Source organism: Bubalus bubalis, chromosome 2 (assembly GCF_019923935.1).
Source record: "Bubalus bubalis isolate 160015118507 breed Murrah chromosome 2, NDDB_SH_1, whole genome shotgun sequence".
NCBI classification, from domain to species: Eukaryota; Metazoa; Chordata; class Mammalia; order Artiodactyla; family Bovidae; genus Bubalus; species Bubalus bubalis.
The window spans coordinates 62,248,174-62,320,262 of record NC_059158.1 but is presented as its reverse complement, the minus strand read 5'-3'; positions in this window follow the sequence as shown (position 1 = coordinate 62,320,262).

Sequence of the window (72,089 nt, the reverse complement as noted above, 5' to 3'; positions counted from 1 at the left end):
TTTGCTCTTTTATAATAATACTTCAAAAGATCCATTAAATAGGATACAAACTGCTTTTTTTAAGTTGCTTTTATTCCTCATTGATTGGTTCCCAGCATGAACAAGGGCTTCACTCCAGAAACTTCTATCTAAATATTTTAGATATAATCACAAATTGAAGAACTGTTCTACAGGCCTAATGTGTTTAGGGTGTGTATTATAGGCACAGTATATCTATCTCATTTACATATTTTCCCAATTTTTTAGTTAAACATACATTTTCACAGTAAAGTTAATAATCATTTAATTTCTCTACTCTTCAGGAATCACTATCAATGTCCAAAAGAAGCCCAATACATTACAAATACTAAAAAATGTTGAGATGAATACAGATCACAAAATTACAAGTAAAGATAGCTTTATTTCCCCCAGTTGCATTATATTAACTGAAACCTATCCATTCTGGCACAAAGATTTATTTGAACACATATTCTTCATAGGACTAAACTGGCTTAATCCATTCAACACCTCATTATATTATACCACTTCCTTCACAGTGCCAGAAGTTGTAAGCAATATAACTAAACTAATATACAGAAGCAATAACTTTTTTATTACAAGTATTTGCATACATTTCCTTTTATAAATGTTCAGTTCGGTCGCTCAGTCATGTCCAACTCTTTGCGACCCCGTGAACTGCAGCATGCCAGGCCTTGCTGTCCATCACCAACTCCCAGTGTTTACTCAAACTCATGACCATTGAGTCGGTGATGCCATCCAACCATCTCATCCCCTGTTGTCCCCTTCTCTTCCTGCCCTCAACCTTTCCCAGCATCAGGGTCTTTTCAAATAAGTCAGCTTTTCGCATCAGGTGGCCAAAGTATTGGAGTTTCAGCTTCAACATCAGTCCTTCCAATGAACATTCAGGATTGATTACCTTTAGGATACACTGGTTGGATCTCCTTGCAGTCCAAGGGGCTCTCAAGAGCCTTCTCCAACACCACAGTTCAAAAGCATCATTCATTGGTGCTCAGCTTTCTTTATAGTCCAACTCTCACATCCATACATGACTACTGGAAAAACCATAGCCTTGACTAGACAGACCTTTGTTGACAAAGTAATGTCTCTGCTTTTTAATATGGTGTCTGGGTTGACCATAACTTTTCTTCCAAGCAGTAAGCATCATTTAATTTCATGGCTGCAGTCAACATCTACAGTGACTTTGGAGCCCAAGAAAATAAAGTATGTCATTGTTTCCATTGTTTCCCCATCTATATGCCATGAAGTGATGGGACTGGATGCCATGATCTTAGCTTTCTGAATGTTGAGTGTTAAGCCAACTTTTTCACTTTCATCACCAGGCTCTTTAGTTCTTCTTCACTTTCTGCCATAAGGGTGATGTCATCTGCATATCTGAGGTTATTGATATTTCTCCCAGCAATCTTGATTCCAGCTTGTGCTTCATCCAGCCCAGCATTTCTCATACGTACTCTGCATATAAATTAAATAAGCAGGGTGGCAATATACAGCCTTGACATACTCCTTTTCCTATTTGGAACCAGTCTGTTGTTCCATGTCCAGTTCTAACTGTTGCTTCCTGATCTGCATACAGGTTTCTCAAGAGGCAGGTCAGGTGGTCTGGTATTCCCATCTCTTTCAGAATTTTCCACAGTTTATATTGATCCACACGGTCAAAGGCTTTGGCATAGTCAATAAAGCAGAAATAGATGTTTTTCTGGAACTCTCTTGCTTTTTCGATGATCTAGCAGGTGTTGACAATTTGATCTCTGGTTCCTCTGCCTTTTCTAAAACCAGATTGAACATCTGGAAGTTCACGGTTCACGTATTGCTGAAGCCTGGCTTGGAGAATTTTGAGCATTACTTTACTAGCATGTGAGATGAGTGCAATTGTGTGGTAGTTTGAGCATTCTTTGGCATTGCCTTTCTTTGGGATTGGAATGAAAACTGACCTTTTCCAGTCCTGTGGCCACTGCTGAGTTTTCCAAATTTGCCGGCATATTGAGTGCTGCACTTTCACAGCATCATCTTTCAGGATTTGAAATAGCTCAATTGGAATTCCATCACCTCCACTAGCTTTGTTCGTAGTGATGCTTCCTAAGGCCTACTTGACTTCACATTCCAGGATGTCTGACCCTAGGTGAGTGATCACTCCATCGTGATTAACTGGGTCATGAAGATCTTTTTTGTACAGTTTTTCTGTGTATTCTTGTCACTTCTTCTTAATATCTTCTGCTTCAGGTAGGTCCATACCATTTCTGTCCTTTATCGAGCCTACCTTTGCATGAAACGTTCCCTTGGTATCTCTAATTTTCTTGAAGAGATCTCTAGTCTTTCCCATTCTATTGTTCTCCTCTATTTCTTTCACTGATCACTGAGGAAATCTTTCTTATCTCTCCTTGCTATTCTTTGGAACTCTGCATTCTAATGGGTATATCTCTCCTTTTCTCCTTTGCTTTTGGCTTCTCTTCTTTTCACAGCTCTTTGTAAGGCCTCCTAAGACAGCCATTTTGCTTTTTTGCATTTATTTTTCTTGCATTTGTTAAGCCAAATTCAGACTTAAATTGAAGAAAGTAAGGAAAACAACTGGACCATTCAGATATGACCTAAATCAAATCCCTAACAATTATACAGTGTATAAATGTTCAGTTCTCATAAAAAATGCAAAAATAATTTTCTTATCTTTTTCATTGTTCCAGTCATGTGATGTCAATCATTAACCTGTCATAAAGTTGCACAATGGCAATATCTTAGAGATGAAGTTACCAGTACTGGCAGGAATGTGGAAAACAGACTGTAACCCATTCAACTTTCTCTATCACCTCTGCCAGGGAGAAGTACCTACATGAAAAACAGAAATGAATCTCAATTTTGCCTTCTCTCTCGCTCTCTCCCCACAATCAGTCCTCAGATTCTCCTTTCTGCATTGGTCTAAATATGTCCCTTCTTTAATAGGCACACTGCCATGGCTCTAATCCAGATTTACAAGGCTTTTATCCAGAGTTATAAGTCTTTTCATTTGGATTATTATGTCTCTTAACTGATCTCACTCCCTGCTTCCTCTGCCCCTCTTCTCTGTTCTCCATTTGCTTGCAGACTAGCCTTCCTGAAACTCAAAAATATTCAGTTAGTCCCCTTATAAAACCTCCCAAAGGTTCTCATTTGCTTTACAGGATTAAAATCTAAACTTTTCAGCAATCCTTCATGGCTTTGGTCCTTGCCTGTCAATCAGCCTCATCTCCTATCATCTCATAAATCCTCATAATATAGAACCACTTGAAACTTCGCAGGAGCAACGTTCTCTGATGGAAGACAGTTGCAACTCACAGACCTTCCCATCTTCCTTCCCTTCCAGGCTTAGTGAGTTATGTCTCCTATGTGCCTACCATATTTGTACAGCATCACACTGCGTGTATGCTTATCTTCTCCTCCAGACCCTGCCTTCTGACCGTGAGCTCCCAAAGGGTGAAATGATTTTTAACTTCAACATATAGCCATATGGACACTTTGTCTATACAACCTGAATTTCTGAGGTCAGTCCTGACTTTATCATGTAGTTTATCTCATTGCTGCCACAAGTACAGAATAATATTAAGGGACGTGCTGTGCTGTGCTCAGTCACGTCCAGCTCTTTGAGACCCCGTGGACTGTATAGCCTGCCAGGATCCTCCATCCATGGGGATTCTCCAGGCAGGACTACTGGAGTGGGTTGTCACGCCCACCTCCAGGATCTTCTTCTCCCGCATTGCAGGCATATTCTTCACTATCAGAGCCACTAGGAAAGCCCAAGAATACTGGAGCGGGTAGCCTATCCCTTCTCCAGGGGATCTTCCTGACCCTGGAAAAGAACAAGCATCTCCCAGATTGCAGGTGGATTCTTTCCCAGCTGAGCTACCTGCTGCTGCTGCTGCTAAGTCACTTCAATCGTGTCCAACTCTGTGTGACCCCATAGATGGCAGCCCACCAGGCTCCCCCGTCCCTGGGATTCTCCAGGCAAGAACATTGGAGTGGGTTGCCATTTCCTTCTCCAGTGCATGAAAGTGAATAGTGAAAGTGAAGTCGCTCAGTCATGTCCAACTCTTAGCGACCCCATGGATTGCAGCCCACCAGGGTCCTCCGTCCATGGGATTTTCCAGGCAAGAGTTCTGGAGTGGGGTGTCATTGCCTTCTCCACTGAGCTACCAGGGAAGCCCCATTTAAGAGATACTACTCCTTTAAATGTTATTCCCTTAAATATTATTATTCCTTAAACATTATTCTCCTCACTTTCAGTAAAAATATGGTGATAAACATAGATTTATTGAGAGTTGGGTCTGAGAAAGAAAATTAAATCATATGCTGTGGTACTTTACATAAATAAATATAACTTTCTCAGACCTTAAAAAGTAATGGAAATTTGGGTATTTCTTACTGTTAGAAGTATTCTGACAATAGGCCAGAACTCGTGGAGTCTTCTGTCTCAATTTATACTAAAAATATTCTATATTCTTTTTACTATAATTGCCAATTAGGATTATCGGGGGGAAAGACATTAGCTTGTTTCTTTTGCACTCCCAATTAGCCTGAAGGAGCTCAATTCTCAATTGCACAGTTTCCTACCTCTTTTCAGTGATAACAGAGAAACACTAGAACACAGTAGTGATAGCACAGCCCTCAGTCAGTAACTTCAATTTCCCCAATTTCGAAAGAAATTCCTACGCTCTTAATTAGTAGGTATCTCACTTTCAGCTCTCTCATGTTCCAATAAGTCACATCAGTATTAAATGTGCTACTTAACTGAGCTCTGTGGGCACTTTCCAACATGCCTTGCATTATGTAGTCTATAATATATATGTATACTTATCCCCTCCCCTCTTCCCTAACCTTTCTTATGAATTTAGAGATAGAAGAAATATAGATAGTGAATATAATATGAAAGTTTCCCAAATGGCATGCCTCCAACAGGTTACTTGTGGTTCACAATACAGTATTCTGTATCTCAATGACTTGCATCATCACACAGTCATTCAGGTTAGAAATATTAATTATATATGACCTGACCCTCTCTCTCATTGCCATCCTAATCACTGTCAAGTTTAACTTCTAGATATTTCTCCAGTTAGTCTGCTCTCCTCCATCTGCATTTTTACTCTCATAGCCCAACTCATCACCATCTGTCATATGGAATATGGCCTCCTAAACAGTCACCTGGCTTTCAGTTTTGTCAACTTCAACATTATCCTCCATGGAGCCACCCTTCCAAAATTAAATCTGACCATAGTGCTCCTTGATGAAACTGCCACAGTGGTTTCCCAACATCACTAGAATCAAGCCCATGCTTCTCAAAACTGGGCCAAAAAGAACTCCATGATACAGCCAATAATGTATTTCTTTGGTCTCATATTTAGTGACTTCCAGCTTAAGATCCAAAAGTATCACACTTCTTGCATTCCACTATGTACAACCAAACTCTTTTTCATCCTTAAGCAGTGATGTGGTAAAACTGGCTTGGGGCTGGCAGGAAACCCTTAACATTGGCCAATTTCTATGGTGGAAACACACCCACCACATCCAATTTCCAACTACTAACATGCTAATACTGAACATGGAATTCGGAAGAGAGACACAGTAGTATATAATTACACAGCACTTCTACCACCTAGATAAAATAGACATAAATAACCTTGGCATATATATAATAAAATGAAGTGAAATAATTAGGAAGTGATGTTTTCCATGTTTATTATTTTTGCTTTTAATATAGCTTACTTAATTGCAAGTTCATATAATTTAATTTAATAATGACTGTGTTTAACAAGCAGCTCACAAAATTTCTGAAAATTCAACAACCAACTTTTGCAAGCCAAAATGAATTGGCTCCAGCACACCCACGGCCTTTACATCATTGCTCAAGGTGTTCTTATGCCATATCTTATTCAGTTCTCCAGCCTAGCCTCCTTTCTGCCTAGCTGAGGGCTACCCATCCTTAAAAAGCAGGGTTTCAAAAATGTGTTAATGTGAACCACCTGCTTGAAAACCCCTGGAATGTTTGTTAAAATTCAGGTTCCTGGGATTCACCTCCCATACTTGCTGAATCTGAAATCCCCTAGAGGCCTAGGAATGTGTAGTTAAGCAAGCTAGCTTTTTGGGAGAGTCTGAAACACACTAAAGTTTGAGAACCATTCATTTCAACTACTTTTCTGCTAAGGTCTTCTAACACTTGGGAAACCTTTCCTGACTCACTTCCAGGAGGGCTGGCTGTGGAACGAACAAGCAAAGTCATAGGAGCCTGAAACAGTGTGACCCAGAGAACTGCAGGATGTTAGGCAAGGCTTTAGGATGAAGGATGGGAAGCTTAAATTGGGACACAGAGCTGTATAGACATACCTTAGGGTTATAACACAGAAGGCCTTTTTTAAACACTGGGGACTTTGGACTTTATTGTAAAGGCACTGAAAAATAACTGAAGTGTCTGAAGCTAAAGGGTAATGAGCAATATTTTAATGAGACAACTCAACCTTCTTCGTACAAACTTTAAAACTCATTGAACAAAATAAAACCATTTTAAATTAAAGTATATAGCTTTTTTCTCAGAATGATTAAGATTCTGTATATTTTATCCATATGATAAATGATTGCCTACACTTAAAAAAAAAAGAAACAAGAAGAAAAAAACAGAAGTTCTGATTATTTTATTTCTAGGTGAATCATCTCTCCCTGAACAAGAGATTTCTGTTTCTTCCATTGGACCTTCTCCTTTGGATTCCTTCGTCCTAATTTGAACCACTAATGCTATTTACTCCCCACTCTGCTCACTCTTACACCTTTTACAGCTTTGACCCATCAGTAGCCTCAGAAATACTCTTCAGTGGGCATTCTGCACTGCCAGCATTTAAATTTTCAAAGATTTAACAAAAATGCTAAGTAAAAACGAACGGGAAGCAGTGAATCATAGAAAGCATTAGAAAACCTCAGCTTATAAAAATGATACATCATAAAACTCTCTTAAACATGTAAACTATGGATATAAATGTATACCAAAATTCAGAACAGAAATTACCTCATAAGAAATATTACATACATACTTAATAAGTAGAGAATCACAGAGTCAAATTGTGATGTGCTTCGTGGTAGCAGCTAACTTCACTTACCAGATAATTTACTTGTTCCAGCTCTCCTAACACAGCACCTTAAATTCAAATCTATGCCTCAGCAACACTGCAAATGATCACCTCAGGGGGATATATGTGAAAAAGTTGCAAACAGAAGTACTTTAAAATATGGAAATGCAGAACATTCATTAACATTTTTTTAAAGAACACATACTTCTTTCCAGTACATTATATAAATGCAAGTATTATTTTCTTCTTGACTCCTTGAACATTTTAAGATCATGATAAACATTAGTACTGATTTTCTGTCTATAAGATCTGTTCATTAGTGTGAGTGGGGTGTTAAAGTCTCCTATTATTGTACTGCGATCAATTTCTCCCTTTATGTTTGGAAGTATTTGTTTCATGTATTTAGGTCCTCCTATATTGTGTGCATATATGTTAATGGGTCTCTTATACTCTCCTTGCATTGATCCCTTTATCTATATATAATGCCTTCTTCATCTTTCTTTATGGCCTTTGTTTTACAGTGTATTTTGTCTGATATAAGTATTGCTATCCCCACTTTCTTGTCATTTCTGTTTACATGAAATATCTTTTACCATACCCTCGTTTTCAATCTATGTGTGTCCTTTGCCCTAAAATCGGTCTCTTGTAGGCAAGCATATTATAGACTCCTGTTTTTTTATCCACCTGCCACTCAAATGTCTATTGAATGGAACGGTCAGTCCATGGACATTTAAGGTAATTTGATACTGATGTATATATTGCCATTTTAAACCTTGTTTTCCAGGTATTCTAAGTTTTTCTTCATTCCTTTCTTTTCCTTTATGTTTCACTTTTTGTGATATGATGGTTTTCTTTTGTATTATGCTTGTATTTTCTTTTGGTTTTTTGGAATTTACTGTATATTTTTGATTTGTAATTATCCTGGGTTGTTTTGTTTTGTTTTGTTTTAAGTATGTTAACCCATTTCTTAGGGCTTCCCTGATAGCTCACTTGGTAAAGAATTCACCTACAATGCAGGAGACCCCAGTTCGACTCCTGGGTCAGGAAGATACACTGGAAAAGGGATAATCTACCCATTCCAGTATTGTTGAGCTTCTCTTGTGGCTCAGTTGGTAAAGAATCTGCGTGCAATGAGGGAGATCTGGGTTCAATCCCTGGGTTGGGAAGATCCTCTGGAGAAGGGAAAGGCTACCCACTCCAGTATTCTGGACAGTATAGTCCATGGGGTCACCAAGAGTCAGACACGACTGAGTGACTTTCAACCCACTACTATATCTACTTGCTTTAGACTGGTAGTCATATAGACTCAAACACATTCTAAACAAATCTACATTTCCTAATCTTCTTTCCCATATTTTGATTTTTTATGTTTTCTTCTACATTTTCATAGTTTTCCTTTGGTTCATTATAGCTGTCATTGCTTTCACAATTTTTTTTTCTATTTTTTTGGGGGGGGGTTTATTTTTTTTTTAATTTTATTTTATTTTTAAACCTGAAACACTGTATTAGTTTTGCCAAACATCAAAACGAATCCGCCACAGGTATACATACGCTCCCCATCCTGAACCCCCCTCCCTCCTCCCTCCCCACACCATCCCTCTGAGTCGTCCCAGTGCACCAGCCCCAAGCATCCAGTATCGTGCATCGAACCTGGACTGGCAACTCGTTTCATACATGATATTACAGATGTTTCAATGCCATTCTCCCAAATCTTCCCACCCTCTCCCTCTCCCACAGAGTCCATAAGACTGTTCTATACATCAGTGTCTCTTTTGCTGTCTCGTACACAGGGTTATTGTTACCATCTTTCTAAATTCCATATATATGCGTTAGTATGCTGTATTGGTGTTTTTCTTTCTGGCTTACTTCACTCTGTATAATAGGCTCCAGTTTCATCCACCTCATTAGAACTGATTCACATGTGTTCTTTTTAATGGCTGAGTAGTACTCCATTGTGTATATGTACCACTGCTTTCTTATCCATTCATCTGCTGATGGACATCTAGGTTGCTTCCATGTCCTGGCTATTATAAACAGTGCTGCAATGAACATTGGGGTACACGTGTCTCTTTCCCTTCTGGTTTCCTCAGTGTGTATGCCCAGCAGTGGGATTGCTGGATCATAAGGCAGTTCTTTTTCCAGTTTTTTAAGGAATCTCCACACTGTTCTCCATAGTGGCTGTACTAGTTTGCATTCCCACCAACAGTGTAAGAGGGTTCCCTTTTCTCCACACCCTCTCCAGCATTTATTACTTGTAGACTTTTGGATTGCAGCCATTCTGACTGGTGTGAAATGGTACCTCATAGTGGTTTTGATTTGCATTTCTCTGATAATGAGTGATGTTGAGCATCTTTCATGTGTTTGTTAGCCATCTGTATGTCTTCTTTGGAGAAATGTCTATTTAGTTCTTTGGCCCATTTTTTGATTGGGTCATTCATTTTTCTGGAGTTGAGCTGTAGGAGTTGCTTGTATATTTTTGAGATTAGTTGTTTGTCAGTTGCTTCATTTGCTATTATTTTCTCCCGTTCTGAAGGCTGCCTTTTCACCTTGCTAATAGTTTCCTTTGATGTGCAGAAGCTTTTAAGTTTAATTAGGTCCCATTTGCTTATTTTTGCTTTTATTTCCAATATTCCGGGAGGTGGGTTATAGAGGATCCTGCTGTGATGTATGTCGGAGAGTGTTTTGCCAATGTTCTCCTCTAGGAGTTTTATAGTTTCTGGTCTTACATTGGGATCTTTAATCCATTTTGAGTTTATTTTTGTGTATGGTGTTAGAAAGTGTTCTAGTTTCATTCTTTTACAAGTGGTTGACCAGATTTCCCAGCACCACTTGTTAAAGAGATTGTCTTTAATCCATTGTATATTCTTGCCTCCTTTATCAAAGATAAGGTGTCCATATGTGCGTGGATTTATCTCTGGGCTTTCTATTTTGTTCCATGGATCTATATTTCTGTCTTTGTGCCAGTACCATACTGTCTTGATAACTGTGGCTTTGTAGTAGAGCCTGAAGTGAGGTAGGTTGATTCCTCCAGTTCCATTCTTCTTTCTCAAGATTGCTTTGGCTATTCGAGGTTTTTTGTATTTCCATACAAATTGTGAAATTATTTGTTCTAGCTCTGTGAAGAATACCGTTGGTAGCTTGATAGGGATTGCATTGAATCTATAAATTGCTTTGGGTAGTATACTCATTTTCACTATATTGATTCTTCCAATCCATGAACATGGTATATTTCTCCATCTATTAGTGTCCTCTTTGATTTCTTTCACCAGTGTTTTATAGTTTTCTATATATAGGTCTTTAGTTTCTTTAGGTAGATATATTCCTAAGTATTTTATTCTTTCCGTTGCAATGGTGAATGGAATTGTTTCCTTCATTTCTCTTTCTGTTTTCTCATTATTAGTGTATAGGAATGCAAGGGATTTCTGTGTGTTGATTTTATATCCTGCAACTTTACTGTAATCATTGATTAGTTCTAGTAATTTTCTGGTGGAATCTTTAGGGTTTTCTATGTAGAGGATCATGTCATCTGCAAATAGTGAGAGTTTCACTTCTTCTTTTCCAATTTGGATTCCTTTTATTTCTTTTTCTGCTCTGATTGCTGTGGCCAAAACTTCCAAAACTATGTTGAATAGTAATGGTGAAAGTGGGCACCCTTGTCTTGTTCCTGACTTTAGAGGAAATGCTTTCAATTTTTCACCATTGAGGATAATGTTTGCTGTGGGTTTGTCATATATAGCTTTTATTATGTTGAGGTATGTTCCTTCTATTCCTGCTTCCTAGAGAGTTTTGATCATAAATGGATGTTGAATTTTGTCAAAGGCTTTCTCTGCATCTGTGAAAATGGAGAGATCACAACAGACAACACAGAAATACAAAGGATCATAAGAGACTACTATCAACAATTATATGCCAATAAGATGGACAATGTGGAAGAAATTGACAAATTCCTAGAAAAGTACAACTTTCCAAAACTCGACCAGGAAGAAATAGAAAATCTTAACAGACCCATCACAAGCACAGAAATTGAAACTGTAATCAAAAATCTTCCAGCAAACAAAAGCCCAGGTCCAGACAGCTTCTCAGCTGAATTCTACCAAAAATTTAGAGAGGAGCTAACACCTATCCTGCTCAAACTCTTCCAGAAGATTGCAGAGGAAGGTAAACTTCCAAACTCATTCTATGAGGCCACCATCACCCTAATACCAAAACCTGACAAAGATCCCACAAAAAAAGAAAACTACAGGCCAATATCACTGATGAACATAGATGCAAAAATCCTTAACAAAATTCTAGCAATCAGTATCCAACAACACATTAAAAAGATCATACACCATGACCAAGTGGGCTTTATCCCAGGGATGCAAGGATTCTTCAATATCCGCAAATCAATCAATGTAATACACCACATTAACAAATTGAAAAATAAAAGCCATATGATTATCTCAATAGATGCAGAGAAAGCCTTTGACAAAATTCACAATTTTTTTTCTTTAATTTGTATACTGGCTTAAATGATTTGCTTTCCAACTGTGATTTTTCTCTTTTCCTATAGATTCTTTTCTATTTAGAGACTTTTCAATGTTTCTTTTACAATAGACATAGTATTGCTGTATTTTTTTAGTTTTGGTTGTCTGAAAAATTCTTTATTGCTTCTTCTATTCTAAATTATAATCTTGTAGAGTAGAGTATCTTAGGTTTCAGGATTTCTCCTTTCAGGATTTTGAGAATATCTTACCATTCCTGTCTGGCCTGCAACATTTCTGTAGAGAAATCAGCTGATATCCTTATAGGGGTTCCCTTGTAATTAACTGTTTGTTTTTCTCTTGCTGACTTTAGAATCCTCTCTTTAACTTTTACCATTTTAATTAGACTATGTCTTGGCATAAGTCTATTTGGGTTCATCTTGTTTGAGGTCCTGTATGCTTCCTGTACATGGATATCTGTTTTCTTCTTTAAGTTTGGGAATTTTCAGCTATAATTTCTTTAAATGCATTTTGGATCCTTTTTTTCCTTTCTTCTCCTTCTGGGACCCCTATTATGGGAAGATTGGCATGAATAACATTATCCCACAGGTTTCATATACTGCTTTCACATACTGCTTTCACTTTTTTTGTCTTTCTGACTGCTTTTCTGATGGGGTGATTTTCAGTATTCTGTCTTCCAGCTTACTATTTATTGCCTTTAGTTCAGATTTTGTCTGGGTAAATGAGTCTTCCAATTTTACCTGGCTTCTCTTTATAATTTCTAGTTCCTTTTTATAGTAATCTACATTTCTATTAATGGCCTTTCTTCAATCCTTCATTATTTTTATTACCTCCATTTTGAACTCAGTGTGTTACACTGGAGAGATGTTTCACTATTTGTTCTTTCAGGGGAATTCTCTTGATCTTTTAACTGGGAATGGTTCCTCTACTTCTTCATTTTACTTATATTTCTCTAAGAGTTTAAGAGAAACAATTACCTACTGTGGTCTTGAAGGGCTATCTTTATATGGGAGCATCCCTGTGTAGGCTGTGTGACTCTAATATTTTTTGGTGCAAGGCTGTCTTTAGTATAGATGCCTACCATGTCTTTCCTCAGTGTGTGCTGCTTCTGAGGAGGTGTGACTGGAGCCTGCACTGGAGGCTGAGCAGAGCCTCCTCTTTGCTCTGTGCTTGTCATAGCCCTGTTGGGGGCAGGGTCTGTTCCCCAAATGTTGGTGCAAAAGCCCACAGATCTGTTTCTGAACCCTGGTGTGAAGTGGGCAGTACAGGAACACTCCTGCTGGGAGATGAGTCACTGAGTATTCCTCCGCAGGTGGTATCCACAGAGAAGTGCACCGTATGGTGTCATCCGCCACTCACTGTGCAGGTTCACAAAGAATACTATTGTTCGTAGTGCCCTCAGCCCCGCCTCAGCCATGGGAATGCAAACCCTCAGGCATTGTGTTTACAAAGCCACCAGGGCAGATCTGTAGACAAAGACCCACTGAAGTCGGGTACCAGAATGCATTAGTCACACACCCAACGTGGGAACAACGGAAACAGCCGAGAGCCTGGCCGTGATTCAGTGTGAGCACCCATACCCACAAAGCGCACAGCTGCTAATGCCAGACCTGCCCCAGCCACAGGAGCGTCAATATTCTGCTGGGAAGCCCCAGCAAGTGCTGAGTTTACAAAGCCTGTGGTGGTGTAAATCTGGGGATTGCAAAGCCCTTGGGGATCAGATCAAATTTCAGCACCCCCTTCATATATGGAGAACCCCCTAGTGCTTATGAGCTCCCAGAACTGCTAGAAGTAGAGGTGCTCCCTCCGTGAGCTTGTAAGAATGTGGCTATTATGTTGGGTCCCACCCTGCCTTCAAGCACAGAGGTTAACAATAGAGCTTTAATGGTGGACCTGGGTTCCTTCTTCACTCTCTCCTGGTTGCAGCCCAGAGCACTCAGCTGTCTGCATGCAGCCAAGCCACTCCTCTCCTGAGGTCTGTCCTCTGAAGCCTGAACTTCAGTACACAGCCCCTGCCCATACCAGCAGGTGAGCGTTTCAAGCTGAGGGGTGCAGGGAGGTGGCCAGGATCTTTGTACCTCTCTATTCTACCTGTCACAAGACACCTGCTGCACTCTTCTCTGAGCCTCTGAAGCTGCCTTCCTGTCTTGGTTGAACTCCCCAAAAGTGAATGGAGTTCCTGGGGTAAGGGAACCTTTCCTCTTTCAGAGCTCTCTCCCAGAGTGCCAGGTGCCATCTGGTTCCTTTTTTCTCTTTTTGTTTTTGATCCCACCCAGTTACATGATGATCTTTCTTGCAATTTTGGTTTTGATTTTATGAGATTTTCTGCCAGCATTCAACGAATATTTTGCGAGTATTTTTCCACATGGAGATGTATTTTCGATGCATCTGTAGGAGGAGATGAGCTCCATGTCCTTCTATTCCTTCATCTTGATCTAGCTTTATGCTGTTTTAAAGAAACAGACTGTGGCTCAGATAATGGACTGCTTATTGGCAAATTCAGACTTAAATTGAAGAAAGTGGGGAAAACCACTAAACCATTCAGGTATGACCTAAATCAAATCCCTTATTATTCAGTGGAAGTGAGAAATAGATTTAAGGGACTAGATCTGGTAGACAGAGTGCCTGATGAATTATAGACAAGGGTTCATGACAATGTACAGGAGACAGGGATCAAGACCATCCCCAAGAAAAAGAAATGCAAAAAAGCAAAATGGCTGTCTGAGGAGGCCTTACAAATAGCTGTAAAAAGAAGGGAAGTCAAAAGCAAAGGAGAAAAGGAGAGATATACCCATTTGAATGCAGAGTTACAAAGAATAGCAAGGAGAGATAAGAAAGCCTTCCTCAGTGATCAATGCAAACAAATAGAGGAAAACAATAAAATGGGAAAGACTAGAAATCTCTTCAGTAAAATTAGAGATACCAAGGGAACATTTCATGCAAAGATGGGCTCAATAAAGGAAAGAAATAGACAGACGCAGAAAATATTAAGAGATGGAAAGAATACACAGAAGAACTGTACAAAAAAGATCTTCACGACCCAGTTAATCACAATGGTGTGATCACTCACCTACAGCCAGACATCCTAGAATGTGAAGTCAAGTGGGCCTTAGAAAGCATCACTACAAACAAAGCTAGGGGAGGTGATGGAATTCCAGTTGAGCTATTTCAAATCCTAAAAGATGATGCTGAGAAAGTACTGTACTCAATATGCCAGCAAATTTGGAAGACATAGCAGTGGCCACAGGACTGGAAAAGGTCAGTTTTCATTCAATCTCTAAGAAAGGCAATGCCAAAGAATGTTCAAACTACCGCACAATTGCACTAATCTCACACGCGAATAAAGTAATGCTCAAAATTCTCCAAGCCACGCTTGAGCAATACGTGAACCATGAACTTCCAGATTTTCATGCTCGTTTTAGAAAAGGCAGAGGAACCAGAGATCAAATTGCCAACATCTGCCGGATCATTGAAAAAGCAAGAGAGTTCCAGAAAAAAACATCTATTTCTGCTTTATTGACTATGCCAAAGCCTTTGACTGTGTGGATCACTATGAACTGTGGAAAATTCTGAAAGAGATGGGAATACTATACCACATGACCTGCCTCCTGAGAAATCTGTATGCAGGTCAGGAAGCAACAGTTAGAACTGGACATGGAACAACAGACTGGTTCCAAATAGGAAAAGGAGTACATCAAGGCTGTATTGTCACCCTCCTTATTTAACTTATATGCAGAGTACATCATGAGAAATGCTGGGCTGGAAGAAGCACAAGCTGGAATCAAGATTGCTGGAAGAAATATCAATAACCTCAGATATGCAGATGACACCACCCTTATGGAATAAAGTGAAAAGGAACTGAAGAACCTCTTGATGAAAGTGAAAGAGGAGAGTGAAAAAGTTGGCTTAAAGCTCAACATTCAGAAAACTAAGATCTGGCATCCGGTCCCATCACTTCATGGCAAATAGATGGGGAAACAGTCAAAAACAAGTGGCTGACTTTATTTTTTTTGGACTGCAAAATCACTGCAGATGGTGACTGCAGCTATGAAATAAAAAGATGCTTACTCCTTGGAAGAAAAGTTATGACCAAACAAGACAGCATATTGAAAAGCAGAGACATTACTTTGCCAACAAAGGTCCATCTAGTCAAGGCTATGGTTTTTCCAGTGGTCATGTATGGATGGGAGAGTTGGACTGTGAAGAAGGCTGAGCACTGAAGAATTGATGCTTTTGAACTGTGGTGTTGGAGAAGACTCTTGAGAGTCCCTTGGACTGCAAAAAGATCCAACCAGTCCATCCTAAAGGAGATCAGTCCTAGGTGTTCATTGGAAGGACTGATGTTGATGCTGAAACTCCAATACCTTGGTCACCTGATGCAAAGAGCTGACTCATTTGAAAATACCCTGATGCTGGGAAAGATTGAGGGCAGGAGGAGAAGAGGAGGACAGAGGATGAGATGGTTGGATGGCATCACTGACCCAATGAACGTGAGTTTGGGTGGGCTCCAGGAGCTGGTGATGGACAGGGAAGCTTGGCCTGCTGTGGTTCATGGGGTCACAAAGAGTCAGACACGACTGGGCAACTGAACTGAACTGAACTGAAAGAAACAGATTTTTGTGAGGTTTTAATATAATTTCTTGTGAAATGTAAAAATGTTATCACTAATTCACATTGACTGAAGATGCTTTTAGTCAATGAAGCTGTTTGGGAGTGAGGGGAGAAAGCATATTCATGCACACTCAGTCATGTCTGACTCTTTGCAACCCCACGGACTGTAGTCCACGAGGCTCCTCTGTTCATGGGATCTTCCTGGCAAGAATACTGGAGTGGGTTGCCCCTTCCTCCATCAAGGGACCTTTCCAACCCAGGGATCGAACTCACACCTCCTGTGTCTCCTGCATTGGCAGGAGCATTCTTTATCACTGAGCAACCAGGAAATCTCCAAAGGGGAAATATGTGACCCCAAAAAGTGTCATTTTGACACATGGAAAATTTTGAGCTGAAGGCAATCAAGACCTGGCTGACTCAAGAAAAGTTTTTCTTTCTTTTAACTACCTAAAAGAATTTATACAGGAGGCCTATCAGAAAGAAAGCTATTATCCGAGTTAATTTTTTACCTGAAAGACCTATCTGTATGGCAAGGGAAGCATTTAATTACCAAACATCTACTCTTCTTATTGTCATGGAAATAATTCTTCTCCCCTTGGAAGTCCCAAGCCCCTCTCTGATTCCATAACTCAGGTTTGCACATCAGCCTCAAATGCCCAGCTTGCCCTTGGGTCTCATAACTTTGGGGTTCCCAGACACGTAAAATTAAATCTCTTTCTTCTATTAATATGTCTTATCTAAATTTAGTAATTAGAACAGTGAAAGAACCTAGAAGGATAAAACTGTTCTTCCCCAATAGGAGTTAAAAAAAAAAAAGAAGAAGGAGAACATTGCATGGATTGTAAGGATGAACACACACCTAAGAAATTTAAATTTAAAATTTTCCATAGTGAAACAGCAAATAAAATTTCCTCACCCTTTTCTTACTTTTCCTTCAGAACATCTGAAATCATAAAGGTTTTCTCTATCTCTTCGAGATGTATGTGAATCCTTTTAAAAGCTTAATGAGCCTCTTGCCAGTTGTACATCCCCAGGAAGGTCTTTCTTGGGGACCTGAAAGCCATTCTTTTGATATGTGAACATTGGGGAAGATGATGCTCTGCTGCCCTGTATCCGTGGGAATTTAGCTGAGGTGCCAGGCTCAAAGTTGTAACTTCCTGCTTGTCAATAAGATAAACGAATTTTTCTTCTTCCTTGGAAAAAGACAGTTCAGTTCAGTTCAGTCGCTCAGTCGTGTCCGACTCTTTGCGACCCCATGAATTGCAGCACACCAGGCCTCCCTGTCCATCACCAACTCCCGGAGTTCACCCAAACTCACGTCCATCGAGTGATGCCATTCAGCCATCTCATCTTCTGTCGTCCCCTTCTCCTGCCCCCAATCCCTCCCAGCATCAGAGTCTTTTCCAGTGAGTCAACTCTTCGCATCAGGTGGCCGAAGTATTGGAGTTTCAGCTTTAGCATTATTCCTTCCAAAGAACACCCAGGACTGATCTTCTTTAGAATGGACTGGTTGGATCTCCTTGCAGTTAACATATATGTAATGGATTATGTCTGTCTGACTACATTAAAAGAGTATGATTTCTGTCTTCTTAATTTCTTTAGCATATTACCTATAATGCACATCACAGTCTGATTTAATGGTTTTGCAATTAAAAAAAAAAAACTGTCTCATTCTTTTTACATTTAATGGAGAGGATTCACTGGGTTGGCAGGAGATTTTATTTTTACTTATATTTCCTCAGAATCAGATACACCCATTTTTAAAAATAGTTTTTGTTATAAACATAGAGTGGAGGAGAAAGACTGCTGCTGCTAAGTTGCTTCAGTCGTGTCCAACTCTGTATGACCCCATAGATGACAGTGCACCAGGCTCCCCTGTCCCTGGGATTCTCCAGGCAAGAACACTGGAGTGGGTTGCCATTTCCTTCTCCAATGGAGGAAAGTGAAAAGTGAAAGGGAAGTCACTCAGTTGTGTCCAACTCTTAACGACCCCATGGACTGCAGCCTACCAGGCTCCTCTGTCCATGGGATTTTCCAGGCAAGATTACTGGAGTGGGTTGCCATTGCCTTCTCTGGAGAAAGACTAAGCTGTGTTAAAACAAGAAGACTGAATAAAATAAAACAACCAGACTAAGTCACCAAACATGTTCTATGTCTATTAAAATGACATGCATTTGTACTGGGGCAAGGACAAAGTCTATACAACCAATATGCTATAAACTGGATGTTGGGAAGCAGAGCTTGAAAAGCTCAGAAAATTCAGAGCTTTTGGTTTTAGCTCAATCCACCTCTGTAGGCTAATAAAAGGAAACCTCAATAGTTTCCACATCTAAGCAATCTATTTATTTCACTGACAACTAAAAAGGAATTAAACTACATGCTAATAAAAATATTTAATTGATGAAGATTGGGGGGGGATATTCTCAAAAACTTAAAAGGCAAAGGAAATACCCACATCAATTAATACATCAAAACATCATTATAGGAATATTCTAAAAAAAAAAAAAACTCATTCCAAAAAAGCTCATCTAAAGTGATCCTCTATTATCTGTATTATCAGTAATTATCACTTGATTACATTTTTACATCATCTAGTCTAGCACAAGAATAAAACTTATTGAAGATCAAAACAATATTCATATGCTTCTTCAATATCAAAAAAACTGTCTGTATAATTAGAAACTTTGGGTTTATAAGCAAAGAGCTCTAATTAAACAACTAACCAAGAGAGCCTTAACTCACACTGGTTAAATTTAAGACAGGTTTCTTCCTGACTCTGGGCCCTGGCCTCTCATAAAGTATTTCCTTTAGAAAAATTGTAAGTTCTTCCTTTTCCCCTCTGCAATATAGATTTTTTTTAAGGCCTCTTCAGTTCAGTTCAGTCACTCAGTCATGTCTGAATCTTTGCAACCCCATAAACCACAGCACTCAAGGCCTCCCTGTCCATCACCAACTCCCGGAGTTTACCCAGGACTGATCTCCTTTAGGATGGACTGGTTGGATCTCCTTGCAGTCCAAGGGACTCTCAAGAGCCTTCTCCAACACCACAGTTCAAAAGCATCAATTCTTCAGCACTCAGCTTTCTTTATAGTCCAACTCTCACATCCATACATGACTACTGGAAAAACCATAGCCTTGACTAGATGGACCTTTGTTGACAAAGTAATGTCTCTGCTTTTTAATATGGTATCTAGGTTGGTCATAACTTTCCTTCCAAGGAGTAAGTGTCTTTTAATTTCATGGCTGCAGTCACCATCTGTAGTGATTTTGGAGCCCCCCAAAAATAAAGTCTGTCACTGTTTCCATTGTTTCCCCATCTATTTGCCATGAAGTAATGGGACCGGATGCCATGATCTTCGTTTTCTGAATGTTGAGTTTTAAGCCAACTTTTTCACTCTCCTCTTTCACTTTCATCAAGAGGCTCTTTAGTTCTTCTTCACTTTCTTCCATAAGGGTGGTGTCATATGCATATCTGAGGTTATTGATATTTCTCCCGGCAATCTTTATTCCAGCTTGTGCTTCTTCCAGCCCAGCGTTTCTCATGATGTACTCTGCATATAAGTAAATAATCAGGGTGATAATATACAGCCTTGACATATTCCTTTTCCTATTTGGAACCAATCTGTCGTCCCATGTCCAGTTCTAACTGTTGCCTCCTGACCTGCATATAGGTTTCTCAAGAGGCAGGTCAGGTGGTCTAGTATTCCTATCTCTTTAAGAATTTTCCAGCTTATTGTAACCCACACAGTCAAAGCTGCTTTATAACCCAGGAACACCTCTTTCAAGGACCTCAAAATGTAATCAGCAAGGAAGACAGCACCCGCATCTCCCAGTCTCTAAGAAGGTAGAAGCCTAACTTCATCAATAGATGCCAATTAAAAAACACAGATAGAGGGGCAGTCCTAAGATGATGGAGGAATAGGATGGGGAGACCACACCCTCACCCACAAAATCATTGAAAGAACATTTGAACACTGAGAAAATTCACAAAAAAAAACCCTTCTGAACGCTGGCAGAGGACACCAGGCACCCAGAAAGGCAGTCCATTATCTTCAAAAGGAGGTATGACAAAATATAAATGATAAAAAGAGAGACAAAAGAGTTAGGAATGGAGACCCCATCCCAGGAGGGAGTCGTAAAAGAAAAGTTTCCAAACACCAGGAAACCCTTTCACTGGCCGGTCTATGGGGAGTTTTGGAATCTCAGAAGGCAACAGAATAACAGAAAGAAAAATAAATAAATAAATAAAACCCACAGATTACATGCCTAATGGCAACTCCCAGCAGAGAAGTAGCCCAGACGCTCACGTCCGCCACCAGCAAGCAGGGGCTGAACAGGGAGGCTCAGGCTGCACTGCATAGGGTAAGAACCGAGCCTGAATGTCCTGAGGGCAATCAGAGGGAGCTAACGTGAGATAGCAACCCAAACTGTGAGATAGCCAGAGACAGAGAGAGAGAAAAAGAGAAAGAGAGAGAGAGAGAGAGAGAGAGAAATTTCCCATGAAAAGCCCTAACCTAAGGCATTGCTGGGGCACTCACAGAACAAACGACTGAGCAAATACCAGAGGAGAGCTAGCCAGCAACAGACCGAACCATCTCTTGCCAGAGGCAGGGATGAAGGTGGGCAACAGCCAGAGCTGGAAAGGGGCAATCTCAGCCCCAGAAATGGCATCCTCTACCAAACTGCGAGCAGGCTCCCAGTTGCTAATCAAGTCTCCCTGGGATCCTGGATTGTTGACATCCACCGGGAAGGTCGCAGCCAGAGATCAAATCCCAGAAGAGACACACAGCACCCCTGAGATGGCACTCCCACTGCGCATCCAGGAAACCAAGCGGCTGGGTCAGGGGAGGTGATAAGACGCACCACACCTGGGAAGTGTGCACTAGCCAAGCACCTGGTCACCTGAGCTCCTCGGACATGGGAAGGGCACAAAACGCAGGCCCAACCGAGTCTGCCCCTCTGTGGAGTACCCAAGAACCTGAACCTGAGTGGCTTAGACCTGAGAATGCATGAAACCCAGGGCCCGCTTTAGACAGTGCCCCTGCAGAGCAACCTGGAGCCTAAGCAGTGTTCACTGGGAGAGCACACACATCGTGAGTGGGGGCAAACCTAGTGTGGCCAAGACACTGTGAACACTCCCCACACACACCAGTGATATTTGTTTGCAGTGTTCCACCCTCCCCACAGCATGACTGAACAAGTGAGCCTAAATAAATGACCACTACCGCCTTCTGCTGTCAGGGTGGAAATTAGACACTGAAGAGACCAGCAAACAGAAGAAGTCAAAATAAACAGGGAACCACCTTGGAAGTGACCAGTGCAACAGATTAAAACCCTGTAGGTAGCACCAACTACATTGGAAGGGGCCTATAGCTCTTGAGAAGTATACGCTGGAACAAGGAATTATCTCAAACTGAATCGACCCCATCCTGCCCTCAACAGCTCCAAAGAAATTCCTAGATATATTTTTACTATTATCATTTTTTTAATTAAAAAAAAATTTATTTTTAAATGCTCTATTTCTCCCTTAATTTTCACTTTTATAACCTACTATTACCTTGCAAAAAAAAAAAAAACACCTATTTTTAAAGCAAACTTCATATATATTTTTTATATTTTTGTGATTTTATTTTTTTTTAACATTGTATTTTTGAGAATCTAACCTCTGCTCTAGATTTCTAATCTTTGCTTTTTGGTATTTGTTATCAATATTGTACCTTTAAGAATACAATCTTCAGTACCCAATTTACTTAGGAGTGTGATTACTGGCTTGACTGCTGTCTACCCCTTTTGCCTCTCCTTTTTCTCCCTAGGTAACATCTATCTCATCCCTCCCCCTTCTCTTCTCTACCCAACTTGGTGAATCTCTTTGGGTATTCCAGGCTGAGAACACTTAGGGAACTGATTACTGGTTAGATCTGTTTCTCTCCTTTTGACCCCTCCTCTTCTCCTCCCGGTCACTTCTATCTCCTTCCTCCCTCTTTGCTTCTCTATGTAACTCCATGAACCTCTCTAGGTGTTCCAGGCTGTGGAGAGAACATAGAGATTTGATTACTGGCTAGATTTCTCTCTCCCCTTTTGATTCACCTCTTCTCCTGATCACCTCTGTCTCCCTCCTCCCTCTTCTCTTCTCCATGTAACCCAGCGAATCTTTCTGGGTGTTCCTCATTGTGGAGAATGTTTCCTCCATTAACCTAGATGTTTTATCATCAGTGCTGTGTGGATGGAGAAGTCTTGATGCTACCGTAAGAATAAGACTAAAAACCAGAGGCAGGAGGCTTAAGTCCAAAACCTGAGAACACCAGAGAACTCCTGACTCCTGGGAACATTAATCGATAAGAGCTCATCCAAAAGTCTCCATACCTACACTGAAACCAAGCGCCATCCAAGAGCCAACAAGTTCCAGAGCATCATACCAAAAATGCAGGAACATAGCCCTGAACTTTAATACACAGGCTGCCCAAGGTCACATCAAACCCACAGACATCTCAAAACTCACTACTGGACACTTCATTGAACTCCAGAGAGAAGAAATCCAGCTCCACCCACCAGAACACTGACGCAAGCTTCCCTAACCAGGAAACCTTGACAACCCACTGGTCCAACCCCACCCACAGGAAGGAACCTCCACAATAAAGAAGAACCACAAACTGCCAGAATACGGAAAGCCCACCCCAAACACAGTAATCTAAACAAGATAAAAAGGCAGAGAAATACTCAGCAGGTAAAGGAACATGATAAATGCCCATGAAACCAAACAAAAGAGGAGGCAATAGGTAGTCTATCTGAAAAAGAATTCAGGATAATGATAGTAAAAATGAGCCAAAATCTTGAAAACAAAATGGAGTTACAGATAAATAGCCTGGAGACAAGGATTGAGAAGATGCAAGAAATGTTTAATAAGGTCCCAGGAGAAATAAAAAAAGAGTCAATCAATAATTAATAATGCAATAAATAGGATCAAAAACACTCTGGAGGGAACCAACAGTAGAATAATGGAGGCAGAAGATAGGATAAGTGAGGTAGAAAATAGAATGGTGGAAATAAATGAAACAGAGAGGGAAAAAGAATCAAAAGAAATGAGCACAACCTCCGAGACCTCTGGAATAATGTCAAACATCCCAACATTCAAATCATAGGAGCCCCAGAAGAAGAAGACAAAAAAAAGGCCATGAGAAAATACTTGATAAAATAATGGTTGAAAACTTTCCTAAAATGGGGAAGGAAATAATTACCCAAGTCCAAGAAACCCAGAGAGTCCCCTAACAGGATAAACCCAAGGCAAAACATCCCAAGACACATATTAATCAAATGAACAAAGATCAAACACAAAGAACAAATATTAAAATCAGCAAGGGACAAACAACAAATAACACACAACAGGATCCCCATAATGATAACAGCTTATCTTTCAATAGAAACTCTTCAGGCCAGAAGGGAATGGCAGGACATACTTAAAGTGATGAAAGAGAAAAACATACAACCCAGATTACTGTACCCAGCAAGGCTCTGATTCAAATATGAAGAAGAAATCAAAAGCTTTACAGACAAGCAAAAGCTGAAATAATTTAACACCACCAAACCAGCCCTTCAACAAATGCTGAAGGATCTTCTCTAGATGAGAAACACAGAAAAGGTGTATAAACTCGAACCCAAAACAACAAAGTAAATGGCAATGGATCATACTTATCAATAATTACCTTAAATGTAAATGGCTTGAACGCCCCAACCAAAAGACAAAGACTGGCTGAATGTATTAAAAAACAAGACCCCTATATATGCTGTCTACAGGAAACCCACCTCAAAACAAGGGACACATACAGACTGAAAGTGAAGGGCTGGAGGAAGATATTTCATGCAAATGGAGACCAAAAGAAAGCAGGAATAGCTTCACTCATATCAGATAAAATAGACTTTGAAATAAAGGCTGTGAAAAGAGACAAAGATGACACTACATAATGATCAAAGGATCAATCCAAAAGCAAGATATAACGATTATAAATATATATGCACCCAACATAGGAGCACTAAAATATGTAAGGCAAATGCTAACAAGGATGAAAGGGGAAATTAACAATATCACAATAAGAGTGGGAGACTTTAACACCCCACTCACACCTATGGATAGACCAACTAAACAAAAAATTAGCAAGGAAACACAAACCTTAAATGATACAATGGATCAGTGAGACCTAATTGATATCTCTGGGACATTTCACCCCAAAACAATGAATTTCACCTTTTTCTCAAGTGCACAAGGAACCTTCTCCAAGATACATTACATCCTGGGCCATAAATCTAGCCCTAGTAAATTCAAAAAAAAAAATGAAATCATTCTGAGCATCTTTTCTGATCACAATAGAGTAATATTAGATGTCAACTACAGGAAAAAAAAAAAAAAAAAAACATTAAAAATTCCAACATATGGAGGCTAAGCTAAACGCTTCTGAATAACCAACAAATCACAGAAGAAATCAAAAAAGAAATCAAAATATGCATAGAAATGAATGAAAATGAAAACACAACAACCCAAAACCTATGGGACACCATAAAAGCAGTGCTAAGGGGAAGGTTCGTAGCAATACAGGCTTACCTCAAGAAACAAGAAAAAAGTTAAATAAGTAACCAAACTCTACACCTAAAGCAACTAGAAAAGGAAGAAATGAAGAACCCCAGGGTTAGTAGAAGGAAAGAAACCATAAAAATTAGGGCAGAAATAAATGTAAAAAAAAAAAAAAAAAAAAAAACACCATAGCAAAAATCAACAAAGCCAAAAGCTGGTTATTTGAAAGGATAAATAAAATTGACAAACCATTAGCCAGACTCATCAAGAAACAAAGGGAGAAAAATCAAATCAATAAAATTAGAAATGAAAATGGAGATCACAACAGACAACACAAAAATACAAAAGATCATAAGAGACTACTATCAGCAAGTATATGCCAGTACAATGGACAACGTGGAAGAAATGAACAAATTCTTAGAAAAGTGCAACTTTCCAAAACTGAACTAGGAAGAAATAGAAAATCTTAACAGACACATCATAAGTATGGAAATTGAAATTGTAATCAGAAATCTTCCAGCAAACAAAAGCCCAGGTCCAGACGGCTTCACAGCTGAATTCTACCAAAAATTTAGAGAAGAGCTAACACCTATCCTACTCAAACTCTTCCAGAAAATTGCAGAGGAAAGTAATTTTCCAAACTCATTTTATGAGGCCACCATCACCCTAATACCAAAACCTGACAAAGATGTCACAGAAAAAGATCAATATCACTGGTGAACATAGGCCAATATCACTGATGAACATAGATGCAAAAATCCTTAACAAAATCCTAGCCAACAGAATCCAACAACACATTAAAAAGATCATACATCATGACCAAGTGGGCTTTATCACAGGGATGCAAGGATCCTTCAATATCTGCAAATCAATCAATGTAATACACCACATTAGCAAATTGAAAGATAAAAACCATATGACTACCTCAATAGATGCAGAGAAAGCCTTTGACAAAATTCAACATCCATTTATGATAAAAACCCTCCAGAAAGCAGGAATAAAAGGAACATACCTCAACATAATAAAGCTATATATGACAAACCCACAGCAAACATGATCCTCAATGGTGAAAAAGCATTGAAAGCATTTCCCCTAAAGTCAGGAACAAGACAAGGATGCCCACTCTCGCCACTACTATTCAACATGGTTTTGGAAGTTTTAGCCACAGCAAAAGAGAAGAAAAGGAAATAAAAGGAATCCATATTGGAAAAGAAGAAGTAAAATTCTCACTGTTTACAGATGACATGATCCTCTACATAGAAAACTCTAAAGATGCCTCCAGAAAATTACTAGAGCTAATCAATGAATATAGTAAATTTGCAGGATATAAAATTAACACACAGAAATGCCTTGCATTCCTATACACTAACAATGAGAAAACTGAAAGAGATATTAAGGAAACAATTCCATTCACTATTGCAACAAAAAGAATAAAATATTTAAGAATAAATCTAAAGAAACAAAAGACCTATATATAGAAAACTACAAAGTGAAAGTGAAGTCGCTTAGTCGTGTCTGACTCTGCGACCACATGGACAATAGCCTGCACCAGGTTCCTCCATCCATGGGATTTTCTAGGCAAGAGTACTGGAGTGGGTTGCCATTTCCTTCTCCAGAGAATCTTCCCGACCCAGGGATCGAACTCCGGTCTCCCACATTGTAGACAGACGCTTTACCGTCTGAGCCACCAGGGAAGTCCAGAAAACTATAAAACACTGATTAAAGAAATCAAAGATGACACAAATAGATGGAGAAACATACCATGTTCATGGATCAGAAGAGTCAATATAGTGAAAATGAGTATACTACCCAAAGCAATCTATAGATTCAATGCAATCCCTATCAAGCTACCAACAGTGTTTTTCACAGAACTAGAACAAATAATTTCACAATTAGTATGGAAATACAAAAAAACCTCGAATAGCCAAAGCAATCTTGAGAGAGAAGAATGGAACTGGAGGAATCAACCTGCCTGACTTCAGGCTCTACTACAAAGCTACAGTCATCGAGACAGTATGATACTGGCACAAAGACAGAAATATAGATCAATGGAACAAAATAGAAAGCCCAGAGATAAATCCACGCACCTATGGACACCTTATCTTTGACAAAGGAGGCAAGAATATACAATGGAGAAAAGACAATCTCTTTAACAAGTGGTGCTGGGAACTCTGGTCAACCACTTGTAAAAGAATGAAACTAGAACACTTTCTAACACCATACACAAAAATAAACTCAAAATGGATCAAAGATCTAAACGTAAGACCAGAAACTTTAAAACTCCTAGAGGAAAACGTAGGCAAAACACTCGACATCAATCACAGCAGGCTCCTCTATGACCCACCTCCAAGAGTAATGGAAATAAAAGCTAAAATAAACAAATGAGACCTAATTAAATTCAAAAGCTTTTTCACAAAGAAGGAAACTATAAGCAAGGTGAAAACACAGCCTTCAGAATGGGAGAAAATAATAGCAAATGAAGCAATTGACATGTTGTCCATCAGCAGACAAACGGATATGAAAGCTGTGGTACATATACACAATGGAGTATTACTCAGCCATTAAAAACAATACATTTGAATCAATTCTAATAAGGTGGATGAAACTGGAGCCTATTATACAGAGTGAAGTAAGCCAGAAGGAAAAACACCAATAGAGTATACTAACGCATATATATGGAATTTAGAAAGATGGTAATGATGACCCTATATGCGAGACAACAAGAGACACAGATGAATACAACAGTCTTTTCGACTCTGTGGGAGAAGATGAGGGTGGGATGATATGAAAGAATAGCATTGAAACATGTGTATTATCATATGTGAAACAGATCGCCAGTCCAGGTTCGATGCATAAGACAGGGTGCTCAGGGCTGGTGCACTGGGATGACCCTGAGGGATGGAATGGGGAGGGAGTTGGGAGGGGGTTCAGAATGGAGAACACATGTACACCCATGGCTGATTCATGTCAATGTATGGCAAAAACCACCACAATATTGTAAAGTAATTAGCCTCCAATTAAAATAAATAAAATTTAAAAAATAAAATAAAACACAAGACCATTTTAAAAATAAATAAATAAAAGTTCTTTATACATTGAAAAAAAATAAATGGGGCTGAATTTTGTCAAAGGCTTTTTCTATACCTATTGAGATTATCATATGGTTTTTATCTTTCAAATTGTTAATATGGTGTATCACCATGATTGATTTGCATATATTGAAGAATCCTTGCATCTCAGGAATAAACCCAACTTGATCATGGCGTATGAGCTTTTTGATGTGTTGCTGAATTCTGTTTGCTAAAATTTTGTTGAGGATTTTTGCGTCTATGTTCTTCAGTGATATTGGCCTGGTGTTTTTTTTGTGTGTGCTGTCTTTGTCTGGTTTTGGTATCCAGGTGATGATGGCCTTGTAGAATGAGTTTGGAAGTGTTCCTTTATCTGCAATTTTCTGAAAGAATTTTAGGATAGGCATTAACCCTTCTCTAAATGTTTGATAGAATTCTCCTGTGAAGCTATCTGGTCCTGGGCTTTTGTTTTTAGGGAGGAAAGGCAGAGGAACCAGAGATCAAATTGCCAACATGCGCTGGATCATGGAAAAAGCAAGAGAGTTCCAGAAAAACATCTATTTCTGCTTTATTAACTATGCCAAAGCCTTTGACTGTGTGGATCACAATATACTGTGGAAAATTCTGAAAGAGATGGGAATACCAGACCACCTGATCTGCCTCTTGAGAAATTTGTATGCAGGTCAGGAAGCAACAGTTAGAACTGGACATGGAACAACAGACTGGTTCCAAATAGGAAAAGGAGTTCGTCAAGGCTGTATATTGTCACCCTGTTTATTTAACTTATATGCAGAGTACATCATGAGAAACGCTGGACTGGAAGAAACACAAGCTGGAATCAAGATTGCCGGGAGAAATATCAATAACCTCAGATATGCAGATGACACCACCCTTATGGCAGACAATGAAGTGGAACTCAAAAGCCTCTTGATGAAAGTGAAAGTAGAGAGTGAAAAAGTTGGCTTAAAGCTCAACATTCAGAAAACGAAGATCATGGCATCCGGTCCCATTACTTTACGGGAAATAGATGGGGAAACAGTGGAAACAGTGTCAGACTTTATTTTTCTGGGCTCCAAAATCACTACAGATGGTGACTGCAGCCATGAAATTAACAGACGCTTACTCCTTGGAAGGAAAGTTATGACCAACCTAGATAGCATACTCAAAAGCAGAGACATTACTTTGCCAACAAAGGTCCGTCTAGTCAAGGCTATAGTTTTTCCTGTGGTCATGTATGGATGTGAGAGTTGGACTGTGAAGAAGGCTGAGCGCCGAAGAATTGATGCTTTTGAACTGTGGTGTTGGAGAAGACTCTTGAGAGTCCCTTGGACTGCAAGGAGATCCAACCAGTCCATTCTGAAGGAGATCAGCCCTGGGATTTCTTTGGAAGGAATGATGCTAAAGCTGAAACTCCAGTACTTTGGCCACCTCATACGAAGAGTTGACTCATTGGAAAGACTCTGATGCTGGGAGGGATTGGGGGCAGGAGAAGAAGGGGACGACAGAGGATGAGATGGCTGGATGGCATCACTGACTCGATGGACGTGAGTCTGAGTGAACTCCGGGAGTTGGTAATGGACAGGGAGGCCTGGCATGCTGTGATTCATAGGGTCGCAAAGAGTCGGACACGACTGAGCAACTAATCTGATCTTATCTGATCTTGATCACAGCTTCAATTTCAGTGCTTGTAATTGGGTTGTTCATAATTTCTATTTCTTCCTGGCTCAGTCTTGGAAGATTAAACTTTTCTAAGAATCTGTCCATTTCTTCCAGATTATCTTATAATCCTTTGTATTTCTGCATTGCCTGTAACCTCTTCTTTTTCATTTCTAATTTTGTTGATTTGATTCTTCTCTCTTTTTTTCTTGATAAGTCTGCCTAAAGGCTTGTCAGTTTCGTTTATCTTCTCAAAGAACCAGCTTTTAGCTTTATTAATCTTTACTATTGTTTCTTTTTTTCTTTTTCATTTATTTCTGCTTGGATCTTTATGATTTATTTCCTTCTACTAATTTTGGGGGGTTTTGGTTCTTTTTTTTTTTTTTCCAGTTGTTTTAGGTATGAAGTTAGTCTATTCAATGTTTTTCTTATTTCTTGAGGTAGGATTGTATTGCTATAATTTTCCCTCTTAGAACTGTTTTTGCTGCATCTTAAGGGTTTTGAGTTGTTGTGTTTCCATTGTCACTTGTTTCTAGAAATTTGATTTCCCTTTTGATTTCTTCAGTAACCTGTTGGTTATTTAGAAACATGTTGTTTAATCTCCATGTGTTTGTGTTTCTTATAGTTTTTTTTTTCTTGTAATTGATATCTAGTCTCATAGATTTGTGGTTGGAGAAGACACTTGATATGATTTTAATTTTCTTAAATTTACTGAGGTTTGATTTGTGACCCAAGATTTGGTCTATCCTGAAGAATGTTCCATGTGCACTTGAGAAGGTGTATTCTTCTGCATTTGGATGGAATGTCCTGAAGATATCAATGAGATCCATATCATCTAATGTATCATTTAAGACTTGTGTTTCCTTAATAATTTTCTCTTTTGATGATCTGTCCATTGGTATGAGTGGGGTGTTAAAGTCTCCTACAATTACTGTGTTACTGTCAATTTCTCCTTTTATGTCTGTTAGTGTTTGTCTTATGTATTGAGGTGCTCCTATGTTGCGTGCATAGATATTTACAATTGTTATGTCTTCCTCTTGGATTGATCATTATGTAGTGTCCATCCTTATCTCCTGTAATAATCTTTATATCTATGTCATCTGATATGAGGATTGATACTCAAGCTTTCTTTTGCTTCCCACTTGTATGGAATATATTTTTCCATCCTCTCACTTTCAGTCTATATGTATCTTGAGATCTGAAGTGGGTTTCTTATAGACAGCATATATATGGGTCTTGTTTTTATCCATTCAGCTAGTCTATGTCTTTTGGTTGGAGCATTTAATCTGTTTACATTTAAAGTAATTATAAACTAACACAATATTGTAAAGCAATTATCCTTCAATTAAAAATAAATAAATTTTAAAAATAAAAATTTTTTTAATAAATAAAAAATAAGGTAATTATTGATACATATGTTCCTATTACCATTTTCTTAATTGTTTGGGGTTGATTTTGTAGATCTTTATCTTCTCTTGTATTTCTTGACCATTTAAGTCCATTTAATATTTGCTGTAAAGCTGGTTTGGTGGTACTGAGTTCTCTTAACTTTCACTTGTCTGAAAAGCTTCTAATTTCTCCATCAATTTTGAATGAGATCCTTGCCAGGTACAATGATCTTGGTTGTAGATTTTCCCCTTTCAGTACTATAAATATATCCTGCCATTCCCTTCTGGCCTGCAAAGTTTCTGCTGAAACATCAGCTGTTAAGTGAATGGGGTTTCCCTTGTATATTACTTGTTGCTTTTCCCTTGCTGCTTTTAATATTATTTCTTTGTGTTTAGTCTTTGTTATTTTGATTAGTATGTGTCTTGGCATGTTCTTCCTTGGGTTTATCCTGTATGGGACTCTTTGAACCTCTTGGACTTGATTATTTTCTTTTCCATGTTGGGGAAATTTTCAACTATAACCTCTTCAAAAATTTTCTCATACCCTTTCTTTTCCTCTTCTTTTTCTGGGATGCCTATAATTTGAATGTTGGGGCATTTGATATTGTCCCAAAGGTCTCTGAGACTATTCTCAGTTCTTTTCATTCCTTTTACTTTATTCTGCTCTTTAGAAGTTATTTCCATAATTTTATCTTCCAGCTAACTGATTCGTTCCTCTACTTCAGATATTCTGCTATTGATTCTTTCTAGAGTATTTTTAATTTCAGTAATTGTGTTGTTTGTCTCTGTATGTTTATTCTTTAATTCGTCTAGGTTTTTGTTAATTGAGTCTTGCATTTTCTCCACTCTGTTTTCAAGGTTTTTAATCATCTTTACTATCATTATTCTGAATTCTTTTTCAGGTATTTTTCCTATTTCTTCTTCATTTATTTGGACTTTTGCATTTCTACTTTGTTCCTTCATTTGTGTTGTATTTCCCTGCCTTTTAATTATTTTTTTTAACTTATTGTGTTTGAGGTCTCTTTTTCCCAGGCTTCAAGGTTGAATTCTTTCTTCCTTTTGGTTTCTACCCTCCTAAGGTTGGGATGCTGAGGCAGAAACTCCAATACTTTGGCCACCTCATGCGAAGAGTTGACTCATTGGGAAAGACCCTGATGCTGGGACGGATTGGGGGCAGGAGGAGAAGGGAATGACAGAGGATGAGATGGCTGGATGGCATCACTGACTCCATGCACATGAATTTGGGTGAACTCCAGGAGTTGGTGATAGACAGGGAGGCCTGGTGTGCTGCAATTCATGGGGTTGCAAAGAGTTGGACATGACTGAGCGACTGAACTGAACTGAACTGAAGGTTGGTCCAGTGGGTTGTGTAAGCTTTGTATAGGGTGAGATTTGGGCTGAATTTTTTTGTTTGTTTGCTTTTCCTCTGATGCTCAAGACTGAGTGAGGTGGTAATCCTGTCTGCTGATAATTGGGTTTGTATTTTTGTTTTGTTTGTTGTTTAGATGAGGCATCCTGCACAGGGTGCTACTGGTGGTTGGGTGATGAAGGGTCTTGTATTTAAGTGTTTTCCTTTGGGTGAGTTCCCACTATATGATACTCCCTAGGGTTAGTTCTCTAGTAGTCTAGTGTCTTGGAGTCAGTACTCTCACTCCAAAGGCTCAGGGTTTGATCTCTGGTCAGAAAAGAAGATTCCACAAGTGGTTTGTTATGTCATTGAGTGAGATAAAACAAATACCCAAAAATAAGAATCCAAAGATGAACCCCAGACAAATGGCAGTTACAAAATCAGGCAAATAATAATTAAAATAATGGAATATACGCATATACATATACACCCATAAGCAAAATCAAAACAGTCCAACAAAAACAAAGTACAGTAGATTGACCTGGTGAAAAAAGGAAATAAAAAATTATATCTACCAGTTAAGAACCAAACTAACGAAAGCACAAGCTGGGAAACAAAACTAAAGCAAGGTGCCAAGCAGGGAATAAATCAGTGAAAACAAGACTAACAAATATATTGAGAGGAAAGGAAGAAAGAAGACATAGATAAAGAATATTTACATATATTAAATTTTAACTGCAAGGGGACATAAACAGTGGGAAAAGCAAACAAAGGAGTAAATATAGAAAAAATAATAATAGGTTTAAAGAATTAAAAATTAAGATTAAAAAAGATAAAAGAAAAAGAAGTTAAAAAAAAAAGGAAATCTCCACAGAACTGCAAAAGCCCAATGTAGTGGCAGACGTTTATAACAACAATAAATACTGTGATTGAGAGAAAAAATATAAAAGCTCAAAAACTTAATTATATTTCATAGTGCCAATAACAGAGAAGGCAATGGCAACCCACTCCAGTACTCTTGTCTGGAAAATCCCATGGACAGAGGAGCCTGGTGGGCTGCAGTCCATGGGTCGCTAAGAGTCAGACACGACTGAGCGACTTCACTTTCACTTTTCACTCTCATGCATTGGAGAAGGAAATGGCAACCCACTCCAGTATTCTTGCCTGGTGAATCCCAGGGACAGCAGAGCCTGGTGGGCTGCCGTCTATGGGGTAGCACAGAGTTGGACATGACCAAAGCGACTTAGCAGCAGCAGCGCCAATAAAACTGACAACTACAACGTGGGGGGGGGGGGGGGAGAGGAAAAAAATAAAAAAAAAAAAAGTTTTTTAAAAAAATCCAAAAGAAAGTCAAAACATAAGAATAATAAATGTTTTTCTTGAGTCACTGCTGTCAGAGCCCTTTCCCTCACTGGGAGTCACAGTCCACCTCATCTCCCTAGGGTGCCCTCCAACACTGTGCTGCTCTCTGGAGCTGCTGTGGGGGCAGTTCAGCTGCTAATCTGTCCTACTCCTGTGTGTTCTTGCCTCCAATGTCCACAGATATCAGAACTAGTGCATTTTTTCTTTTGTGGGAGCTCTCAGTGACCTTTTATATATTCCATAGACACAGAGCCTGCCTAGTTATCACATGGATTTAATCTGCAGCTTGTACAGCTGGTGGGAAGGTTTTGGGTCTTCTTCCTTAGCCACTCTGCCCCTGGGATTCAACTGTGGTTTTATTTCCACGTCTGCATGTGGGTCATCCACTAAGGTTTGCTCCTGAGGCTGCCATGGAGGACTTAGGTCTGCCCCAGTGAGGGCCAGGTGTGGAGGTGGTGCTGCTGCCTGGGTCTCAGAGGTTCTGGTAGCACCAAGTACTCAGGGGGGTTGGCAGCTAGGGCAGCAGGAAATATAGGGCTCTAGAAGGGTATAGCAATCAGTATTGACCAATACACTGCAGTTTTCTTGCCTGGAGAACTCCCCTGACAGAAAAGACTGGTAGGCCACAGTCCACAGGGTTGCAAAGTGTTGAACACAACCTAAGTGACTCTGCATGCATAGACGCAAGACATTTTTTTGCCTTTGACAGCTCTGCCCCAATGAGAGTTGAGCATGAAGGTGGAGCAGCTTCTTGGCTTGCAGGGACCCTGGCAGCGCCAAGTGTACAAGGATACGGACTGCCTCCACCACTGGAGTTATGGCCCTATCAGAGTCTTTTTTTGAGCCTCTTATAGGTATGCAATCAGAAGGCCTTTTTGGCCAGTTTTTCCTCCTTAGCTCTGCCCATTCCAATACTTAGAGGGCTCCCTTGCCTGGGGCCCTTCTTTGTTGTTCAGAGCACCGGGCACATAGAGGCGGCCCCTGGCTGGGGTCCTACTTTGTAGATCTGCATATCAGGCACTTAAAGGGGCACCCTTGGTGGGGTCCTACTCTGTAGTTTGGCACATCAGTCACCTAAAGGAGTACCCTGGGTGGAGTCCTAATCTGTAGTTCAGTGCATCAGGTGTTTGGTGCTCCAGCCTATCTGTTGTTCAGCTGCCAATGCTGCCATGTGGAAAGAGAGAGGCTATGGTGATAGCTCCACCCCGTACACGTGACTCAGCATTATCGCCTTGCTTCCATGGCTGCCTGGCTTTTCTCCACGGTCATTTCCCACCACAATCTCCTCGCTCCCATCCCTTCCATCCATCTCTCTGCAGTCAACAGCAGCCCTCACCCTAGGATTGCTCCACAATCCCTAAACTCTAGCTCCCAGCCACTGTACTTTCTAGGTGACCTGCATCCCTGTCCAGGCTGTGTATGGTTGTGGCAAGGACTTTCTGATTCTCATTCCATTTGGGCTGCCACGGATCAGCTGTTTCACTCTCAGCCTTAAATGTTCCTCCTCTGACTCAGACAATTGCCCAATGTGGGGATTGGACCCCTGCTTCATTTCCCCTACCCGCCGAGGGCAGGTCCAGTCCTACTAACACTCCTGTTTTACCGCCTAGTTCTTTAATTCTCCTGAGTTTTCATGGTTCTATATATTCTTTTCCACTGATCAGGTACTCCTGTCCGTTCTCAGCTGGTGTTCTGCATGCACTGACCTTCACTTTTAAATTTGGCCTTCCATGCTACAAGACTTTTCTTTAAACACACTATAGATTCTGAAGATGTCCAGTATAACCAATGTTTTCCTAATATGTTTGAGAAAATATGGCTTTCAGATCTAGAAAGCTCCAAGCAAAGACTTTAAATATTCCTTCCTGATTCAGTAAATTTTCCTATATCTCAAGCTAAGTTGGTTTCTTTTTTAACTGTCCTCATAGCAAAGTGACTAAGTGAAAATTGCTCAGTCATGTCTGATTCTTTGCGACCCCATGGACTATACAGTCCATGGAATTCTCCAGGCCAGAATACTGGAGTGGATAGCCTTTCCCTTCTCCAGGGGATCTTCCCAACCCAGGGATCGAACCCAGGTCTCCCACATTGCAGGCAGATTCTTTACCAACTGAGCCACAAAGGAAGCCTTGAAGGACTTTATCCTCCAACTCATTCAGTTACAGGTAACTATGCCCATGATAAAGTTTTAAGTCCACTAGAGGTCTAAAGATTCCAAAGCAAAGGATAAAAGAACAGGAGAGTCCATGGACCTCCAGCAATCAAGCCATGAAAGTAATCATGAATTAATATCTATCAATGTGTATATATCAGTGTGTACATATCCATGCACTTTATTATATCCACTCCCCAAACTCTAGTTTCTCTCAAACATTTGGCACTGAAAAGAATAGATGAATTAAATTACAGATAGACTAAAGCCAATTCATGCAAATGATTCTGCCACCACTCTCTCCTTGACCCTAAAGACAGTGAGGAAGGACATTAGAAGAAAATAAGATGCTTGGTGCTACTCAAACCTTCCTGAGAAACATGGAGAACAGGATAAATCTGAAGCCAATAGTCTGTAATGGTATAAACAAATATGATGATGATGATGATATAGGAAGAAAATATATATGGGAAAAAATTCCCAGAGCTACAAAAATTATTTTTGCTACCAGAGATGAATGAACAAGTGTCAAAGAGCAGGGCATCTGTAACAGGCTTCTCCTGAGACCCACAAATTGTAACAGTGTCTGAAAAATTATTCATTACAAATATTTAACATACCATGAACTTTATAGTCTTAAATTAAAGCATATGAATCTATGCTATTTGTCAGTCAATAAATTTTTTGTGGATCTGATCTAAGTTGTTCAATAGTTTAGTACTTTATGAATTATTAAGACTAAACGTATTTGTGCATTATTGCCTGAAAATAAATCATTACAAAGTCTATGCTGTAAAAAGAACCCAATGCCTGCAAGAGATAGATTAAAAGTGATTAATGATTCTCTCAGTTGAGTATTATCATTTGCTATAATTGAATTACTTTAAGAATTTGGCCCAGTATGTACTATTATTAAATATATACAGAACAGTACAAGTAAAACATGCCAAGGAAACAATGTCTTTGACCTTCAAAAATTCACAGTTTAATTACTTAACCAATCCAATTTATGATCAACAATGCAGAAAAGCCTCTCAGTGTGGGATTCAAATATGTGCCCTATGTACTGTACACATTTGAGTACTCCAAACCATTTCTTCAACCTGCTGTATATTATGACACAGCAAACATTTCCCATTGCTATCATTTGAATTTTGGATGCTACTTATACCTAACTATTATAGTTTTTCTAAAAATAACTTACTTTCACAGTTATAAAATTATTATATCTTTGTCATTTGTTATTTGGGGTAGGGAGGGCAATTTTCACTTAATGTAGTTTCAATTTTATATAGCTTTTTTCAATTAATTAAAGAAAATTATTCATACTATAAAAGTATAGAATATACAGTAATATAATTGGATAGGTCACCTTAAGATAACACTGTTGATTTACAAGATTAATAGCTTGAATTTCCCTTACTAAATATGTTCCTCAGATACACTTTTCCTCCCAAACTTGACAGGTTTTTATATCTTTGTAACAAGGATTTTACTTTCAGCTTTCACTTTTTTAGTGAGTTTATTGAGCTATATTTTACATATGGTAAAACTCAACCATTTAGAGTCTACAATTCAGTGTTCTTAGTAATTTTACCAAGTGGTAAAACCACCATCACAAATTGTTTTTATTACATTTTCATTCCACCAATAAGATCTCTTACATTCGTGAATAGTTAATTCCTTTCTCACCTCCAGTCCCGGTAAATTACTAATTTACTTTCTGTCTTATAAACCTGTCTTTTCTGGACATCTGAGATAAAATACAAATCTAATACCTAATCAGCTGGGGAGAAAAGAGTTAAAGCAACTGAATGGGATTCATGTCTCTCCTCATTTTGTGGGAAAAGGGTGACTCTCCTGGGGAAAGAAAGAAGGCCTATGTCGTGGTCTAATTTCCTAAAAAAAATGTTGATAACTGTATGATCTGGTAAATAAAATACTGGTATTTGATAAAAGGAGAGCCCTTATCTCTGAAATACTATGAGGAAGATGTATATGATTGAATGTTGTTTACGGTATTAAACATAGGATCTATAAATTTATTGGGAAAAACATCACATACATAAAGTGGCCATCAGGGTATTAAACGGATATATTACATTTAATATTCATAGCCCTTAGATTATACTCTACCCACTTATTTAACTTATATACAGAGTACATCATGAGAAACTCTGGGCTGGAAGAAGCACAAGCTGGAATCAAGATTGCCAGGAGAAATATCAATAACCTCAGATATGCATATGACACCACCCTTATGGCAGAAAGTGAAGAGGAACTAAAGAGCCTCTTGATGAAAGTGAAAGAGGAGAGTGAAAAAGTTGGCTTAAAGCTCAACATCCAGAAAACTAAGCTCATGGCATCTGGTCCCATCACTTCATGGGAAATAGATGGGGAAACAGTGGAAACAGTTGCTGACTTTATTTTTTTGGCCTCCAAAATCACTGCAGATGGTGATTGCAACCATGAAATTAAAAGACGCTTGCTCCTTGGAAGGAAAGTTATCACCAACCTAGGTAGCATATTCAAAAGCAGAGACATTACTTTGCCAACAAAGGTCCATCTAGTCAAGGTATGGTTTTTCCAGTGGTCATGTGAGAGTTGGACTGTGAAGAAGGCTGAGCGCCGAAGAATTGATGCTTTTGAACTGTGGTGTTGGAGAAGACTCTTGAGAGTCCCTTGGACTGCAAGGAGATCCAACCACTCCATTCTAAAGGAGATCAGTCCTGGGTGTTCATTGCAAGGACTGATGCTAAAGTTGAAACTCCAATACTTTAGCCACCTCACGCGAAGAGTTGACTCATTGGAAAAGACTCTGATGCTGGGAGGGATTGGGGGCAGGAGAAGAAGGGGACAACAGAGGATGAGATGGCTGGATGGCATCACCGACTCAATGGACATGAGTTTGGGTGAACTCTGGGAGTTGGTGATGTACAGGGAGGCCTGGCGTGCTGCAATTCATGGGGTCACAAAGATTCGGACACGACTGAGTGACTGAACTGAACTGAACTGAACTGAACAAAGCCCTCAGCCAAAAATTGAGCACAGTTGAGTCTGCCCATTTCTTCCCATTACAGGATTCTAATGGGCAAGTCCAGCATTCGCTCCAAGTTCTCCACTAAATTTGCCAAAATCTGCATTACTGGCTAAGGTTTTTCCCTATCCATTTCTGCTTCCTTCCTCAATTCCTTTCATGGGTGCTAGATTTGCATCATGGTCTGAAAGGTTTCCTTGCCTAATTAATGGTTCTTGCCCTTTTTGTCTTCTACAGGTATTACCTATTAATATAAGGCTTATGAAAGTAAAAAATGAAGTCACTCAGTTGTGCCTATTTGCGACCCCATGGACTATACAGTCCATGGAATTCTCCAGGCCAGAATACTGGAATGGGTAGCCATTCCCTTCTCCAGGGGATCTTCCCAATCTAGGAATTGAACCGTGGTCTCCTGGATTGAAGGTGGATTCTTTACCAGTTGAGCTACCAGGGAAGCATAATAAGGCTTATAATGGACTGAATTATGTCTCTATGTCTCCCTCAAATTCGTGCACTGAAGCTCTAACCCTCAGTGTGACTGTATTTGGAGATAGGATCTTTAAGGAGGTAAAGTTAAAGGGGGTAATAAGGGCAGGGTCCTAATTCAATATGACAGGTGTCCTTATAGAAGAAGAAAAGACACAGAAAAAGGGCCATGTGAGGACACAGGGAGAAGACAGCCATCTGCAAGCCAACAGCAGGGCCTCTGGAGAAAACAAACCTGCCAACACCTAGATCTTTGACTTCCAGCCTCCAGAACTGTGAGAAAATCAATTTCTTTAATTAGTTTGTCACCAAATCCCTGTCATTTTGTTATGGCAGCCCTGAGTAATACAAACCTCCACAGTCCTAACTCACTCTCAGTAATGCTTCCCAAATAATCCAAAGGATATATTCTCCAAGAGTAGATCATAACATATCAATCTAATTAAAGATTGATTCCCCAATTCATGAGATCAAGCTAAGAGCTAAGATTCCTTTTCATTGCAATAAATTTGCCTTTCCGGAGACACACAAATTATGGCTATGATATAAGCTACCCTTAATATTGCCTCTCATCCCCTTGAGAGCCAGTGGGGAAGAAATTCTAGCCAAAGAAGTAATTAAAAAGCAGCTGTTTCTCACTGCTCAAGTCTGTGTTCCAAGCATGCCAACAGTGGGGTTGTACAGGTGCATCCATTCTAATAGTCTGCAGGTCCCCAAGATACTGGGGTTTTCTTTGTCTAATTGGAAGAATAGCTTTCACCTGCCTTTCTCATCAGCTGCAACAGTAGTTACACAAAATGTTAATAGTTAACATACTTATCATGTTGACTCAGACACACTGTCCCAGAGAGAAGACAATCAGGAAATCACTTTGGTAGTGTCACTCAGCTCCTAAAGGGAGATATATCCAAAAGTCAAGAAATCTAGGCATATTAATACTGTCTCTGAAAGTAGGGGCTGTAATGGCCAAGGGGGGAAAAAATGTGTATTCTACATCCAACAGAGTGGCTAAAATTAAAAAGACTGACAACATAATATTTTGACAAAAATGTAGAGCACCTAGAACTCTCGTGCTTTGCTAGTTGGGGGTATAAGGTGATACAACCTTTTGAAAAATGTCTGGCAGTTACTTGTAGAACTAAAATGTATGTATACCTATCCTATAACCCAGAAATTCTGTTTCTTAGTATTTAGAGTAATGAAAAGATATATTCATTATAGCTTTATAAATAATAGCCAAAGACTGGAAACAACCCAAGTGTATATAAGAAGGAGAATTAATAAACAAACTGTGCTGTATTCATAGAATGTATACTCAGAAGTGAAAAGGAACAAACTAACAATACCCACAGCAACACAAGTGAATTTCAAACCCATTATGCTGGCTGAAAAAGCCTTATCTAAAAGTGCACATAATATATGATCTTATTTATGTGGAGTTCTAGAAAAGAGAAAGCTAATTCATAATTTTTAAAAACTGTAAAATGATTGCCTCTTGGGTGGGAAGCAGGACAGGGCTTGACTACAACCAGACCCAAGGATACTTTCCGAGTATCATAATGAGCCACATCTTAATAGAGATTCAGTTTATGTAGGTAAATACATTGGATAAAGTCAGAAAGCATAATTTAAGCTTTATGAATTTTATTACATGTACATTTTACCTCTGTAGAAAAAAACTCTAAAAATATATTCAACTATAGTTAAAGATATGCATTGTTAAAATATTTAGTGAGAAACGTACTGACATCTGCAGTATACCTCAAAATGAATCAAAAAAGACAGATTGCTGACAGAGATGAATGTAATATACAATACAGTAATACAATGAAAGCCTAATGGTAGAAGCTAAATTTACTAAATTTTATATACTGAAATGTTGCATATGTAAAAGCCAACTATATTCTTTTACAATCACAGTGCTGCTGCTGCTGCTAAGTCGCTTCAGTCGTATCCAACTCTGTGCGACCTCAGAGACTGTAGCCCACCAGGCTCCCCCGTCCCTGGGATTCTCCAGGCAAGAACACTGGAGTGGGTTGCCATTTCCTTCTCCAATGCATGAAAGTGAAAAGTAAAAGTGAAGTCACTCAGTCGTATCCGACTCTTAGTGACCCCATGGACTGCAGCCTACCAGGGTCCTTCGTCCATGGGATTTTCCAGGCAAGAGTACAGAGTGGGGTGCCATTGCCTTCTCCATTCAAACACAGTATTGGAACCTAATTTAAACTGCTGTATTATACACAGTAGCATCTGCTAGCTTACTATCTGTGTCCATGCTAACTTGCTTCAGTCGTGTCTGATTCTTTGCGACCTATGGACTGTAGCCCACCAGGCTGCTCTGCCCATGGTATTCTTCAGCTCCTGCATTACAGGTAGATTCTTTACCACTGAGCCACCAGGGAAGCCCAGCTTTATACCTACTACCTTCTTATCTTGGATTCCCTGGTGGCTCAGAGGTAAAGAATCTACCTGCCAATGCTGGAGACACAGGTTTAATTCCTGAGTTGGGAAGATTCCCCTGGAAAAGGAAATAGCAACCCACTCCAGTATTCTTGCCTGAGAAATTCCATGAACAGAGGAGCCTGCTGGACTCCAGTCCATGGGGGTCACAGAAGAGTCAGACATGACTTAGTGACTAAACAGCAACAAATTAAAATTCTATATAACATAAAAATTTAACCTAGTTTTAGTATTTTTTAAACTTTCATTAAAAAGAAAAAGATAAAACAATGACATTTAGACAATAGCTCTAAATTCCCTTCAACACAATCCCATTTAATTTCTAGTGAGGCTTTCCTTCCCCACAAATGCTTTAAAAAAAAAATTTTTTTTTTCAAAATGCTGATAGGCTGTTTCACTTAGTACCACCACCACCACCTCCTACTCCCCACCCCAACACCAAACTGTGCTTTCCTTTTTCTTTTGTCTCGATTACTCGGCCATTGAAATAATTCTCTTTTTCTCTCTCTCTCTAAATTTTTCTTTACCTTCCTCCTCCCTACCTCCCTCTCTCTCATCTCTTCACTCTCTCTCTCTGCATATGCTCTCCAGGCTGATCAGTATAGCACATGGGCTACATTGGCTCACTCAGCACCTACTCAAAATAATGAGATTCCAGCCCACCATGCACCTAGATGTGACCACATGGCTTAGCTGTGAACTTAGCTTCTGAAGTATAATCAGGGAGTGCTTACTTTCCTGAATAAACATGAATCTTAAGGAACTTCCAATTTTCAATCAACCAAAAAGTTCAATTATTTCTATACATCAGTGTCTCTTTTGCTGTCTTGTATGTATAATATCATATATGATACAAGTCGCCAGTCCAGGTTCGATGCACAATACTGGATGCTTGGGGCTGGTGCACTGGGAAAACCCAGAGGGATGGTACAGGGAGGGAGGAGGGAGGAGGGTTCGGGATGGGGAACACGTGTATACCTGTGGCAGATTAATGTTGATATATGGCAAAACCAATACAATATTGTAAAGTTAAAAAATAAAAAGTTCAGTTATTTCATGCAGCCAATATTGTCTGTCAAAAAAAATATTTCAAAAAGATAATAAAATTTTAAAAAGACATTTCCTATTTAACAAAGACAAACTTTATGTTATCTAAGTGTCCTGTTTCATAGTTTTATTAGTTTATTCATATATAATAGATAAACAGAAAAAAATTTTGGTCATCTATTTTTTAAGTTCTTTTTCATATTCTTTTCCACTATAGGCTAATAGAAGATATTAAATATAGTTCCCTGTGCTATACAGTAGGTGTGTATTGTTTATCTATTAGGACTTTATATACATTAGTGTGCATATGTTAAATCCCAAACTCCTCATTTATATCCCCTCCACTATAGGCTAATAGAAGATATTAAATATAGTTCCCTGTGCTATACAGTAGGTGTGTATTGTTTATCTATTAGGACTTTATATACATTAGTGTGCATATGTTAAATCCCAAACTCCTCATTTATATCCCCTCCCGCTGCTATCCACTTTGGTAACCATAAGTTTATTTTCTATATCTATGAGTCTATTTCTGTTTTGCAAGTAGGTTCATTTGTATCAATTTTTTAGATTCCACATATAAGTGATATCATATGATATCTGTCTTTTTTTGTCCGACTTACTTCACTTAGTATAATAATTTCTAGGTCCATCCAAGTTGTTGCAAATGGCATTATGGCATTCTTTTTTATGGCTGAGTAATATTCCATTTATTCATTGGAAGGACTGAAGCTCCAACACTTTGGCCACGTGATGGGAAGAACTGACACATTGGAAAAGACCCTGATGCTGGGAAAGGTTGAAGGCAAAAGGAGAAGGGGGCAGCAGAGGATGAGATGGTTAGATACATCACTGACTCAATGGACATGAAACTGAGCCAACACTGGGAGATGGTGAAGGTCAGTGGAGCCTGGCATGCTGCAGTCCATGGGTCCCAAAGAGTTGGACACGACTTAGCAATTGAACAACAACAAATAGTCTATTGTGTGTGTGCATATGTGTGTGTATACCCCACATCTTCTTGAACATTCATCTATCAGTGGACATTTAGGTTGCTTCCATGTCTTATATATTGTAAATAGTGCTGCTATGAACACTGAGGTGTATGTGTCTTTTTTGAATTTGAGTTTTTGTCTTTTCCAGATATATGCCCAGGAGTGAGCCTGCTGGATTATATGGTAATTATAATTTTAGTTTTTTAAGGCACCTGGATACTGTTCTCCACAGTGGTTGCACCAATTTACACTCCCACCAACAGTGTAGGAGGGTACCCTTTCCTCTGCACTGTCTGCAGGATTTATTATTTATAGACTTTTTGATGGGGGCCATTCTGACTGGTGTGAAATGATACCTCATTGTAGTTTTTATTTGCATTTCTTTAAGTTAGCAATGTTGGGCATCTTTTCATGTGCCAGTTTGACCATACGCTTTTAGTAGATACTATGTTCCAAGATGGAGAAGGCAATGGCACCCCACTCCAGTACTCTTGCCTGGAAAATCCCATGGATGGAGGAGCCTGGTAGACTGCAGTCCATGGGGTTGCTAAGAGTTGGACATGACTGAGCGACTTCACTTTCACTTTCCACTCTCACGCATTGGAGAAGGAAATGGCAACCCACTCCAGTGTTCTTGCCTGGAGAATCCCATGGATGGAGAAGCCTGGTAGGCTGCAGTCCATGGGGTTGCACAGAGTCGGATACGACTGAAGCGACTTAGCAGCAGCAGCAGCAGCAGCATGCTCTAAGAACTATCCAGTACTTACTTACATTCAGTACTATCCAAAGAAATATGTGAGATATCAAAATAGATATCTCATTCCAGTGATGTATCTTTCTTACAGTGATTTATTTCTTATTCTTTGAAAGTAAGTCATTTTAAGCATTATATGCATATTAAAATAATATGGATATAATATGGAATATAATTTTTATGACTTGCATGAATATGTATCTTAAAACAAGAGAAATATTATGTTTTGAATAATGTCATGAAGGAGAATATTAAAAATTACATTTCTAGACACAGATGACCTTTTACTTTCTCTACTGACTCTGTACTAGTCAGTGTGAATAATTAATCATGTAATTTATATCTATGCTTTCTCATCTATAACCCCAAATGAAATAAAGCTGCAGAGATCAGGAACTCTCTAGTGCCCAACATAAGGATTCAAGACAGTCTCAGAAATCTGCTTTGAGGATTTCTCTCCTGTCTTTACCACCAGCCAGGAAAGAGAGCAGAACAAATTGGAAATAGTTACCCCGAGCTTTGATGTTTGCAGTGGGGTCTTACTGTCATGGGCATCAGCAGCAGGGCAAGGCACAAACTCTGCCCTTAGGGGAACTTCACAGGCAGTTCTTCCAGCCAGAACCCACAGCCCCACACACAACTGCCCTGAGGCATGCTCCTTTTCCAAGATTGGTTCTTCTGACTCTCATCAATTCTTTGAGCTTGGAAAGGATTTTGAATGGCTCTCTCTCTCTCTCTCTCTTTTTTTTAATCACAATTGATTACTGTTTCTAAGCAACAAAGACAGATCCTGTGACTCAAAGCACAGGAATGCCAAGACACCTCTAACAGAACATCATCAAAGACAAGCCATCACCACAATAAGGATTTAATAATAAGTGAGAGATGGTACCAAGCTCTGAATGGATATTATTGCACAGTAATGATTAATACTTGGTTAAGACTTACTGCCCTATTTTTCCAACATTACAGAGTTCTGGCAGGATTACATTTTATTTTATTTTATTTTTTTACAGCATTCTGTGTATTTTAATAGCAAAAAATTGCAAACAATGAAAATATCCATTAACAGGTGAACAGATAAACAAATGATGGTGGAATTCTACAATAAAATAGTTCTCAAAAATAAAATGGAAATCAACTACTGATAAATGTTGTAATATGGATGAACTCAAAATCATAATGAAAGAAGCCAGATTACACACAAAAAAGAACATGCTCTATGATTCTATCAAAATTCTGGAAAATGTGAACTAATCTATAGTGGCAGGAAGTAGATTAGTGGTTGTCTAGGAGCAAAGTGGGCAGGTTCCTCTACCTGTTGTATTTCCCAGACAAGAATACTGGAGTGGGTTGCCATTTCCTACTCCAGAAGCTTTCCTGGGTACGTATATGTCAAAACTGCTCAGACTGTCCACTTTAAATATGTGTAATTTATTTCAGTCATATTTCAATAAAGTATTTAAATATGCTGATATAGTAATAATGTAGTGAGAGGACTAAGAAGAGTAAGTTTTTTTTTTCCTTCTCAAAGGAAGGACTGTGTGGAGCGTTGAAATTCAGAAGGACCTTAGATCAGTCAGTATTATTGGACGTGCTTGTCTGCAAGCTGTTACTGGTGGGGGTGGTGCTTTAGTCACTAAGTCGTATCTGACTTTTGTGACCCCATGGACTGTAGCCCACCAGGCTTCTCTGTCCATGGGATTCTCCAGGCAAGAATACTGGAGTGGATTGTCATTTCCTTCTCCATGGATTACATTTTAAATGCAGCTTCTGGAGACCACTCCTGAAGTGAGTCAGAATCTTAAGAGGCACCTGAGCATCTGAATTTCAAACAGTCTTGCATGATATATATGCAAACTAAAGTTTGAGAGCAATTGTCCAGGCTGAATTTTTAAGATGTACTGAAACAGGCCTTACACATGTTTTATTAACAGCAGTTAAAAGTTTTCTTCTTGATCCTTGCTTAAAACAACATCCTTAGCAAAGTCACGGTGCTGTGATAAAAAGTGAATGCCTAAATAACCTCTTCTAGCTCCATAAATCCACAGAAGATTTATCCTCTGAAATCAATAAAATACAAAGCTTTCCTTCCTTTTTCTCTCCTCTCCATATCCTCCTCTTCATATTCTCTGCCCCAGTGACTTACTCTGCTAAAACTAAAAATAAATAAACAAAAAGAGGTCAATAACATATCATTCACAAACTCTTACTTACCTGTTGTGGCACGTAGCATTTATGTGATGAATTACCTATGCCTGTTAGTGGCTCAACAACCTGGTTATTTAGTTATTTTAGAGCTCTCAGTCAGCCTCCTTGATTTATTGCACTGGGAAATAGCAATACATTCCAAGATGAGAGAAATACCTCTGTATGTATCTAAAACAGAAGGTAAAACTTATTCTACAATCTCGGCACAAGAGAAATCATGAGAGATTAACATGAACAATGCAGGATCTCCTCATTTTTATAACACCAAGAAATAATTAGATAAGTGAATGAATCTATAGTATTTGAAAGAGGATAAATGATTACCCTCTTTCCCCTTTTTTTTCATAAATGATTCATCTTTAATAATAAAATCTCTAAAAGTTCACTTTTATATGTCAAAGCCATAATAATAAATGTATGATATCAAATATACCATCAAACTTTTAAAAGAGTGTTTGGATGGAAAATCTCTAGGGTTACAAAACAAAAAAGAATACATAAAAAGATGTCAGAGGCTTACTGATCTCAAAAAGGATCTTAGGAACCTCCCTTTGCTCCTTTCCTTCCTTGGTCCTCCCTGCAGGAAGTCAGTGTGAATGGCAAGTACAATTTGAAGGATTTCAGTACTAGAGGTGGTGATATCCAGAGTCACAAGTATAGAAGTTGAAGATCTGACTGAGTGTTCTACTCCCAACTCTCTTTTGGAGCCTCTGAGGATCTGTTCCAGTGCCTGCAGGAGAAGAATCAGCTGCCCTTCAGGAGCTAAACCATCCTGAAATGATCTCTAGAGAGGCACCTAAGCAAATTCTGCTCCAAGTCTCAGAGATGAACCAAAAACCCTACTTCTTGTACCTGGTCATAACATCCTGGTGAGCTTAGGTTTTTCTCATCATGTAAGGATAAAAAGCAAGAGAGTTCCAGAAAAACATCTATTTCTGCTTTATTGACTATGCCAAAGCATTTGACTGTGTGGATCACAATAAACTGTGGGAAATTCTGAAAGAGATGGGGATACCAGACCACCTGACCTGCCTCTTGACAAATCTGTATGCAGGTCAGGAAGCAACAGTTAGAACTGGACATGGAACAACAGACTGGTTCCAAATAGGAAAAGGAGTACATCAAGGCGGTATATTGTCACCCTGCTTATTTAACTTATATGCAGAGTACATCATGAGAACACTGGGCTGGAAGAAGCACAAGCTGGAATCAAAATTGCTGGGAGAAATATCAATAACCTCAGTTATGCAGATGACACCACCCTTAAGGCAGAAAGTGAAGAACTAAAGAGCCTCTTGATGAAAGTGAAAAAGGAGAGTGAAAAAAAAAAAAAAAAGTTGGCTTAAAGTTCAACATTCAGAAAACGAAGATCATTGCATCCGGTCCCATCACTTCATGGCAAATAGATGGGGAAACAGTGGAAACAGTGGCTGACTTTATTTTTCTGGGCTCCAAAATCACTGCACATGGTGACTGCAGCCATGAAATTAAAAGACACTTACTCGTTGGAAGGAAAGTTATGTCCAACCTAGATAGCATATTCAAAAGCAGAGACATTACTTTGCCAACAAAGGTTCATCTAGTCAAGGCTATGGGTTTTCCTGTGGTCATGTATGGATGTGAGAGTTGGACTGTGAAGAAGGCTGAGCGCCAAAGAATTGATGCTTTTGAACTGTGGCGTTGGAGAAGACTCTTGTGAGTTCCTTGGACTGCAAGGAGATCCAACCAGTCCATTCTGATGGATATCAGCCCTGGGATTTCTTTGGAAGGACTGATGCTGAAGCTGAAACTCCAGTACTTTGGCCACCTCATGCGAAGAGTTGACTCATTGGAAAAGACTCTGATGCTGGGAGGGATTGGGGACAGGAGGAGAAGGGGACGACAGAGGATGAGATGGCTGGATGGCATCACTGACTCGATGGACGTGAATCTGAATGAACTCTGGGATTTGGTGATGGACAAGGAGGCCTGGCGTGCTGCGATTCATGGGGTCGCAAAAAGTCAGACACGACTGAGCGACTGAACTGAACTGACTGAAAGATAAATGAGCGAGACAACAGATTGGATTTAGGATAAACATAACAGAGATTACTTTGATTCTAGGACTTACGTATAAAGAATCCTCAACATGGTCCCACCTAGCTTACTTAGGGATGAAATCAAGGGTTAGGGGATCCTATAAAAAGGAAAAAGTGCCCTTCTGCCTGCCTGAATCTCTTAAACCTATAAAATCCTTTCAAAGAAAAGAAAAAAAGGGTGAGTTGGAGGGCAGAGATGGGAACAGTGGGGGGGACACTCATTAAGTATAAGACCGTGGATTCACAGTCCTGACTTCACATGAATTCTTTCTAGGTTTATCCCTCTCAAATACCCTGTTACAGATTTCCTCCCCACCCCCACAAAAAAAGTTTGAGTTATAGAAAATATTACATATATAAATATGCAAGTTTATTTGCATGTGTTTCTGTGTATATGCATAGATAAGAAATCTAATCATTGGTATCTTTAAACCAATAGTAATTTAAACTATATCTATCAATTTCAGTGCTATGATATATTACAATGACAGTATGTACAACATTCTGTGATTAAGACTGAGAATCGAGAAAGTGGATAATGATACTGAAATTTTAAATGTCAAAATTCTCATTTTTATAATGTATATATACACACATGCACACTGTGCAAAATTTAACCATCTTTCCTCTGCCAAAAAAGATTTAAATCACTGCATTAATATGACAACAAGAGGAATTATTCTGACAAACATTCCTTCCAAAACATATTGTACCATTTTCCTTTTAAAAAATCTATTAGGCTCTGAAATATATAAGCAATAGTATGTGTTAGTTACCTGTATCACTAGTTACTGCTGTATATATTCCATGGAAAAACATTTGCTTTAAATAACTGAAATCACCCATCACCTCATGGAAAAGTTTTCCCTCAAACTGCATTCATTTTCTAGAAAAAGCATAAAAATGCCCTATCTACTATATTATAGCTGCTCATAGATCTATACTAATAATGAAATGACTATCAAATAGCCTTTGAAATTAGAAAAAACATAGAACCTGTTAAATATCCCAGGTAAAAGACCCACTGCAGAATATTATTAAAGATCTTCCTTCATCAGAATAAGAACTAATTGGATATTCCTTAGTTAAGAAATACTGGCATTAGACAGCAACCTGGTGTGCAGTTAGAAATAAAAAGGACAATTTAATTTGAGAGAGATCATGTAGAATCCAGTGACATGGAAAAGCAGAACAGGCTAAACATGAGCGATCTCCACCGCAATTTAACACCTGAATAGATGTCCTACCAACAATATCTTCTCTTAAGTCATTAGATAATACATACACAGAGAAGAGACTAACTATAATTACTGCTTAATAACACACCTACTGAGTCTTCTACATATAATAGAAGTAATAATAGTTTGAGTGCTTTCTATATGTGTCTGCATTACATTAAGTAAGAGTTAACAATAACATCCAATAGTTAATACATATGTATTTGTGCCAGGTACTGTGCTAAATGTGCTACATGGATTATCTGATCTAATGATCAGAACAAGCCCATTAGTACTAGTAACTCCATTTTTACCACTAAAATAACTGAGTCTTAGACTAAGCAGACCAAGCAAAATCACATAGTTCTTAAGTGAAAGTCAAAGTCACTCAGTCGTGTCCGACTCTTTGCAACTACATGGACTATACAGTTCAATGAATTCTCCAGGCCAGAATACTGTAGTGGGTAGCCTTTCCCTTCTCCAGGATTCCTTCCCAACTCAGGGGTTGAACTCAGGTCTCCCGCATTGCAGGTGGATTCTTTACCAGCTGAACCATAAGGGAAGCCCAAGAATACTTGAGTGGGTAGCCTATCTCTTCTCCAGGGGATCTTCCTGACCCAGGAATCAAACTGGGGTCTCCTGCATTGCAGGCAGATTCTTCACCAACTGAGCTATCAGGGAAGCCCCTTTTTAAAATAGTTCTTAAGAGTTGGAGCCAAAATTCAAAATCAGTGGGCCTAATCTAAGAACCCTTCCTCATAAATTCTATGCCATCTTCCAAAAATATGACATATATTACAAAGCTTCACAAAGGGAAAAAGTGAGTCCCAGAGATTTTTAATAACTTTCAAAAAATTTAATAGGTAGACAGAGTTTTACAGTGAACTCAAGCTGCTTATGCTCTTTGACTATGCCACATGCTACTGTTCCATCAAGAAAAGAAAGAATCTGGGGAAAAAATTAAGCTTCTGGAACAAAGATCGGGTTTGAAAAAGTAATCCTTAAAATGAGATGCAAATTTCATCATTGTTATTAATCCCTCTTTTCTTTGCAGTGCTCTTCATAAGCAATGCAGCAGCAGGAAGCAACATGCCCAAGTTTCATTACTCAGTACTCAGGAAAGAACAACAGTTTCCAGACTAAACATTATTTTGAAATCACTTTGTACTAAGAGTCCCAGAAGAAGTTGTCACAGTTTTTCAGTGAAGAAACACACACATGACTCCTGTTGGGCCCAGTTTAATGATAAGCAGTGAATTACAGGATTCAAATTCCAAGCTAGACACAGCAATTATGGCTGCTAAACTCAAATGATGAATGAAACTTTTAAAGTCTATTTTTCTAATGATGACAACCACATGTAACTTTCAATCATTTTAAATGCTTATATCTAAGTGTTTGTATCAATCTACCTAACATCTCTAAAATAATCTTAAAGTAGTTGCTAGCATGTACCATGTATATCCAGTAGTTTGGGTAGACTCAGTGGCATTGAGTGGTAATGAGTGGCGTTACTCCTAAATGAGAAATTCTCTGAGCCTAAGTTAAAGAAATACAGTACTTTGGAGTTAAATCATTCTAAAGATGACTAAGTCTGACATTTTCTACCTAGTAAGAGAAAGTAAAACTCATAGAACAATTTTCTAATTAAGATCAGTTCAGTTCAGTTCAGTCACTCAGTTGTGTCCAACCCTTTGCGACCCCATGGACTGCAGCACACGAGGCTTCCCTGTCCATCACCACCTCTAGAGGCTTTCCCAGCATCAGCGTCTTTTCTAGTGAGTCACTTCTTAGCATCAGGTGGCCAAAGTATTGGAGTTTCAGCTTCAACATTTCAGTAACACAATATTCTCACTGAAATACTTATGAAGACACAGAATATTATGAAAACTCAACACCATAGAACTTATATTTAACCTGACAGACCTATAAAGAAATTTCGTAAACTACAAAATAAATGATACTGAATTGGTAATCATAATCAAAACTTGACACATGCTTTATCATTGCTAACAAAGTTAGAAGTAACAGAACACATTCTACTCAAAGTTAGTCAAAGACACTTGGGCTCATTGGTTGTGTACCCTGGCTGAATTTCCCAGGATTTGTGCTGACCACAGAATGGGCAGGCAGATAGCTACTGTGTTATAAGATGATCAGATTGCCTCATTTACCACAGTTAGTCTTTTACTTTATCCAAATATTCGAAGATGGCAACCACAGTGGAAACTGAAAAAGATTAGCCATCAGTCCAATAGACTGAAGTCCTAACGGGCTTCAGAGATGTAATGTGGTGCTGATCACAGAAACATGATCAGTGATAGCCCTCAGTGTTGAGACTGGACACTCAATTACAATAGTTTTATTTCACAAAACCACTTAAAGTTTAAATTGTTTAAACACTAAGTCAGTATATTTTTGTTTCCAGAATGTTTTTGAGGTTGTTGTAATGCAACTTGACACAAGGAAAAACACCCAAAAGGCACTCATATTTTCAACATAGCTCATTTAAGAAGAAAAATTTTACAAAAAGAATGCATTTAAAAGGCTACTGGTTCACCTCCATCATTTTTTCAGCTGAAACTGGGGCTCAAAGGACTAAGAAACTGGTTCAAGTTCAAGTCTACTTATGACAGAGCCACTGTGTCTAATTTCAGTATTAATATCCAACACTGCTCAACTGTACAAGATCAGAAATGGTTAATTTTGTGATTTCTTAACACTAGGAAAGAAAGATCATAAGAAAATAAAACAGCTGCAGGAGAATTGCACATTGGGCAATTATTTCTACTGTGGAAGGGAAACAAAAATGTTTTCTTTTTTTTTCCTAAACAGTAAAAGGGTTGTATGTACATGAGGTTTGCTTACATTTGTCATTAACTTTTCTGCTAAAATTCTGTGAGTGATTAGAGTGGGCCAATTTTTCTTCTGTTAATGAGCCAATGTGAAAGTATTACCTCTACTTTATTAATCCTAACAAGCAAGCCAGTGTTTCAACCTAGATTTTGATATATGAAAAATAACTCACTTTTAGGGCCTGATTCTGGATGATCTTATTTAACAATCTATAATTTAAAAATCAGTAAACCAGGAGTCACTGCCTTCATGGCCTCCCTATCAGTTCAGTTCAGTCACTCAGTCGTGCACGACTATTTGCGACCCCATGAATCGCAGCACGCCAGGTCTCCCTGTCCATCACCAACTCCCGCAGTTCACTCAGACTCACGTTCATCAAGTCAGTGATGCCATCCAGCCATCTCATCCTCTGTCATCCCCTTCTCCTCCTGCCCCCAATCCCTCCAAGCATCAGAGTCTTTTCCAATGAGTCAGCTCTTTGCATGAGGTGGCCAAAGTACTGGAGTTTCAGCTTCAGCATCATACCTTCCAAAGAAATCCCAGGGCTGATCTCCTTCAGAATGGACTGGTTGGATCTCCTTGCAGTCCAAGAGACTCTCAAGGGTCTTCTCCAACACCACAGTTCAAAAGCATCACTTCTTCGGCACTCAGGTTTCTTCACAGTCCAACTCTCACACGACCACTGGAAAAACCATACCTTGACTAGATGGACCTTTGTTGGCAAAGTAATGTCTCTGCTTTTGAATATGCTATCTAAGTTGGTCATAACTTTTCTTCCAAGGAGTAAGCGTCTTTTAATTTCATGGCTGCAATCACCATCTGCAGTGATTTTGGAGCCCAAAAAATAAAGTCTGACACTGTTTCCACTGTTTCCCCATCTATTTCCCATGAAGTGATGGGACCAGATGCCATCCTATAGGCATCTAGTATAGGAAGATGGCCTTCCTATACTAGAACACAAAATTTCAACACCAAAGCAAAGCAATTGTGTCCTACTGCATGTAAATGCTATATTGAAGACACAACTTAGAAGAGACTTATTAGTGACTAGGTGAATATTGATTTAAAAAGAGACACTTTGCATTGTTCTAACCTGTCTTTCTAGTAACTAACATATAATTTAGAGGCAATCTTTACACATACTATTGAACACAGAAAAATTACTAGCAAATCATGATTCAGGATTATAAACATTTTGAATTATAATAACTTGAAAAACTTTATTTGTGATTTATTTATATTCTGCCTTGTTCCTATTGTGTACTAAGGGTGACTTGAAAAAACACATAAAATATAACTAGATAGCAGAAATGTAAAGTTTTTAAAAGAAATGGGACAGAAGTAAAATTAACTCAGGCATGTCTGAAGGAACCAGGTAAAGGGAATGAAGAAAAGGAAGAAAGTCTAATGATGCTGATGTCTCTATTCATAGCTGCAAACCTGTAGCTATTTTAATGGTGAAAAAACACTGTTGAAAAATGCAATGACCCAACCTCTTAAACTTTTTAGAATTTTTTTTTAATTCTAGAGAGATTAAGTCCAAGGCCTCATATAGTTCTGTGATTAAAAACAAACATTTAGGGTAAACTTACACAATTACTTCAGGTTTTTATTAAATGCATGTTAGAAGTTATATTTTAATTTAAAATTGCATATAGAGTAATATCTCATCTGCTACAAAATTATTTCTACTTACCTATATTTCTATTTATGCATTCCCACTCCAGTATTCTTGCCTGGAGAATCCCATGAACAGAGGAGCCAGGCAGGTTATAGTCCATAGGATCACAAAGAGTCAGACACAACTGAGTGACTAACATTTTCAATTTCATACACACAAACAGATACCTTAAACACTATTCAGCAAATATTTAAAGTCACATAGATTCTGTCACAAAAATTTTGGCTGATTTGTTACTTTTTCTTCATAATATTCCATTACTAGTTCTTTATATGTAGTGAAACTGTCCAATTCTTATGAAATTAATACACATAATTCTTCTAAAACAACTTCAAACTGTGATTTTTTTAAATATTTTAATGCAGATGTTGTGCATCTGGATGTGTGCAATGCAATTTTACCTGCTAGTAAACTTATTCCCAAGTTACACTATATTTGGGGACAATAAAGAGACAAGGTGCAATTACAGCCTTAATTATCAGTTCAGTTCAGTTTAGTTGCTCTTTGCAACCCCACGGACTAAAGCACGTCAGGCCTCCCTGTCCATTACCAACTCCCAGAGCTTTCTCAAACTCATGGCATTGATTCGGTGATGCCATCCAACCATCTCATCCTCTGTCGTCCCCTTCTCCACCTGCCTTCAATCTTTCCCAGCATCAGGGTCATTTCAAATGAGTCAGTTCTTTGCATCAGGTGGCCAAAGTATTGGAGTTTCAGCTTCAACATCAGTCCTTCCAATGAATATTCAGGACTTATTTCCTTCAGGATAGACTGGTTGGATCTCCTTGCAGTCAAAAGGACTCTCAAGAGTCTTCTCCAACACCACAGTTCAAAAGCATCAATTCTTTGGTGCTCAGCTTTCTTTATATTAAACTCTCACATCCATACATGACTACTGGAAAAACCATAGCCTTGACTAGACAGACCTTTGTTGGAAAAGTTATGTCTCTGCCTTTTAATATGTTGTCTAGGTAGAAAGCATCATTATGAACAAAGCTAGTGGAGGTGATGGAATTCAAGTGGAGCTATTTCAAATCCTGGAAGATGATGCTGTGAAAGTGCTGCACTCAATATGCCAGAAAATTTGGAAAACTCAGTAGTGGCCACAGGACTGGAAAAAAAGGTCAGTTTTCATTCCAATACCAAAGAAAGGCAATGCCAAAGAATGCTCAATTGCACTCATCTCACATGTTAGTAAAGTAATGCTCAAAATTCTCCAAGCCAGGCTTCAGCAATACGTGAACTGTGAACTTCCTGATGTTCAAGCTGGTTTTAGAAAAGGCAGAGGAACCAGATATCAAATTGCCAACGTCTGCTGGACCATTGAAAAAGCAAGAGAGTTCCAGAAAAACATCTATTTCTGCTTTACTAACTATGCCAAAGCCTTTGACTGTGTGGACCACAATAAACTGTGGAAAATTCTGAAAGAGATGGGAATACCAGAACACCTGACCTGCCTCTTGAGAAACCTCTTGAGAAACCTATATGCAGGTCAGGAAGCAACAGTTAGAACTGGACATGGAACAACAGACTGGTTCCAAATAGGAAAAGGAGTACGTCAAGGATGTATATTGTCACCCTGCTTATTTAACTTCTATGCAGAGTACATCATGAGAAACGCTGGGCTGGAAGAAGCACAAGCTGGAATCAAGATCGCCAGGAGAAATATCAATCACCTCAGATATGCAGATGACACCACCCTTATGGCAGAAAGGGAAGAGGAACTAAAAAGCCTCTTCATGAAAGTGAAAGAGAGAGTGCAAAAGTTGGCTTAAAGCTCAACATTCAGAAAACTAAAATCATGGCATCTGATCCCATCACTTCATAGGAATTAGATGGGGAAGCAGTGTCAGGCTTTATTTTTTGGGCCTCCAAAATCACTGCAGATGGTGATTGCAGCCATGAAATTAAAAGACGCTTACTCCTTGGAAGGAAAGTTATGACCTACCTAGATAGCATATTCAAAAGCAGAGACATTACTTTGCCAACAAAGGTCCGTCTAGTCAAGGCTATAGTTTTTCCAGTGGTCATGTACAGATGTGAGAGTTGGACTGTGAAGAAAGCTGAGCGCCGAAGAATTGATGCTCTTGAACTGTGGTGTTGGAGAAGACTCTTGAGAGTCCGTTGGACTGCAAGGAGATCCAACCAGTCTATTCTAAAGGAGATCAGTCCTGGGTGTTCTTTGGAAGGACTGATGCTAAAACTGAAACTCCAATACTTTGGCCTCGTCATGCGAAGAGTTGACTCATTGGAAAAGACTCTGATGCTGGGAGGGATTGGGGTGGGAGAAGGGGACGACAGAAGATGAGATGGCTGGATGGCATCACTGACTCAATGGACATGAGTTTAAGTGAACTGTGGGAGTTGGTGATGGACAGGGAAGCCTGGCGTGCTGAAATTCATGGGGTCACAAAGAGTCGGACATGACTGAGCGACTCAACTGAATTTTACTGAGTTGGTCATAACTTTCCTTCTAAGGAGTAAGCGTCTTTTAATTTCATGGCTGCAATCACCCTCCGCAGTGATTTTGGAGCCCAAGAAAAGAAAATCTGTTACTGTTTCAATTGTTTCCCCATCTGTTTGCCATGAAGTGATGGGACCTGATGCCATGATCTTAGGTTTCTGAATGTTGAGTTTTAACCCAGCTTTTAAACTCTCCTCTTTCACATTCTTCTTTGCTTTCTGCCATAAGGATGGTTTCATCTGCATATCTGAGGTTATTGATATTTCTCCCGGTAATCTTGATTCCAGCTTACCCTTTGTCCAGCGTGGCATTTTGTATGATGCACTCTGCATATAAGTTAAATAAACAGTGTGACAATATACAGCCTTGATTCACTCCTTTCCCAATTTGCAACCAGGCTGTTGTTCCATGTCTGCTTCTAACTGTTGCTTCTTGACCTGCATACAGATTTCTCAGGAGGAAGGTAAGGTTGTCTGGTATTCCCATCTCTTTCAGAATTTTCCACAGTTTATTGTGATCCACACAGTCAAAGACTTTGCATAATCAATAAAGCATCTGGATTCATTTTGATATTTGGCAAAACTAATACAATTATGTAAAGTTTAAAAAGAAAATAAAAAAAGAAAAATAAATAAATAATAAAAAATAAAAAAATAAAGCATCTGGAACTCTCTTGCTTTTTTGATGATCCAGCAGATGTTGGCAATTTGATCTCTGGTTCCTCTGCCTTTTCTACATCCAGTTTGAACATCTGGAATTTCATGGTTCGTATACTGTTGAAGCCTGGCTTTGAGAATTTGAGCATTATTTTGCTAATGTGTGAGATGAGTGCAATTGTGCAGTATTTTGAACATTCTTAGGCATTGCCTTTCTTTGGGATTGAACACATTCTTTGGAATGAACACTGACTTTTTCCAGTCCTGTGGCCACTGCTGAGTTTTTCAAATTTGCTGGCATATTGATTGCAGCACTTTCACAGCATCATCTTTTAGGATTTGAATAGCTCAACGGGAATTCCATCACCTCCACTAGCTTTGTCATATTGATGCTTCCTAAGGCCCACTTCAATTTGCATTCCAGGATATCTGGCTCTTAATTATATAGGGCTCCAAGTTCCAGCCCAGTTTTATGAATGGGACCACTACCCTACCATAGCCAAACACCACACACACACACACACACACACAAACATACCTTCTTCTGCATTAGGGGACTGATTTCTACTCCATTGAAAGGTGTAATTTCTGTAGCCAAAGAGGGAAAACCATCACTCCTTCATTTCTAAAAGGCCCTGCATTATTGTAATTCCTATTATTTCCATTTTCTCACTCTTCTGGCCCTGCTTATGGAAGAATTTCTTCCCTTCCTTCGGATAACATCCAGTAATCAGACATTCAGGGCTTATCAGCTGGCCTCATTTTTTTAAGGCCCTGTGCTAAGGGATCCACTGAAGTTCACAAGAGCAGGCACTCCCAGGCCATTTGAACCAACCTAGTGAGGACTGAATTTTCAAGGGAGTCCTTACCAGCCATGTACTTGCATCCTGAGAAGCATTTAATGAGCTTTCCCTCCTGCAGCAGGAGAAGATACTAGATCTGGGTTTGAATTCTAGTCCTGATACTTACTTACTAACCAGGTATTTGGGGCAATTTCCTGACCTATAAATGGAATGTGTTCTATAGTTGTGAGGATTAACTAGGTAAAATTTTCTAGCACAGTACCTTAATCTAATAGGTGGGAGTTCTAAAAACCTTTCCATGCCTAACTTTCCTGCATTACATTCTTGGTTCTTTCCTTACTTCCCTTTTTTCCCTTGGTTCCTCTGTTCTACTGCTTCCTTCCCTTTCTTTCCCCCTCCCCTTCTTTATCCACTCCCAGACCATCAGGCAGCCTTCATGTCACATTATTTTCCTAGCAAGTTCTAACCCAGAGCTCCTAAGAACCTGGCCATCTGTTACAAACTCCTACTAATAACTTTCCCAGGACATAAGGAAAATTCAATGGAAACATAAAAACTAGATTCTGGACTTGACCTTCCATGGGCCCTAAAGTGGGTAACTACACTAGGCACAGTAAATCACATTTATCTGTGAAGAGATGAAGGAAAAACTGACATATTGATTTTATTTTTTCAAGAGCTAACATATGGAAAATAATACTTGTGAACTCTTGGTTCATGATATAAAATTAATATCAAGTATGAGCTATTTGTATGGGCCTCCCTTGTGGCTCAGCTGGTAAATAATTCTCCTGCAATGAGGGAGACCTGGATTAGATCCCTGGGTTGGGAAGATCCCCTGGAGAAGGGAATGGCTGCCAACTTCAGTATTCTGGCCTGGAGAATTCCATGGATTGTATAGTCAATTTGGTCACAAAGAGTTGGACACGATTGAGTGACTTCCACTTTCACTTTCCTTTTCATGAGCTACTTGGCACATAAATAATTAACCATTTAAGCAATAAATACATGTATATTATTAATGACTGATTAATGTGCCTGTTTAAAAGGAATATGATGACAATCTCAGGCTCACATGGTTCAGAGTGTGAGCTTCTGTCAAAACTTAAAACAGTTGGAAGAAACTTTTAGTTTGATGTCTAATTTCTGTCTTATCTCTACTTTGTCACCTCAAGTTGATACTCTAACATCTTTAACTCTTGATTCCCTCATTTATGTAAAAAAAAAAAAAAAAAAAAAAAGGTTGGGGTTATACAATAAAAACTGCCCTCCTTGCTCATGAATTCAATAGTTCATTCTTGTTTCTTATTTGTAAGAACAAGATAATGACTGTGTGCTCCACAGCATTTCATTAAAGAATCACTGATCTGCATGGCCCTTGCTTATAACTATTGGGCATGAAATGATAGTTTAGTGCCTCTTTTTTAAAATAATATCCACATGATAGCACAAAACATCAACATCAATTACTCTCTGTAAACCCTGCCTGCTTTCGTAGTGTTCATTATCCACACCAAATGAAAAGCAATGATATCTGTGAGTAAACATCTCTTTGGTTTATTGCTAATTTCTATCAAAATGCATATGATAAAGACAAAAGAGAGGCAAAGAAGATAGCTATTTGACATTCAACCTTCTGTCAGAAATTATTCACACCAATTAACTAGAATACTGAGGTGATTCACTCATTTTAAAACACTCATTTTCTAGCCCAGTAGGTTTAGAATTTCAGGAAACAGTATTTGTGTTCTACCAAGCTCAAGGAAAATTATGTTTTTCCAAATATCCCTGAGAAATTTTATTAACATTTTGCTCAAAGTAACCATTTCATTCATTTGTTCAACATGTAATGATTATCTATGACTGTGTCAAGAGATAATGACACCTAAATGAATAAGATAAATTTCTTGCCCTCCGGAAGCACATGGCTTAGTAAAAGAGGCAGATAAATATGCAGATCTTGACAATTCAATTTGATAATAGAAATGTGCATGTGGCAGAAGAAGAAGTACCTGGGAGTCAAGGAATTATTCACAGAGAATTGACTAGCACAGTGCCTGGCACATGGCTAACACTTAGCAAGAATTTCTGAATATTAAATAAGTTGAGAGGAGGCAGTCTATAGATGGTGGAGGAATAGGACGGGGAGACCACTTTCTCCCCCACAAATTCATTGAAAGAACATTTGAATGCTAAGCTAATTCCACAAAACAACTTCTGAACGCTGGCAGAGTACACCAGGCACCCAAAAAGGCAGCCCATTGTCATCGTAAGGAGGTAGGACAAAAGATAAAAAGAGAGACAAAAGAGTTAGAGACGGAGACCTATCCTGGGGAGGGAGTCATAAAAGAGGAGAAGTTTCCAAACACCAGGAAACCTTCTCACCGGTGGGTTTGTGGGGAGTTTGGGAATCTCAGAGGGCAACATAACCATGAGGAAAAATAAATAAATAAGTAAAACCCACGGATTACGTGCCTAACAGAGCACATAACAGAGTAGCGTCTGGGCTACTTCCCAGCAGAGAAGTAGCCCAGACACTCGCATCCACCACCAGCATGCAGGGGCTGAACAGGGAGGCACAGTCTGCATTGCTTAGGGTAAGGACTGGGTCTGAATGCCCTGAGGGCAATCTGAGGGAGCTAACATGAGATAGCAACCCAAACAGTGGGATAGCCAGAGAGAGAGAAAATAAAAGAGACAGAGAGAACTTTCCCGAGAAAAGCCCTAATCTAAGGTACTGCTGGCCCACTCACAGAACAAAGGACTGAGCGAATACCAGAGGAGAGCCAGCCAGCTGCGGACTGGCCCATCCCCCACCTGAGGCAGGGAGACAGGCAGGTGGCAGCCAGAGCCAGAAAGGGGCAAACTCGGCCCCAGAGATGGCATCCTCTACCAAACTGTGAACAGAATCCCAGTTGCTAACCAAGTATTCCTGGAATCCTGGACGGCTGACATCCACCAGGAGGGTCATAGCCAGAAATCAGCTCCCCAGAAGAAACACACAGCACACCTGAGATGGCGCTCCGCTGCACACCCAAGAAACCGAGCAGCTGAGACGGGGGAGGTGATAAGATGCACCACCCACCTGGGGAGAGCGCCCTTACCAAGCATCTGGTTGCCTGAGCTGCTCAGACCTGGGAAGGGCACACTAAGGATAACAGCTGATCTTTCAATAGAAACTCTTCAGGCCAGAAGGGAATGGCAGGACATACTTAAAGTGATGAAAGAGAAAAACCTACAACTCAGATTACTGTACCCAGCAAGGATCTCATTCAAATATGGAAGGAGAAATCAAAAGCTTTACAGACAAGCAAAAGCTGAGAGAATTCAGCACCACTAAACCAGCTCTTCAACAAATGCTAAAGGATCTTCTCTAGACAGGATACACAGAAAAGGTGTATAAACTCGAACCCAAAACAATAAACTAAATGGCAACAGGATCATATTTATCAATAATTACCTTAAATGTAAATGGGTTGAATGCCCCAACCAAAAGACAAAGACTGGCTGAATGGATACAAAAGAAAGAAAAAGACCCCTATACAAGCTGTCTACAAGAGACCAACCTCAAAACAAGGGACACATACAGACTGAAAGTGAAGGGCTGGAGGAAGATATTTCATGCAAATGGAGACCAAAAGAAAGCAGGAATAGCTTCACTCATATCAGATAAAATAGACTTTGAAATAAAGGCTGTGAAAAGAGACAAAGATGACACTACATAATGATCAAAGGATCAATCCAAAAGCAAGATATAACGATTATAAATATATATGCACCCAACATAGGAGCACTAAAATATGTAAGGCAAATGCTAACAAGGATGAAAGGGGAAATTAACAATATCACAATAAGAGTGGGAGACTTTAACACCCCACTCACACCTATGGATAGACCAACTAAACAAAAAATTAGCAAGGAAACACAAACTTTAAAAGATACAATGAACCAGTTAGACATAATTGATATCAATAGGACATTTCACCCCAAAATAATGAATTTCTCCTTTTTCTCAAGTGCATACAGAATCTTCTCAAGGATAGATCACATCCTGGGCCATAAATCAAGCCTTGGAAAATTCAAAAAAAAAATTGAAATCACTCCAAGCATCTTTTCTAATCACAATCAGTAATCTTAGATGTCAACTACAAGGGAAAAAACTATTAAAAATTCCAACATATGGATGCTAAAAAACATGTTTCTGAATAACCAACAAATCACAGAAGAAATCAAAAAATAAATCAAAATATGCACAGAAACAAAGGAAAATGACAACACAACAACCCAAAACCTATCAGTTCACTTCAGTTGCTCAGTCGTGTCCAATTCTTTGTGACCCCATGAATTGCAGCATGACAGGCCACCCAGTCCATCACCAACTCCCGGAGTTCACCCAAACTCATGTCCATTGAGTCGGTGATGCCATCCAGCCATCTCATTCTCTGTCGTCCCCGTCTCCTCCTGCCCCCATTCACTCCCATAATCAGAGTCTTTTCCCGTGAGTCAACTCTTTGCATGAGGTGGCCAAAGTATTGGAGTTTCAGCTTTAGCATCAGTCCTTCCAATGAACACATAGGACTGATCTCCTTTAGAATGGACTGGTTGGATCTCCTTGCAGTCCAAGGGACTCTCAAGAGTCTTCTCCAACACCACAGTTCAAAAGCATCAATTCTTTGACGCTCAGCTTTCTTAACAGTCCAACTCTCACATCCATACATGACTACTGGAAAAACAATAGCCTTGACTAGATGGACCTTTGTTGGCAAAGTAATGCCTCTGCTTTTAATGTGCTATCTAGGTTAGTGATAACTTTTCTTCAAAGGAGTATGTGCCTTTTAATTTCATGGCTGCAATCACCATCTGCAGTGATTTTGGAGCCTAAAAAAGTAAAGTCTGACAGTTTGCACTGTTTCTCCATCTATTTCCCACGAAGTGAGACCAGATGCCATGATCTTAGTTTTCTGAATGTTGAGCTTTAAGCCAACTTTTTCACTCTCCTCTTTCACTTTCATCAAGAGGCTTTTGAGTTCCTCTTCACTTTCTGCCATAAGGGTGGTATCATCTGCTTATCTGAGGTGATTGATATTTCTCCTGGCAATCTTGATTCCAGCTTGTGCTTCTTCCAGCCAGCGTTTCTCATGATGTACTCTGCATATAAGTTAAATAAGCAAGGTGACAATATATAGCCTTGACGTAGTCCTTTTCAAATTTGGAACCAGTCTGCTGTTCCACGTCCAGTTCTAACTTTTGCATCCTAACCTGAATATAGGTTTCTCGAGAGGCAGGTCAGGTGATCTGGTATTCCCATATCTTTCAGAATTTTCCACAGTTTATTGTGATCCACACAGTCAAAGGCTTTGGCATAGTCAATAAAGCAGAAAATGATGTTTTTCTGGAACTCTCTTGCCTTTCCCATGAGCCAGCAGATGTTGGCAATTTGATCTCTGCTTCCTCTGCCTTTTCTGAAACCAGCTTGAAAATCAGGAAGTTCACGGTTCACATATTGCTGAAGCCTGGCTTGGAGAATTTTGAGCATTACTTTACTACCGTGTGAGATGAGTGCAATTGTGTGGTAGTTTGAGCATTCTTTGGCATTGCCTTTCTTTGGGATTGGAATGAAAACTGACCTTTTCCAGTCCTGTGGCCACTGCTGAGTTTTCCAAATTTGCTGGCATATTGAGTGCAGTACTTGCACAGCATCATCTTTCAGGATTTGAAATAGCTCAAATGGAATTCCATCACCTGCACTAGTTTTGTTCGTAGTGATGCTTTCTAAGGCCCACTTGACTTCACATTCCAGGATGTCTGGCTCTAGGTGAGTGATCACACAATCTTGATTATCTTGGTCGTGAAGATCTTTTTGTACAGTTCTTCTGTGTATTCTTGCCACCTCTTCTTAATATCTTCTGCTTCTGTTAGGTCCATACAATTTCTGTCCTTTATCAAGCCCATCTTTGCATGAAATGTTCCCTTGGTATCTCTAATTTTCTTGAAGAGATCTCTAGTCTTTCCCATCCTGTTGTTCTCTATTTATTTGCATTGATCACTGAGGAAGGCTTTCTTATATCTCCTTTCTATTTATGGCAAACCCACAGCAAACATTATTCTCAGTGGTGAAAAATTGCAAGCATTTCCCCTAAAGTCAGGAACAAGACAAGGGTGCCCACTCTACCACTGATATTCAACATACTTTTGGAAGTTTTAGACACAGTAATCAGAGAAGAAAAAGAAAGAAAAGGAATCCAGATTGGAAAAGAAGTAAAATTCTCACTGTTTGCAGATGACATGATCCTCTACATAGAAAACTCTAAAGACACCACCAGAAAATTACTAGAGCTAAGCAATGAATATAGTAAAGTTGCAGGACATAAAATTAACACACAGAAATCCCTTGCATTCCTATACACTAACAACGAGAAAACAGAAAGAGAAATTAAGGAAACAATTCCATTCACCATTTCAACAAAAAGAATAAAATACTTAAGAATAAATCTAAAGAAACAAAAGACCTATATATAAAAAACTATAAAACACTAATGAAAGAAATCAAATAGGACACTAATAGATGGAGTAGCCATCATGGTCAACAAAAGAGTCTGAAATGCAGTACTTAGATGCAATCTCAAAAACGACAGAATGATCTCTGTTCGTTTCCAAGGCAAACCATTCAATATCACAGTAATCCAAGTCTATGCCCCAACCAGTAATGCTGAAGAAGCTGAAGTTGAACGGTTCTATGAAGACCTACAAGACCTTTTAGAACTAACACCCAAAAAAGATGTTCTTTTCATTATAGGGGACTGGAATGCAAAAGTAGGAACTCAAGAAACACCTGGAGTAACAGGCAAATTTGGCCTTGGAATATGGAATGAAGCAGGACAAAGGCTAATAGAGTTTTGCCAAGAGAACACACTGGTCACAGCAAACACCCTCTTCCAACAACACAAGAGAAGACTCTACACACGGATATCACCAGATGGTCAACACCAAAATCAGATTGATTATATTCTTGGCAGCCAAAGATGGAGAAGCTCTATACAGTCAGCAAAAACAAGACCAGGAGCTGACTGTGGCTCAGATCATGAACTCCTTATTGCCAAATTCAGACTGAAATTGAAGAAAGTAGGGAAAACCACTAGACCATTCAGCTATGACCTAAATCAAATCCCTTATGATTATACATTGTAAGTGAGAAATAGATTTAAAGGACCAGATCTGATAGATAGAGTGCCTGATGAACTATGGATAGAGGTTCGTGACATTGTACAGGAGACAGGAATCAAGACCATACTCATGTAAAAGAAATGCAAAAAAGCAAAATGGCTGTCTGAGGAGGCCTTGCAAATAGCCGTGAATAGAAGAGAAGTGAAAAGTAAGGGAGAAAAGGAAAAATATAAGCATTTGAATACAGAGTTCCAAAGAATAGCAAGAAGAGATAAGAAAGCATTCCTCAGCGATCAATGCAAAGAAATAGAGGAAAACAACAGAATGGAAAAGACTAGAGATCTCTTTAAGAAAATTAGAGCTACCAAGGGAACATTTCATGCAAAGATGGGCTCAATAAAGGACAGAAATGGTATGGACCTAACAGAAGCAGAAGATATTAAGAAGACGTGGCAAGAATACACAGAAGAACTGTACAAAAAAGATCTTCACAACCCAGATAATCATGATGGTTGATCACTCACCTAGAGCCAAACATCCTGGAATGTGAAGTCAAGTGGGCCTTAGAAAGCATCACTACACACAAGCTAGTGGAGGTGATGGAATTCCAGTTGAGCTATTCCAAATCCTGAAAGATGATGCTGTGAAAGTGCTGCACTCAATATGCCAGCAAATTTGGAAAACTCAGCAGTGGCCACAGGACTGGAAAAGGTCAGTTTTCATTCCAACCCCAAAGAAAGGCAATGCCAAAGAATGCTCAAACTACCACACAATTGCACTCATCTCACATGCTAGTAAAGTAATGCTCAAAATTCTCCAAGCCAGGCTTCAGCAATATGTGAACCGTGAACTTCCTGATGTTCAAGCTGGTTTTAGAAAAGGCAGAGGAAGCAGAGATCAAATTCTCAACATCTGCTGGATCATGGAAAAAGCAAGAGAGTTCCAGAAAAACATCTATTTCTGCTTTATTGACTATGCCAAAGCCTTTGACTGTGTGGATCACAATAAACTGTGGAAAATTCTGAAAGATATGGGAATACCAGATCACCTGATCTGCCTCTTGAGAAATTCGTATGCAGGTCAGGAAGCAACAGTTAGAACTGGACATGGAACAACAGACTGGTTCCAAATAGGAAAAGGAGTACGTCAAGGCTGTATATTGTCATATTGCTTATTTAACTTATATGCAGAGTACATCATGAGAAACGCTGGGCTGGAAGAAGCACAAGCTGGAATCAAGATTGCCGGGAGAAATATCAATAACCTCAGATATGCAGATGACACCACCCTTATGGCAGAAAGTGAAGAGGAACTCAAAAGCCTCTTGATGAAAGTGAATGTGGAGAGTGAAAAAGTTGGCTTAAAGCTCAACATTCAGAAAACGAAGATCATGGCATCGGGTCCCCTCATTTCATGGGAAATAGATGAGGAAACAGTAGAAACAGTGTCAGACTTTACTTTTTTAGGCTCCAAAATTACTGCAGATGGTGACTGCAGCCATGAAATTAAAAGACGCTTACTCCTTTGAAGAAAAGTTATGACCAACCTAGATAGCATATTGAAAAGCAGAAGCATTACTTTGCCAACAAAGGTCCATCTAATCAAGGCCATGGCTTTTCCAGTGGTCATGTATGGATTTGAAAGTTGGACTGTGAAGAAAGCTGAGAGCCGAAGAATTGATGCTTTTGAACTGTGATGTTGGAGAAGACTCTTGAGAGTCCCTTGGACTGCAAGGAGATCCAACCAGTCCATTCTAAAGGAGATCAGTCCTGGGTGTTCTTTGGAAGGAATGATGCTAAAGCTGAAACTCCAATACTTTGGCCACCTCATGCAAAGAGTTGACTTATTGGAAAAGTCTCTGATGCTGGGAGGGATTGGAGGCAGGAGGAGAAGGGGATGACAGAGGATGAGGTGACTGGATGGCATCACCAACTCGATGGACATGAGTTTTAGTGAACTCCGGGAGTTGGTGATAGACAGGGAGGCCTGTTGTGCTGCAGTTCATGGGGTCACAAAGAATGTACACGACCGAGCGACTGAACTGAACTGAACTCAACACATAGATATGGAATTTAGAAAGATGGTAATGATGACCCTATATGTGAGACTGCAAAAGAGACACAGAGGTATACAACAGTCTTTTGGACTCTGTGGGAGAAGACAAGCATAGGATGATTTGAGAGAATAGCATTGAAACATGTGTATTATCATATGTAAAACAGATCACCAGTCCAGGTTCAATGCATGACACAGGGTTCTCAGGGCTCATGCACTGGGATGACCCTGAGGGATAGGATGGGAAGGGAGGTGGGAGGTGGGTTCAGAATGGGGAACACATGTACACCCATGGCTGATTCATGTCAATGTATGACAAAACTACTACAATATTGTAAAGAAAATATTAATAAATAAATAAGTTGATATTTGAGCTGTTTAAATGATATGTAGACATCTGAATATAGGGAAGGGCATGGCAAATAGAGAAAAGAATTTTTGTGGAAAAAAAAAGCTTTTAACATTATACCCTGAGATATGTAGTAGTTTAGAGAGATAGATCAAGCCAAAATTGGAAAAGTTTAACAATCGGTGGCTTTACATGTCAAGATAAGAGGTTTGAGTTTTACCCTGAAGGATATGGAGAACTTTTGGAAGCCTGACTGGCTCAAGGTAATGAACCTGCCTGCAATGCATGAGATACAGGAGACATGGGTTCAGTCCCTGGGTTGGGAAGATCCTCTGGAGGAGGAAAAGGCAACTCACTCCAGAATTCTTGTCTGGAGAATTTCCTGGACACTGAAGCCCCCATAGGGTTGCAAGGAGTTGGGAATGACTAAGCACACACACATAAGAAATACAGAGATCATACACACATTTTAGAAAGATGATTCTGGGAGAATCTGCTGAGGAAAAAGATAGGATGCAGATGAACATATCAGAAGGACATGTCCTATGCAAAGAGGACCTGAAAAATGGCTATTTGAGAAAGAAGAGAGGCATACTGAAAAGAATTTAGGAGATGACAATTATCAGTAGCGAAAGATAAGGCAGAAGGAGGTGTCTAGAAAAACTCCTAGGATACTGACTTGATTATGTCAGCTAATAATGACACCATTTACTGGGAGTTTAAGAGGAAATACACAAGAAAGGGAAGAAGAAAACATACTACATTTTAAATGTGTTAAGTATCAGATACTTGTGTCCTATCTAGGAGCATACATTTAGCTTGCTGTAAGAAAAATAGATATAAAACAAAAGAGGACAGATTCTATTAATACTAAACATAAAAAAACTGAAAACTCAAAGTACTTGAAATTGTGGGCATAGAGAGATCACCTAGAAATAGTATAGAGAGAAGAGGGCAGAGAATGAGACTCCAGTAAATGTCTCATAATAGAAAGAGAAAAGCAAAGAAAAACCAGAGGTCTGTGTAGTCAAAGCTATGGTTTTTCTAGTAGTCATGTACATACGTGAGAGTTGGATCATAAAAAAGGCTGAGAGCCAATGAATTGATGCTTTCAAATTATGGTGCTGAAGAAGATTCTTGAGAGTCCCTTGGACAACAAGGAGATCAAACTAGTCAATCCTAAAGGAAATCAACCCTGAATATTTATTGGAAGGACTGATGCTGAAGTTGAAGCTCCAATACTTTGGCCACCTGATGTGAAAAGCCAGGCTCATTGAAAAATACCCTAATGCTGGAAAAGATAGAAGGCAAAAAGAGAAGAGGATGGCAGAGGATGAGATGGCTGGATGGCATCATTGACTCAATGAACATGAACTTGACCAGACTCCAGGAGATGGTGGAGGACAGGGAAGCCTGGTGTGCTACAGTCCATGGGGTCACAAAGTGTCAGACATGTCTTAGCGACTGAACAACAATAAAAAGAAAAGGCAGAGTGTGCTAAAGCCAAAGAGGCATGTTGAGAAGACCCTGGATAAGCAGGTGTTCCAGAAGAAGAAAGAGGAAGCAAAGCTTTTTAAAAAATGAAATAATCATGTCCAGTTCTAGGAACAGTGAATTAATATAAGAAGGAAAGCCAGTGTTATTCATTGATCACCCATATGAACAAGCCAATAGGCTGTTTTTTACATAACTTATCTCATTCAGATTTCTCAAAAACCTTGAATTATATATTATTTCACCCATCTCACAGTCAGAAACTGGAGGCTCAGAAAATTGTTCCTTTCCCAATAAGGGCAAGAAAAGGATATCAAACACAATCCTGCCTGGCTCTAAAATACTTGTTTTAGAGAAATAGAAGAATTAAGATTGCAAAGAGTCAGACATGACTTAAGCGACTGAACAACAAGATTCCCAGAAAATTAACAATTTCAATTCACTAGTCCAAAATGCAAAATGAGAAAGGTAGACTTCCTGGCTTTAACATACAGAGCTAAAAAACAGTGACGGCAATATTGGTTTGCCACCAATAGGACACCAAAAACACACAAAGAGAAATTTCAATTTGTCTACGTAGGGCCCTACTGTGAAAATGTGGCACATAGTTGAGCTCACACAGGATTCACACAGGAGATGGGAGGCTCAGATCTGAGCAAAGTGTAGCCATTTCCACCACATGGAATGCAACAATGCCATGGTACTCTATCCACATACATAGGCTACAACTTCAAGGAAACCAATTATCCATCTCCTCCCTCTCCAGTTACCACTTATATCTGAGACACAACTGTCAGGTTATATTTTCTGAAACATGGGTTCTTTTATTTCTCCACCCAACTCAAAAGAATTTTATGGATGTCTACTATCTCCAGAAGTCCAAACTTCAGAGCCAAGGTTCAAGTCTATTTACAGTGTTTTCTCAAATTTATCTTCATCTTTATCACAGTGACAAATATTCAGTCAACTGAATTCATCTCAGCCTCATGCAAATACTGAGTTTCCACTTCCTTCATCATTTCATTCTCTCTACCTAGAACTTCCTTTTTCCTGTAGCCTCTGTGTAACTCCTACTCATGCTTCAAGACCTTTCTAAATATCATTTCCCCCTTAAAACAGTTCTTGAGTCCACATTTCTATCCCTACTCTGCCTCCTTTGAACTGTCATTTGCTAGCTTTGAATTCATCTTTGTAAACCATACAAAAAGAAAAAAAAGATCTCTGAAGCCCTGAACTTAATAGGCTTTTGTAATACAGAAGTAGAATGGATCCTCTCTTGTTAGAATAACAACATTCCTGCTATTTAAATAAGTCCATCCCAAGTACCTTTTCATTACATGGTTGATATTCAAGTTGATATTATGAATGAAGAATAAAAATCAATTTTATATCCCATAAGGCTTCTCTAATATTAGGATGCCTTCAGCTTATTATGAATAAAATATCTTTTGTCAATTCAAAACTGTTATTAATAAAAATCCATTGAATAACAATTATCCATGACACATTAACCAAATGCTTAGGGTAAATATACTTAATTCATTAAAATCAAAGTTATTGATCTACATGCTATGTGTGTGTGTGTGTGTGTGTGTATATATATATATATATATATATATATATATATATATTATGGTGTCTTATAGTAAAACCTAGTGAAAATGCTTTGCCCTAAATACCCACTGTTCATAGTTTAATTAGTCATTCCAAACTGTTTCCACCCTGGTCTGAATTATATATATTATCAACCTGTGGCGGATTCATTTTGATATTTGGCAAAACTAATACAATTATGTAAAGTTTAAAAATAAAATTAAATTAAAAAAAAAGAACACTGATAACCCTCTCCTTGGATCATTAATATCTTACTAAACATTTTACTAATCATTCCATAAAAGTATGGTTTCTACAGAGATCTCAACATTTGGCACTGGTAAAATATTTCAAATAGCTACTTTAATTTTTTTTTTTTTTTTTTTTTTTTTTTTGGTCTCACCATGTGGCTTGTGGGATCTTAGTTACCTAACCAAAGATCAAACCTGGGTGCTCCCCCACTCCAGTGGAAGCATGGAGTCCTAACCACTGGGCCATCAGTTGTTGTTCAGTCACTAAGTCATGTCCAACTCTGCAGTCTCATGAACTGCAGCATGCCAGGCTTCCCTGTCCTTCACTATCTCCCGGAGTTTGCTCAAACTTGTGTCCATTGAGTCGATGATGCCATCCAACCATCTCATCTTCTGTCGTCCACTTCTCCTCCTGCCTTCAATCTCTCCCAGCATCAGGAACTTTTCCAATGAGTCAGCTCTTTGCATAAGGTGGCCAAAGTATTGGAGCTTCAACTTTAGTATCAGTTCTTCCAATGACTATTCAGGGTTGATTTCCTTTAAGATTTACTGGTTTGATCTCCCTGCTGTCTAAAGGCTTCTCAAGAGTCTTCTCCCAACTAATAGCTATTTACATTTAAATGTTAAAGATCTAAAATAGATAAATTTCCAAAAGAGTTCTATTCCTATAAAATTTACCTTGATCCTGGAGCAATTACCAACTCTTTAC